Raw genomic sequence first — 72,089 nt, 5'->3', positions numbered from 1 at the left:
TTCCTTTTATTGTTTTGACCAAGACGTGTCTCCTTGTTCGGGATTTTGTTTGATCGCTGCGTTTTTCCCCGTTTGGTAAGTGGCATTCAATTACCGACTGAAGGTTGTGATTTTCTATTTTGGAAAGCAGACAATCAAGAAGAATGGAGTCTTCCTCGTGTCACCACATAATTGAAATCGCTAAGGGTGTTGGGGTAAGCATTGGTCTCTTGATTAGTGCTATAGTCGTTCGTATTCGCATTTTAAAAACTCGTTTAAAATCTGACTTTGTGTTTGGGAATGTCAATTCTAGGTTCTGAGTGTCTTGGGAGTGTGTCAAACCGGAACCAGGTGTGTACCCGAAACGCGGAAAATGAGATTCGACGAAAAGACAAAATTGCTTACTATTTTGGGGAATGTTAATTCTAGGTTCTGAGTCTAGTTTCTCATAGAAGAAACGGTGTAAGTAATGGATTTGTAAATCATGAGATATAATAAGTTTTGTGAGACAAGGTCAGAATGAATTCGGGTTCCCCTATTCTAACTTTGGAAAATCATCAAAAATTGGAGAAAAATAATTAGGGGTTAAAATTTACATGTTTAAATTATTAATGCAAATTATTTTTAATAGAAACAAAAGGTAACATCATCCACAATTTTTACTAAGAGATAATTAATTTTTAGTAAAGAAAGGTTGAAGCTATCAGACAGCAGAATAGGGGTAAGATTGAAGATTTTACTGTACTTATTGGATAAACCAAAAATTCTGAAAATTTTATGGTAGAAAGGTATTTGAGCCTAGTTTCAAAAAGATCAAGCGGATCTTAATTTGGAATTTTGTAGCTCAAGATATAAATAATTTAGTAACAGTGACTCAAGTAGACAACTCTGAAGGAACATATAAGTAAATAGTGAAAACATATATGAATATTTAGCTAGCACGAGTTACATTAAAAATGAACCACATGGCCAAGGCCAATTTGGTCCGAGTGGGCCACACAAGCGTGTGGGCCTGCACTGGTAGACCACATGGGCGTGTGAGCCCATTTTAACTAAATTGATTGCTAAGGATGCACGGGTCGCCCAAGTCGACTGTTAACCTACTGTAGGGTCGGTAAGCATCACTTAGACCCCTAATTATACAAATTGACTGTTTGATTTATATATGTGTTGAGCATGATGATAGTATGCTTGTATACTGAACTGGTTATATGTACTGATGTCCTGAGATAGTATGTCATGACTTGTATGTTGCATTGCATGGGTTGGGTTAATTATTTTTGGAGGAAGTGTACTGATAGGCTCTTAAGCCTAACATACTGGCAGCTTAGCTACAAATTACTGTTTTGTGCCGCATTCGATACTACCTGGAGTGTAGGGATGGGTGGGTTGATTTAATCCCCACATGGAGTGTAGGGTTGGACGAAGATGGTGTGTAGAGGCTGGTTGGGTAGGACTTTGTTACTGAATATTGCATGACTGCTACTGATACTGTGATAGGCTAAGGCCCTACTGCATATTTGATACTGTACTGACATGGGCTAAGGCCCAAACTGTTACTGATACTAAAAAAGGGCTTAGGCCCATGACTGCTTTAACTGTGCACTATGATTTGCTATTGTTTTTTTTCTGTGGGATTACACACTGAGTTTTCGTAAACTCACCCCTTTTGTTTAAATGTGCACAGGTAATCTCCAGATCTAGACGGATCGGTGAGGCGGAGGACTCGGCGGTGACCACAGTTTTGGACTTTCATGGTTTTTAACTCATATTTACGATAATTGGTTTTATTTCTATTCTATTTTTACTGGCTAAGTTTTTGGGTTTTAATTATCTTTACCTTATGGATTACAACTGCTAGTAATAGGAAACCTCGGATTTAAAAGAAACTAATGTTTTTCCTAAACGCATGATTGTTTAATCTGTTTTAAAAGCTTCTGCAAACGAATAACGTTTTGAAACTATCAATTAAATGAGCAACACAATCTTGAAACTAATAAGATATTAAGATAAGGAATTTAAAGGAAATGGTTTTAACGCGTCGACACGGTTTTTAAACACCTTATCATGTGATATCGCTAGATCCAGCCATAACGTCTGGGACGGGTTTGGGGTGTTATAGGTTAAGGGAACTTAAAAACACCCGATCCATACTAGAGCTATTTGACAGATCTTTGGTTAAACCGAAAAGGGTTCTTAAAGATGTGTTGGTTAAGATGTGCAAATTTACCATCTCGGTTGACTTTGTAATCCTAGAGTTTGAAACCGACTGTGAGACCATCATTTTTCTAGGGAGACATTTCTTAACCGCCTCTAAGTCCACTATTGACTTAAAGAAAAATGAACTGAAAATAAAAATCAATGGTGAGATTGAAACATTTAAATGTGGTGACCTGTAAAATAAGGGATATAAGGAAAATTTAGGGAAAACATGCTATAAAAAATATATAAATTTCTCTAAAAACTTGTGTGGATGTTCGACTACATTAGAACCTTTATTGCTATTCCATTGGTTTGTTAAGGCTTCATTTCTTCGTTGGCTAAACTCTATCATGAACAATATTTGATTTTCCATAATATCCCATTCTTCATACACTCCATTCCCTCTTCATATATTTGATCATCATAGTTCATTTCATCCCCAGACCACGAATAATCGAATTTGTCCATCATGATACTGCCAAGTTATTCTCAATTATTGGCTGAATAGGTATTTTCCTCTTCTGAGATGTGAACTGAGATCTTCAAAGAAAAGAAAAATGTTAATAGAGAAGAATAAAAGTAAATAAAAATAAAATTATAATGTATCTATAATTTAAAATTTTCTTAATTATTCTATTAAACGTAAAAACTAAAATTAATCTAGTAGCATTGCCTCCTTGGCAACGACACCAACAACTTGACCGCATCCGGATGCACTAACGTCTAGAGTGTAAATCCTGCAACCAAATATTAGCATTAGGCTGTTTCCGCAATTATATGGGCCAGGTTGTAAAATAGATTTATACAACGAAGTATTGGAGTACTTTGAGGATTGTACCCAAGGGAGATGAAATTAGACTAATTCTAACTTCTACATTAATATATCTAGTTAGTAATTTAATTAAACAATATTAAGATAAATCTGAAGGTGATGAAAAATCATATTGTATGAAAATAATTAAAATGCATTAAAATAAAGACGGGAAACTAATTTGTAGACTTTATCAATTCTAAGGACGGAAGACTAACTTGTTTTGGTGATCATAACTAACTCCTATTTCAGGTTCTATTCAATCAACTAGTCATTAACCTAGCTGGATCTCTCGATCTTCCACTAAACTAATGAGCCAAAAAAAACTACTTATCTCTCGACTTCATAGTCTAAACCGGATTGGGGTAAGCTGTTCATGGATAGGCAATACCAATTTTGTGTTCATTGCCACCTAGATGGCTTCCTAGGGTTGTTTGGCCTAGTTGTTTTAAGTTCTTCCTATTTTAACTAGCTGATCCACTAAGAAACCCTACATAGAAGTTAATTACTCCCACATCCACTTGCTAATCTCATATAAAAGGATTAGTTCCTAATGGATCTAATAAATATCATAAACTTGATTGAAAATATAAACATAAATAATAGATCAAGAATAGAGTTTAAGAAGAATCCTGGTATATATTGATAATTGCATAAACAACAATCCGAGAAGAGTTGATGAATTCACAAATCGAGTTCCACGACAAATGAAAATAAAAGCTAGAATAAACTTACAAATGAAAATAACCTAAGTCTAGAATAAACTAGAAAGAAACTGAAAATAAAACTAAATGAAATTAGTAACCTAAAACTTGAATAAAAATCATTCATGAAGTGTTTAGAGTTGTCTATTTATAGGCTTAGGCTTGGCCATCATCCAGTGACCTAATTCGGCTAACATTTTTGCATTAAGGTTTGTTGTGCGGACCAAAATTCCCTTAGCTCATTAATTTCTTTCGTCAAGGTGGTGTCGCAACACCCTCTAACCTGTATCGCAACACTAATGGTAGTTTACGAGCTGAGGCTTGATTATAGGGCTGTGTCGCGACACCCTCTGACTGTGTCATGGCATTGAAGGCAGTTTGCTCCTTTTGAGTGTTATGCTCACTATGTTGCGACATTTGTAACACTGGGGATTTGTGGAAGTGTACACAGTCGTTAGCAAGTAATAAGTAAGTAAAAGATTTATCGTCTCCACAGACACTGTATATGTAAATCAAATAATTGCAAAATTAAAGATTACAAGTTGTTAATAAAACACAATAATTTTGATTGGTAGGTGTTAAAGTAAATTAATTAAATGAAAATGAATTAATCTAAATGCAATGAATGAAATGAGATTGTTTAGCAACAAATTCACAATATTCAACAATAATAACATGAATGAGATAGAATAATTACACATTTGACTAAGTTCATTTTCATCATGCTTAATAAAGTTCCAGAAAATATTCCATGGCAACTCAATCATTCATTAACTTTGAAACCAATTTTAAGTCCTTTCAGAATCTTTTACTTAGAAAAACATGCATACTACCATGATCCTATTTAACTAAGGGTTTCTTAGAGTTTATGTGAAGTAACATAGACAAACCAGGTTTGCAACAATTTAATCACACAACCCTAAAGTTATGTAAGGTAATAGAGCTCTCTCAAGTTATTACAAACCTTTAATTTAATTGGATCAGGATTTAAATTAAGCATGCACCTTCTAATTATTACGTCCATTAACTGCCATCTTGTCAGGATCGATCAACTAACTCTAATGCATTCAATCACATTTGAACAAATGAAATACATGCATGACTTTAATTTGGAAGCATGAAAAAAATTAATGTAATCATTCTAGCTAAACAAAATTGATGAAAAAACATTAAAAATTGTGAACATGTTTAAAAACTAAGAACAAATTAAAGATAAGGAAGAAGAAACTATGACTGATTTTGGCTGAATGATTTCGACTGTCCTCCCAAAATCAGTCATAGTTGCTTCCTTCGATCCTTGTGTTTGCTTCTTCGCAAAGTGCTCCTCAAGGTGACTAACCAAGAGAATTTTCTCAAGAAATTGCTAGCTAAGGGGACTGGGGAAAATGAAAGGATTTATGCGTGAAGAGGAGAGGAAATGAACAAGTGAAGAATGAATGATGGATGTGAAGTGAGGGATGGTATTTATAGTAGAGGGATGGCTAAGGAGTTTACTAAAAATAGCTTGAATATCCCTTAGGTTTCTTCTTTGCTTGGCCGGCCATAAATTATGGAGGAAGGAGTTGATGGTTGCTTGATTCATGCTTGATTTCATGCATGAATCATGCAAGAAGGTGGACGTTTCTTGGGTAAAAGTTGAGAGTTGATTTCTAATTTGTTTACAAGTGTGGGGACCTCCAAATTAATTATCTCAAAGCTAATCTTGGGCTACTATTCATGCTTTAACCGAATTTGGGCTCCTCTCCCCCTACTTGGATGGTTTTGTGATCCAATTAATTAGGCTTGCTCTTTTTAATCAAGACAACTTCAACTGGATCAAATTGAATGCTCAATTTGTTGTCTTTTTCATCCAATTGAGGGGGATTTTAATTCATATCCATGCATGAATTGAATAAGCTTCCCTTCTTATTAATTCAATGGTCCCACTGCAATAATTAAAACATAGAAATTAATATGTAATAGAAAATAGTGAAACTATGCAAAATTAATAGAAAAAAATTATAAAATTGCATACTTCACTAAAATTATGCCCATTGTCTCAATATAAATAGAAACCACCCAATTTAAATATCAAATACTCAGGATTAACATAAATTTGAAGTAAAAAGGTGATATAAACAGCTATAAAAATCTATATAATTTAGAGTTTACAACATCGACACTCCGTGTTGCAATATTACGATCAGTCTTGTGTTCCTATGCCTCCGAATGATGTCTTGCACACTCACTAGATACATTAGCCTTCCTTTAGGCATATTTTGGCACTAAGGTCATATAAATGACTCAAATCACACTTCTTATTATTGATGAACTAAAGATGAAAATTAAGTAAAAACATAACTAAATTGCTTCTATACAAGCTCCTCAAGTATGGAAATTGGTTTAATCTGCTACAATGAATTACGACAGATCACCCTTGTGCTGATGGAATACAAAGAATGCATTGCTTTTCCTTGGTGATAAAAATGGCATTAATCAAACCAATTTTCCAGTGTCTAATATCCTGGTCAATAAGATTTGAGACCTGATCCATACTTAGATTAATAGTAGATTCCTGAATTTTGCTCGAAAATGGACCCGACAACCAGCTATCATTGCAAACTAAAATGTTGAGACCCAAACCAACTTTCCAGCATATCCCTGCTTCAATGAGCCCCTTAGCACTCCAAATGCTTTTCCATATAAGTGAAGGATTAGACCCCAACCTATAACCGAAGAAGTCAGAGTGTGGATGATATTTGGCTTTAAACACTCTAGAAACCAAAGAATCTAGATACACCATAAGTCGTCATGCTTGCTTGGCCAATAGTGCAACATTCAATTTATCTAAGTCACGAAAGCTCATACCACCATTCTATTTAAGTCTACAAAGGTCGGTCCATTTACACCATCTAATCGTCGACTGATCCCTCAATTTGTACCATAAAAAGCATTTATAATCATTTCCAAATCACGACATAATGAATGTGACAACAAGGAACACAAGGAGCATGCATGAATAGCTTGTGAAACTAACTTAATAAACATTTCCTTGTCCCATTGAGAAAGCATTGGAACATTCCAATTTGAGATCCTACTATGGAGACAATCTTCAATAAATTAAAATCAGCTTGTTTCCTTCTCCTCACCATAGTCAGAAGGCCAAGGTATTTCTCCACGTCCTTAGTGTTTCTCATCCCAAAAACCTGTACAACACCTTTTTGATCCACAAAAAAATTAGTGTTGAAATAAGAAAATATATTTCTCAAAATTGATGCACTGCCCCGAATAGTTTCATACTTTCGAGAAGCATCTTCGAAAATAATGCTATTAGCCACAAAAAAAGAGATGCAAAATGTTGAGACTCCGCCAACATATTGTGTGCCCTTTAATTGCCCCCTATGTCTAGCCAACTTTAAAAGAGTCGCAAAGCCTTCATCACCTTGACGCAAACCCCTTAAAAGCTGAAATGACACACTTAACCTCCCATTCATCACCACAGAATAACAAACCGAACTAATACAATGCATAACCAAAGATACCTAATGTGGAGTGTGCCTCAAATTTTGGATGAAACAAAGTTGACGTTGTGACAAGGAAGAGTTGACGTCCTGATGATGTGACACACGACATCTCGATGAGAAGAAATTGATGTCCTGACGAGCTGATAAACGATGTCACAACATGGCGATGTGTTCCCTACTAAACCGAGTTTCTTCTCCTAGTTAAACTCTGCTAAATTTTCCTAGTCGAACTCTAATAGCTTTAGGGATATTTTAATCAAATTAGCCCATGAATTTCAACCTATAAATAGGGCTTTTAGAAACCCTAGAGAGATTGATTCAATTTCATTTAACTTCAAGTTATTTTCAATTTAGTTTTAGTTTATCAACAGGATTTTTATTCTTTTTTCAGACTTGGACTCTATCTGGTTCCAAGTTTTTTTTTATTCAGTAATTTATAATTTTTATTTGGTTTTCACTTGCAATCTATGTTATCTCGACGACTGTTAAAGGGTTTTTGGCTTATAAGCATGGAAACACGAAAATATACATATTTTTTCGTGCCCTGTTTAACTCAAATTCATGCAGTTTTGGTAAAATTCTTGTCAAAAAATATATAATTATTATAAAATAATTAAATTGTACTTAAATTATTAACATGTTGAATTTTAATTAATTCTATAATAATTTTTTATTAATTTTGATCATTTTCGACAAATTCGCACAAAAGGCGAAAAACAGCTCAGTAAACACTACTAGAAGCTTAAAATCGAGAAGCAGTTTTGAAGCATCAAGGAAATTTAATTTTTTAGCCTAAGACGGTCCAAATTATGTGTATTAATTCATAATATAATTAATTTTAATTTTAATCCACTTTAATTTGGGTTAAATAAATTATTGTTAATTAATTATAAAAAGGGGTCTAGTTCAGCTGAACTGAGAAACCTGATTGTCCCACATTCTGACCAAATCAGCTTGTTTGGATGATTATTGGGCTTGAAAAATGGCCCTTGAAGACTCCTTCAATTTGCATTCAAACCCTTCCACTATTCATGCCTTTTAAGATTTGCCCCTACCTAAAAATAAAATGTTTGAAATCTTCAAACATGCCACATGTGTGGTCGGCCATGGGGGGAGTCTTTGGCTGCTGATTTTGGCTATTTTTAGCAGCCTTCTCAACCTATAAATACCCTTTTGGCTGCTCACTTCAAACACATCTCAAAACCATTCATTCTTCACTTCTTTCTCACTTTTCTCTCTTCATTGTTCTTCATTTCCTTCCCCATTCCCTTACCGATGTCACATCTTGAAAAAGAGTTCTTTAACCACCATTTAGAGAATCATTTAAGTGTTTTTGGAAGCCTTAGTTCAAAGCGGAGAAGGAGGAGCAGAGCAACTTAGTCAAGCCTCAGAGAAACACCAAATTTGATTCTTGCTCCTTATCCTTTTAATTTTACTGTTATTATGAACATGTATATGAATATTTGTGATGTTGACATGTTTAATTTAATTAATATGGCTTAAATTTAATTCGTGTTAGGTTGATTGTATTTCATCTACTTGAGTTATTAAAATTGTGTTTGTGTTGTTATAGGTCTTGGTATGATGTTTGATTAAGTAAAATCATGACTAAGTTATTCTTGCACTACAATTGTAAGGTAACTAATGAATTAATTATTTAAACGGATTGAAATTGTAATTAATTGACACGATACTTAATCAATGAATGTTTAATCATGTAAGGTATAAGCTGAGGATTCAATTAGCAACGGTATCTAACGATACATTAGCCTTGCATAACTTGCAAGATTATTGTGATTAAACTGTTTCAAGGTAGGAATACATTGTTGCCTCACGTAATCTTTTATGTGCTTATGAGATTGAATTAATTGTTTCAATTGACATAGAGATATGTACACGAGATTATTTTAATCACATAAGTATGGATGTGCATTAACACATTTGCTTATTAAAATTTGTTTAATCCATTGAATTGACATAGAGATATAGTCAAGAGATAAATGGATTTTGGTAGGTAAGTGGAACAACGGAAATGTGCAAGTGTACACAATCGCAACAAGTAATAAAGTGACAATTAAATGTTGAGTTATCGTACCCACAGAGACTGTGAAAAGAATTATTTATGAATGCAATTAAAAAACACTTTGGTGAATAAAAATATTTTGATTTGAGGAGGTAATTAAAAACTAAGATTTTTCACTAAGTAAAATAAATAAAAATAAAATAAAAGTTCCAATGCACGATTTCAAAAGATGATTTTAATCAAGATGACATAATTGTGCTAAATTAATTACATTTCTTAACTTAGAATTATTAAACTCATGTTTATGTTGTTACGAATAAATTCACAAAGAACTCGGTAATTTGCTAACCTATGGACATACTTACTTACCAAAAATTCATTTATCTCTTGACTATATATCTATGTCAATTCAACCGATTAAACAAATTTTAATAAGCAAATGTGTTAATGCACATACATACTTATGAAATCAAAATAATCTCTTGTACATATCTCTATGTCAATTCAAACAATTAATTCAATCTCCTAAGCACATAAAAGATTACATGAGGTAACAATGTATTTCTACCTTGAAACAGTTTAATCACAATAATCTTGCAAGTTATGCAAGACTAATGTATCGTTAGATGATTAAACATGTACTTGATTAAGTAGTATGTCAATTAATTACAATTTCAATTCGTTTAAATAATTAATTCATTATCTACCTTACAATTTTAATGGAAGAATAACTTAGTCATGGTTTCACTTAATCAAACATCTTACCGAGACCTATAACAACACAAACACAATTTAATAAATTAAGTAGATGAAATGCAATCAACCTAACACGAATTAAATTTAAGTCATATTAATTAAATTAAGCATTTCAACATCATAAATATTCATAGACATGTTCATCATAACAACAAAAAAATTAAAAGGATAGGGAACAGGAATCAAATTCGGTGTTCTCTACGTGGCTTGACTAGTTTTCTCCACTCCTCCTTCTTCACTTGCTCTTGTTGAACCTAGGCTTCTACAAACACTTGAATGTTGCTCCTAATGGTGAGTGAATGAATCTTTTTCAAGAGGTGAAATCGACAAGGGAATGAAGAATAATGGAAGGGAAATGAAGAGAGATAAATGTGAAAGAAGTGAAGAGATGAGAAGAGTTGGGATGTGTTTGAAGTGAGCAGCCAAGGGGGTATTTATAGGTTGAGATGGCTGCCAAAATTATCAAAAATCGGCAGCCATAGAGACCCCCCATGGCCGGCCACACATGTGGCAAGTTTGAAGGTTTCAAACTTACTATTTTAAGGTAGGGCCAAATCTAGAAAGGCACAAATAGTGGAGGGGTTTGAATGCAATTTGAAGGAGTCTTCAAGGGTCATTATGCAATCCAAATAATCAGCCAATCAAGATGATTGGGTCAGCATGTGGGACGGTTTTGGGCTGCCCAGGCTCGGTTGGTTTGGTTGTCTCAGTTCAGCTCAGCTGGACCCTTTTTCATAATTAATTAATAATAATTTATTTAACCCAAATTAAATTGGATTAAAATTAAAATTAATTATATTATAAATTAATACACATAATTTGGACGGTATTATGCTGAAAAATTATTTCGCCTTGATGCTTCAAAATTGTTACTTGGTTTCGTGCTTCTAGCAATGTCTGTCGGGCCGTTTTTCGTCCTTTGTGCAAATCTGTCGAAAATAATAAAAAATAATCAAAATTAATTAAAATTTAACATGTTAATAATTTAAGTACAAATTAATTATTTTATAATAATTATATAGTTTTCGACAAGAATTTTACTGACATTTCGTGAATTTGAGTTAAAAAGGGCATAAAAAGGTGTGTGTATTTTCATGTTTCGGGCAATTTACCAATAAAAGCCCTTTTTTTCAAAAATTACCGAAATGGACCCATTATTTAATTATTTACTGGAATGGTCCATTTTACGCGAAATTGCGTCCACGTCAGCACGATGTCAGGGTACGCATCAGGAAATCGCGTAAAAAATTCTAAAAAATTTCCTTCCAAAATTCTCTTAAATCCATATTTAATTTCAATTTCCTCTCAATTTCTTTCCAAAATTCTCTCAAATCCATATTTAATTTCAATTTTCTCTCAATTTCCTTTTTTAAAATAATTTTAAATTTTTTTATATTTTTATAAATCGTAAAAATTTGTACGATTTCATCAATGGCCGGATCATTGACTCGTCTTGATAAGCATCACATATCGGTGGAATAAATGAAAATGGTAAGTGTTAAATTTAATTTTTAAATATTATTTAAGAATTTTTTATTTATGCATTTTTAGATAATTATTAATTTATTATTTGTTATAAAAGTCTGTAGATCGGGTATTGGAATGCAATATCCGGAATATGCATGCTCCTGTATCACCGTTGGTAGAGAACTACCTGCGGGAAGCGGGTTTTTGGCACGTGGTGACGGTAGGCCGGGGATGCAAGTTGGACCCAAAACTGATCAGTGCGTTGATCGAGAGGTGGAGACCCAAGACACACACATTCCATCTTCCATGTGGAGAGTGCACTATCACTCTAGAAGATGTCCGTCTGCAATTGGGATTGCCGGTGGACGGGTACCCAGTCACTAGGTCTGCCCAATCTAGCAATTGGGAGGCGGTGTGCTACGAACTTTTGGGCGCTATTCCGGAGAAAATGGAGGGAGGTAAGGTCGAGATGGGCTGGTTACGTGACACATTCCCTGATCTGGATGAAGATTCAACCGAAATTGAAAGAATCCGATATCCTTGGGCATATTCTTTAATTAATTGGAGGTTATCTGATGCCCGACACGTCACGGAGCCGCGTACATCTAAGATGGCTGCTGAAACTCGTTGATTTTAGAGCAGCCGGTGAATTGAGTTGGGGGTCTGCCGTCTTGGCAACGCTATATCGGGAGATGTGCGGGGCGACGCGACCGAGGAGAGCAAACATCAAAGGTTGCCTGTCACTACTGCAGTCATGGACACGGTTTCGCTTTCCATTTCTACGTCCTCGAGTGAACCACTCATATACGTTCTCACTCATAAGAGGTAAATTTTATATTATATTTTACAATTATTATGTAGATTTTTAAAAATAAAAGTATGCTAAAATTTATTTAATTAGGTGGAACCATCCGGCAAGTTATGCTCGATTACTGTCCTCTCTTGAAGATATATGGCTTCTATTGGACCAACGGTCGGAAGCACAAGTAAGTGTTATTGCAAATAGATATTTCCATACATTCGCTAGTCGATTGGTATTTAGTATTTAGTATTTAGTATTATGTATATAACTAATATTTCTATCATGTTCATATAGTTTCAATGGACACCATACGAGGATCCGGCAATTCGAGCAGTAATCCCGGAAGAATTTTTACAAAATCTACAAGCTTGGCACGTGAAAGTCATGTTGATCAACTACGCAACCGTGGAGCCGCACCAAACAGACAGAGTGCTACGACAGTTTGGATGTAGACAACCGATTCCGGTGGATCCTGAGGTGTTTGACGATCAACACAAAGTCGACCTTCGGCAATTGAATATGGATTGGACGAGATACTGGTCTGAGTACATGGAAATGTGAGAAGATCGGTATGAATATCTACCTACTCGGGAACCAATCATTGTTCCAGAGTTAGCGTGCGTTCTAGAATACATGCCATGGTTTAGGATCCATGGCAAGTCGTATTTACTGACGCTAGAGGAAAGGCAGCGACAAATACGTGTCGAAAGGGAAATGCGTGGCCTCTAAATCCAAGACGACAAGACGACGAAGGCAGCCCCTCAACGAGGCCCAGACATTCACCCGGCTCATCATCAGCGGCCATGCAATCACCAGGCCCAACGAGAGCACCGACGTAGTCACCCGACGTAGCAGTTCAACCGATGATACCCACGCAACCGCCTTTTCAGATGATGCCAGGTGCGTTTCCTAGCCCTTATATGTACCCTAACCCTTATATGTATCCTTTTCTGAGTCCTATCGCAGGATGGAGCCAAATGCCCGATTCAGCTCCATTTCCTGTTATGCCGAGCGGACCGCCGATGTATAGGCCAGCGGCGCACGAGGGATTGCAAGGGGGGCCGTTGGGGAGCTCTCCTTTTTACCAATGCCCACCAACATATGGGTTTCAAACACCGTCGCCGTTCCTGATGCAAACACCTCCACATACACTATTCTTTGAAGGTGGATCATCGTCCCAAGTCTGACAACCAGATGCCGAACCGGAAGAACCAGAATCCCCACCGGAGGAACAACAACTACCGTCTGAAGCTAGAGAAAGGAGGAATCCAGAGCGTAACCGTCGACGGCCGCCATGTGGCACTGAATCCACCGGGCATAGACATTGATTGTCGCATTTAAATTTATTTGTACAAATATTTTGAATATTTTGATATTATTTTATGTAAAAAATAGAAATTTTTCGAGTTTTTTTATATTATTTGATGTAATAAAATAGAAATTTATTTGATGTAATAAAATAGAAAATTTTTGAATTATTTTGATATTATTTGATGTAATAAAATAGAAGTTTATTTGATGTAATAAAAACTCTAACCTAATTTAACCCTAAACCCTAACCTAATTTAATTAAAAACCCTAACCCTAACATAATTTAATTAAAACCCTAACCCTAACCTAATTTGATTAAAACCCTAAACCTTAACTTTAAAAACCCTAACCTAATTTAATACAAAACCCTAACCTAATTTAATTAAAAACCCTAACCCTAACCTAATTTAATTAAAAACCCTAACCCTAACCTAATTTAATTAAAAACCTTAACCCTAACCTAATTTAATTAAAAACCTAAACCCTAACCTAATTTAATTAAAAACCCTAACCCTAACCTAATTTAATTAAAACCCTAACCCTAACCTAATTTAATTAAAAACCTAACCTTAACCTAATTTAATTAAAACCCTAAACCTTAACTTTAAAAACCCTAACCTAATTTAATTAAAAACCCTAACCCTAACCCTAACCTAATTTAATTAAAAACCCTAACCCTTTAACTTAAAAACCCTAACCCTTCACTTTAAAACCCTACCCCTAACTTAATTTAATTAAAACCCTAAACTAAGTTAATAATTTTACATTTACGTAATGTTAGATTTGGAAAACTGTTTTGACTGCTACTAACAATTAATAATTTTATATAATTTGATAATTTTACGAACCATTAATAAAATTTTTAGAGTTAATAATTTTACATTCACATAATGTTAGATTTGGAAAAATATTTTGACTGGTACTAACAATTAATAATTTTATATAATTTGATAATTTTACTAACCATTAATACAATTTTTTGAGTTAATACAATTTATCAATTAATAATTGCACAAATTTAATTTTTTACAATTACATTCAACTATTGCAATTAGGGCATGATCGACTTGTATGGCCTGGATTCCTACACCATCCGCACAACTTCGTTTGACTGGTTGTTTCTCGGATATCCATATTGTTACGTATTCTAGTCGAGCAAGGTTGACCCTTTGGTTTGCGATGTAATTCTCTATCTGGTAACAACTTAAAAAGAGCAAGAGATACGGGCGGCCACTTACGTTCATCTGGGGCCGGTGGGAAAACGTGTCTCCAGATGTTGTACATATTTTCTAATTTGTACACTTCGTCCACATAACTCATCGGACCCAGACGGAGTTTCTGACAAGCTGTAATAACATGAGCGCATGGATAACGATGTGCATCAAACATCCCACCATCACAAGTCCTATTTCGCAAGTGAACACGATATTGCCTGCCAACAACACCTTGGTGCGGTCTGTCAAACTCTGTCACGCGAAACCATAAATTGTTTCAATCGTGACACACTGTGTGCATGGTGTTTGTCCTCGCCTTGGCCTTGCTAATTTCTTGAACTACCTTACTGCACCATACATGGCCTCCTTGCATCTGGCCTGCATAACTTGCTGCTCGCTTTGGAAATAGCGCCGCCAAAAGAAAATATGTCTCTCGCACAACCGATGTTATCGGTAGATGGTGCGTTCCTTTAAGAATAGAATTTATTTATTCAGCCAGGTTCGACGTCTTATGGCCATATTGTAGGTCGTCGTCGTATGCTTGTGCCCACTGTTTGAAACGTATGTTACAAAGGTAGTCCGCCCCTTCTCCGTTAATTGAACGTAAAATTGCCAACATCTCATGAAAACGATCTTTATTTATTTCATACCCTGCCAATATAAGATCATAGCGAATAATTTATACCACTTCTACCAATAAAACTAATTCAAATTGACAAACAAAATAACACAGATATAGACTAAATACCCATGTTGGTCACTTGTCGTCGTTCGCTCTTAGATGGATATTGCCTGTAGTAGTTCGAAGCAACGTGTCTTAGGCAATATCTATGGTGTGTACGCTGCCATAAGCTTCCCTCTCGATCAAATGCAGCTAGTATACCAGTGCCCCGATCTGAAATAACACAGATATCAGGTTGGGGGCACACATGCCTCCTTAACCTAGAGAGAAAGAAATCCCAGTCATCAGATGACTCCCCCGGTGTTATTGCAAATGCAATTGGAAGAATTCTCCCACCGTTATCCTGTGCCACTGCAAGCAATAGTCGATGAGTATACCTACCGAACATGAAGGTACCGTCAATTTGTACCAACGGCTTGCAGTATGGAAATGCGTCTCATCATTGCTTAAAGGTCCAAAATAGGCGTTTGAACACTTGGCATCCACGTAGAAATTGGCCGTTGTAGTATGCATGTTCCGTTTCAAGGTCTGTGATGGCACTTGGGACGTATCTCTCTAGCACCTGACACCACTGCCATATTTCATTATATGAGGCGTCCCACCCACTATGCATCTTCTCCAACGCCTTTTGCTTAGCTATCCAAGCCTTGCGGTAAGAGGGCGTGTACCCCATTTAGCTACGGATATTGGTAATTAACACCGGCACTGAAGTCCTAGGATCTGCTTTTATCGTGGGCAGTATCAAGCTAGCTAACATAGCTGAATCCATTTTGGGATGATCTTGTGAAACACCTATAAAGGGAGTACATTAAATAATGCAACATTGCATAATAAAAGTATTATTCAGATACCATCAATACTGTACCTGCAGCACATGTATGTGGACCTTTGTACTTTTTTATCTCCCACAACTTTGTCCTTTTCCTTAATGAGGCGTAGATTTTCCATAAACATGTGTCGTCTTGACCGCACACTTCGCCTCAAACTTATCAGATTTTGATTTATCGACGTGGTAGTTAACGCCGTTTTTTATGCTATGTTGTTTCAAAGCACCAATAAAACTATCCTTGTTGGTAAACTGATTACCAACTTCAAGTTCACCGAAATCTATCCCCGAACTTGTACGATCACGCAACCGGTGTGGTAGATCTGGAAACTCTAACGCATCATCTGCAGACAGATCGACATTATGCATGTGGGCTGGAGGTGAGTATGCTCTGAATCGTGGATTTTCTTCCTCATCTGAACTCCTTTCAGCATCTTCAGCTTCTGTTGGAATAGGCTCCGGTTCAGAAAATAAGCCAACTTTTGCACCATCCGGCCCGGGCTCTCGAGGTGGATCCACATCGGAGTCATCTTCTAACCCACAATCATCTGCAGTGTACGAGGTCCCCTCACCGGTTGACGTCGTAGGGAGTACATCATCACTTATTCTGGGCATTTGATAACGTCCCCAATTGGATGTAGATTGCCACCCACTAGAACTTGATGATGCTCCCCAGTACGTATTTCCAGCATCAAACATCGAGCCACCGACGTACATGTCTTATCTACCGATAGAGTGTCTAGTAGGGGATGTGCATTCGACACCGCTACCGAACATGGGCTGTTCTGTATTTTGTAACCCGCTAACCGAGTGTCGGCCAGGGGTGGTGGATACATCTCGAACACCGGTCGCAAGTACATCAGTAGGTGATGTAAATTGTACATATCACTCAATATAAGGTGCTCCACTAGCAAGATGAGTCTGCACCATTGCCTCCAAGCTACGAGCACCTTTCATGTCGAACGAGTCATATGTCACCGGATCAACAGAAGAACAAATCGATACGTGATAGACAGAACTTTCATTGGCATCATTCCGAAAATTTTACGCCTAATTCTTTGACGAAGTTCTGTCAAATCTATGTTCTGGTTAAAAACCAGTCGCATCGTATTCTCCGACAAAAAAACAACACCATTCTCGGTGTGGCAAACCTCACCATCGTAGTAAATAACAGCACTAATACGTTCACTCATTTTTTAAACTCTAACTTTCTTAGCCTCTCTAAATTGTTTCTGCTGTGACTTATGCATTCTGAGAACATTTTCTGCCTAATTTATATAGCCTCAGCCCAAACATGCTACTATAGCAAAAGCGCGTCCACGAGGGCGCGATTTCCCAAATTCTTCTCAAATAGCATCCTGCTAGAAGCGATTTTATACTATTTGCTCAGAAACGTTAAAAAAATTATTTCTTACATGACCTACTGTAGCAAAAGCGCATCCACAAGGCTGCGATTTCACAAATTCTTCTCAAATAGCATCCTGCTAGAAGTGATTTTATACTATTTGCTCAGAAACGTCAAAAAAATAATTATTTCTTCCGTGACCTACTGTAGCAAAAGCGCGTCCACGAGGGAGCGATTTCACAAATTCTTCTCAAATAGCATCCTGCTAGAAGTGATTTTATACTATTTGCTCAGAAACGTCAAAAAAATAATTATTTCTTCCGTGACCTACTATAGCAAAAGTGCGTCCACGAGGGCGCAATTTCACAAATTCTTCTCAAATAGCATCCTGCTAGAAGCGATTTTATACTATTTGATCAGAAAAGTCAACTCGAAATTATTTCTTCAAGGACCTAAAAACCCTAAAAATCCTGAACCCTAAACCCTAAAAGCCAAAAAAACCTAACGTGGGAAAAGCGGCAAAATCGAGTCCACGTCAGCGCGATGTCAGGGTACGCTTCAGGAAATCACGTCCACGTCAGCGCGAGTTACTGATGTGGCAGCAAATCACGTCCTTGAGGGCACGATTTGCTGCCATGTCAGCAACTCGTGCTGACATGGATGCGATTTCCTGATGTGTACCCTGACATCGCGCTGACGTGGACGCGATTTCGCAGAAAATGGACCATTCCGGTAAATAATTAAATAATGGGCCCATTTCAGTAATTTTTGAAAAAATAGGGGTTTTATTGGTAAATTACTCTCATGTTTCTAGTAAGTATGTTCATAAGTTAGCAAATTACCGAGTTGCCATGAATTCTTTTTAACAACATAAACTTGAGTTTAATAATTATAAGTTCAGAAATGTAATTAATCTAGCACAATTATATCATCTTGATTAAAATAATCTTTTGAAATCATGCATTGGAATTTTTATTTTATTTTTATTTATTTTGCGTTGTTAAAATATTAGTTTTTAATCACCTCCTCAAATCAAAATATTTTTCTTCACCAAAGTTTTTTAAATTGCATTCATAAATAATTCTTTTCACAGTCCTTGTGAGTATGATACCTCAACATTTACTTGTCACGTTATTACTTGTTACGATTGTGTATACTTGGACATTTCCGTCATTCCAAAGCACATCCCATATCGAAAGAATCAATTTCTCTTTTCCCTTCTCTTTAGTTTAATATTTTCTTTGCATTATTTAAACCCATGAGTAGCTAAACCCATAGGGATATTAATGATCAAAGGTGGGATTAATTGACGGAAGAATTAGGGTTTGCCTTAGAATTGGTTGGCTTGAATTATGTATGCTCAAACCCTAGGATTGACAATCCTAAGAACTAATCTAGGTAATTGAGATCGAGAGAATAATTTACCGAGCACCTCTTAATTTAAACACTGTTTAAACTACGTGGTCGAGAGATAAGTGGTTTTTGTCGATTAGTTAATTAGTTAGAGGCCAAGAGGTAATAACAGTTAATTATTAGCTAGTTCATTAAAACCTGAATTCTAAAGTGAATTATTAACACTAACGTAAGTTAATATTTTATATGTCAATTGAGTGAATCTATTGTTAATTTTATTTATGCTATCTTTGTTGCTTAATTTTGATTTGGTTTTTCGTACTATAATTTTAGATTGTTATGGTTTAGTCATGTTAGTGTAGAAAGTAGTTTTTGGTTTGATTCAACCTCCCTTCGGTATGATCCTGGGATTACTTCCCGAAGTCTTTCGTTGTAAACTTTACCATATTACAATTTGACATGTATACTTGCGGACACAGCTATCTATTTTATATCTTTTCGTTGCAGTGTTTCCAGTTCAGACGTTCGTACGTTTGGCGATGATCAACGCCCATGACCCATTGTTGTAATCTCATTCCCACTTGCTCAACACAAGCAGGGATGGTCCCGAAACTTCAAGTCCAAAGCTTTCTAATTTTTTCTTCGTATCACTCCTCAAGAACCCAAAAAGCCTCAAAATGAAATCATCGCCTCCTATCTCCCATGTGAGCCTCTTTTTTACACATCATATTGTCAACCGAAATTGGACAATGATTCGAAAAATAATGCAGTAGATGCATTAAACCAAAAGAATAAGACAACTCATACTAGTTAGGAGTAGCAACACCTAGATCAAGCCTTTCTCGGATAGTGGCATTTGATGAATGTCCTCGTTCCCAAGTAAACCACCTCACTTTATACCAGATATCTAATAAAACATAATGATTTAAAATAGTTCAAAATGCCTCCATTGTCGTTCCTCCCAAATGCAACCCCATTGTTTCTTGAAAGATTTATAAATCTCAGTGAAGTCCTCAAGCACTAACCAAGGCAGAAAAGAGCTATTTCCTAGCTGACATACTAACTCCCAAGAATTAGCTCGAAAGCACAGCTCTAATACTCCATAGAAACCCGTTAACCACCACTTCCTCCCATCAGCCCCATCATTGGTATCATCATCAATATGACTACCAGGAAAGTTGCATAAACTTATATTAATCCATACTCTCTAAGAAAGAGATAGACCACTTCTAAATCTCGACACTGCCACATCAAACCTGTGATAGAAGCCACACTACCTGTACACCCTCTCTATCCTCTGATTATTATGTTTGGATTTGATAAAAAACACTAATTAGGGATTGTACTCCCATAACTTTGAACGAACCAAGGTTCCCCAACCCATGAACATTCCAAATAAGGATTTTCATTGCGCTCAGTTGACATGCTTACTAGGTCCAGCTGGTAAAACATTATGAGCCACAGACTAACCCATTGAAGCTTTAGTAGAATCCTCATAAATAGAAACTAAAGAAGCATGGAAGCCTAATCTAGGCCTCTCTTTCCCATCAACTAGATCCAAAGGACTTTCCTCATTATCTAGGCCCCTCCCATCCATATCCAAAGCCCCATCCCCTATAGGTCTATTATTTTCATTCTCACCACTTGAGCTCCTTTCCAAATTAATTCCTAGATTCATGTTAATCCCATTAACAAAATTATAAATATTTGAATCCCCTAAATCATTCCCCATATCTTGCCCATTCCCCTAAAAAATTTGGGAATCGCATATCAAAGACCTCATAAAGCCAAATGCTCTTCAATAGGGCATCTCACTTGGGGTTTGCCCACAAAGATTCATCCCACTCCATATTTATCTCTTTACTTCCTAGAGTAACACAGGTCGGATATAAAATTTCCCCATGACCAAGCCTCCCACAAATGAAGCAAAATAGAGTAAGATACTCATATTGAAACCAAGCATAAACATGCTTTTGTGCCAACAAATCAATCTTTTTCCTTCTCTTCAAAAGAGCATGAATATCCACATGAACCCACACATGCGTAACTATATGAGCCCCTCGTGTAATGGACTTCGCATCATAATTTATAAATTATCCAATAAAATTCTCAAATTGTTTTGTCATATTCTCTGACACCAGAATGTCCGACAAATCATGGATTTGAACCCATAAGTTAGTAAAAAAAACAACGGGACTGAAACAGATCCTGGCCAAATTACAACCAGTGAAAAGCCAAAAAATGGTTATTAAAGGTCCAAGGAGCACCATCAACAAACCTAGCCAAATCCTACTCATAATAAAATTGGAAAGATATTGCTTCAACCCCTAGTCCATAATAGATACTCCTTCCAATGGATGCCATAGATTTGTCAGCGTACGTCATAGCTCGAAATTGCCCCACACTAGCCGTCGGAAAACACCCTACCAAATACAGCCCCGTATTGGCATCCTCGATCTAATTTTCTAAATCTACTTGCCAATCCTCCTTGTCACCATCATCCAAATGTAATCCTTCTAGATCTACTTGCCAAGCCTTCTCACCATCATCCAAATGTAATCTAGCAATGCCATCCTCCTTCCTCAATCGTACTAGCCTAACAGCCAATTAGCAGCGCCACCAACACACAAAAAATAGACACCCACTTACCAAAGCCGGAATCGAATAGACCCAACCAGATCTCTGACATATCGTACCCACATAGGGAAGAGATTTGAACACAACAAGAAAAATTAGAAAAAAAAAACAACGTGCCACAAGAGAAGACAAAAAGAAATGATCAATTTTTTGTTTCTTTTGGACTTTCTTATATATATTTTTTAGAATTTTATGAAATTTTAAATTTTTTGCATAATTTAAAAAAATATTTTAATATAATTTTTATTGATCGATATAAAAAATTATTTTTATTTTTATTTTTATGCAACAATTAATTATTTAAAATTTTCTTTTCAAATTGTAGTAATCTTAATATATATTAATTATAAAAATTAAATTTATGATAACTATTTAGTACAAAATTTAAATAATAATTCAACACTTGTAGTATTAAGAAATCAACCATTTTAAATAAATTAATAGAAATTTTTGGAGATAACATTGTTAAGAGAGGTAACCACAAATTTTAAAAGATTAATTTTCATTTACCATAAAATGATATCGAAAGATATCTTTATTCTAAAAAATTAATAAAAATATAGTGATTGATGATTTAAGAACATATATTATAATGATTTTTTTCCATTTATTTCATTTGTATTTTCTCTTTTATAACCTACAATGAAAGATAAAAAAAAAAACAATGGTCATTTTCTTAACCTAGCACATGTAAAGTATTTCCATTTATTTTCTTTTATATATGTTTATAAATTTAATAAACCGATTGATATATAAATTAATTTCAAATTAAATTTTATTTAGTAATAATTATTTATTTATATTTAAATTGAAATAATATTAATACATTATATTTTATATTAATTATAAAAATTAAATTTAGAATAACTATTTAGGATCATATACAAGACTAAATATGATAAATATGTCATTTTTTTAATCGGTCAAATAAGTCGTCTTTTTCAAGATTTAGGAAAATAGGTCGAGTTTGGAGAGAGTGTGAAAGCGCATCCAGTTGGACGCGTTTTCCTCCCACTGTACAAATTCAAATGCACCAACGGTAAAATTTTTAAGCAGTCCAACGATTATTTTATTTTCCTATAAATACCAGGCCATTTTTCATTCTTTTCACTCAAATCTAACCCTCGCTATTCTCTCTAAACTCTTAATTCTCTCAATTTTCTCAAGATTTGTTCAAAATTTTTCAATACATTTGTATAAAAATATTATAGTTTTATTTTATTATTTCGTAGATTATTCATTTCTATTAAATTTTCACTAATGGCAAGTTCTCTTATTCATTTTGACAACAAGCACATTTTCGCCGCTCAATCGATAATGGTAAGGAAAATTTTTAAAATTTTTCATTTTCAACTAAGTTAATTTTAAAGTTTTTTAATTTTTAAAAATTTTAAAATTATTTTATTTTGTTGATATTAATAGGCATATGATTGTATTTTGGAAGGGTTCATACACAATTTATCAAAGAGCCAAAATAGTGAAATTTGTGGTTATTTGCAAGATGCGTGATTCTTACATGCGTTTCGTATGCTCGGGAGCTATAAATTGGATTCTACACTTATCAAAACATTTAAGGAAAGATGGAGACCTGAGACACACACATTCCATCTTCCATGTGGTGAGTGTACAATCACACTTGAGGACGTAGCTTTACAACTCAATTTATCGGTGGATGGGCCAGTCGTTATGGGGTGATCTGTCGTAATTCAGTGTAGCAGATTAAACTAGTTTTCGCACTTTAGGAGCTTGAGCATAAGTATTTTAGTTATGTTTTAATTACCTTTCAGCAAGTTTAGTTAAGTGTAGTAAAATGTGTTATTCGAGTCTTTTATTGACCTTAAGGGCTAGAAGAGGCCTAAGGGTGGACTAATACACTTCGTGAGGGTGCAAGAGACCATTAGAAGGCATAATAACTCAATATTGTTTGCTAGGTTGCGACATCTAAAGGTTGCAACATGAAGCATTAGATGCCGTAACATAGGGAGTAGAACTAAAGAAGTCCAAGATTGCCTTCGATGTCACGACACAGCCTGAGGATGTCGTGACATACCCCTGAAGATACCTTGAAGCTGAGCATGCTTCCCTCGATGTTACGACACAAGACCTGATGTGTCGCGACACAAGACCTGATGTGTCACGACATTGCTTCTACACAGGAAAATAGTACGAGCTAGGGGCACTTTGGTTCGCACAATCCAACTTTAAAGCTCGAGAACCTTAGCTGACCTAGGATTAAAGACGACAGCCATTCTTAGTCTATAAATAGGCTTAACTAACACATGTTATGGACCCCCTTTTCCTTTGTATAATTTTCTCTTTAGTTTTAGATTTTAGTTTTTCTTTTCCGTTAAGGTTTAAACTTTATTTCTATTATTGTTATTTACTTTCGGGAAACAATCAGATTCTGAAACTTTTCTCAAACTCTGTGAAGGTTTTATGCTTTAATTCAATACAATCAGGCTTTTTTTTAAATTCTATTCTTGAAATCGTTCTTTATGTTCATTCTTTTATTCAAGTTCATAATGTTGATTAGATCCATGAGGAACTAATCCTCTTGTGGGGGATTAGCGAGTGGAGGAATGAGTAATTAACTGTTTTGTAGGGATTTCTTAACAGATCAGCTGTTCAGGACAGGAAGAACCTAAACCCTAAGCCTGACAACCGAAGGAAGTTATCAAGGTGGGAATTAACCCAAAATTGGTATGGCCTATCCGTGAACACCTTAACCCTAAATTGGTTTAAACTGTGAGGTCGAAAGATAAGTAGTTCTTGTCGACTCAGTATTTTAGTGGACTTATCGAAAGATCCTAATAGGGCACTGACTAGTTGATTGAACAAGAGAACCCAATACGACAGTTGATTAAGATTACTGAAGCGAGCTAATCACCCATGCCCAAATTTGATATATATATTTCTTTAATTGATTTCTTGCTTTTCATTCATTTAATTTTCCTTTATTTATTTTATTATTTTATTATAATCCAAAAACTCTTCTTGTAATTCTTCGTACTGTAATTTGATTAAATTATTAATTAGATCTATTTATGTTAAAATTATAATTAATTTAGTGCTCGCCTCCCTTGGGTACAATCCTCAGAGTACTCACGTACTTTGTTGTAACTATCTTACAACCTGACTCATATACTTGCAGATACCGTTTCCACATCTTTCGTGTAGGATTTCTACTCTAGACGTTGGTACGTTTAGAGGCAGTCAGGGGGCAGTGGTCGTTCCTGGTAATGAGGACCTTTGCGAGACATTTTTAAGGAATGTGCCAAACAAGTTTCAACATGGCCAGATAGAGATGAAATGGTTGGAAAATAATTCTAAAGACCTTCCTGAGGACGCGACTAACATTGAAAAGGAATAAGACGCTCGAACATTCATCCTAAGGTTAATCGGAGACATTCTAATGCCCGATAAATCTCAAAATTCGGTACATATAAGGTGGTTACTACACCTAGTCAACTTCAAAGAATGCGGTGACTGAATTGGGGATCAACCGTGTTGGTCACATTGTATAGGGAGTTGTGTCGAGTAGCGGAACCAGATAAGATGTCAATCGGTGGTTATCTGCTCCTGTTGCAGTCATGGGCGTGGTGGCGGCTACCATTTTTAAGTCCCTAAGTGGACAACCCTTATAGATTCCCATTGGTGACAAGATAAAATTCATTTGATAATAATATATAGTTAACATAGTAAATGCTGTTTATTTATTATATGTTTGAATTAACATATTGTTTGAGTAAGTGGAACTATGGGTCGAGTTATATGGGACTACCTCCGACTGTTGTTAGATCAACACTGGAAAGCTGAGGTTAGTTATTGAATTTTTCAAACCTGTAATAATTATGTAATGATTTGGAATTTAAAATTTTGTAGATAACAAAATTTATAATTATGTACTATAGTTTGAATGGATGTCATACGTCGATACGGATATCATAGAATGCGTTCTGCCCAAATTTTTGGCCATTTGAAGTATGTGGGATGCGAATGTGCCATTGATAGTTTACACGATGGTGGAGATGCAGGAATCGGATCGAGTGAGGTTAGAGGCAAAAATTTGTGCCAACACCGCAAGACATTAAAGCATTGCATAAGCTTGATTTGTAGGGGAAATCCGATAAAAAATAGAGAGAATTTCACAATGAGTTTATCGAAATTTGAGATCGTATGATGGATTTCATACCCATTCGCGAACATTTTTTCCCACTGGACATGGTGACCTCTATAGAGTACATGCCTTTGTTTAGACTTACCAGCAAGTCATATCTAATGTCAGTGGAGGTGAAAAGTAGGCAAATTCATCCGAAGAGGTCACAATGATCGCCTCAGCTTCGTATGTCTGGAACAAGTGTCGCGACGGGTACATCATTGGCTCCAACCCAACAAAGGGCACCGATGTCTGCACCACATCTCGGTCAGTTCCCTCCACATATTCTTGTTCCTTTCACTAACCCCATGTATTTTTCACAAGCACCACACTATGCACCACCGCAACATCCTGCATTTATACCTCTTGTAGGTGTGTATTTCACGATACCTCTGTCCCCAGCATATTACCCGATGCTGACATCAGTGTAAACATATCCACTAACAACAATGGTTCCCAGATATTATGCGTAATCGAGTTTTACGACATTATATGGTTGTTCACCGATAGTGTCATAAACACCCACCGTGTCATTATTTTATCAATATGGCTCATCGTTGCAACCACCTTCTCATAGAACGGAGGACACATGATGGGAGGCTAGGATGACATCGCACTCAACCACAAAAGAAAGAGATGGAGATGAAAACGAGGGTGGAGATAAAGATGAAGACGAGGGTTGAGATCAAGATGAATACGGGGGTCGAGGTGAAGATGAAGACAATGATCATGAACAAGAGGAGGAATCGACACCCCAAGTTGCATGTAGAAATCTTACTCGCAACTGTCAGCCACTGCCCTGTGGCACACATTTAGCCCGACGAAGCCGTGATATATTTTTCATTTATTTTTGTGATGTAAATATAATTTATATCAATAAAATATTATCAATTTTTTTATATTTGTGTTTCAACTCACAATTGTCTTTTTTAAATTCTAATCTATATGGTACGAAATTTTTCATATACAATATTTGATATGAAACATGTAACGACCCGAAAGTTAGTGGTTAATATAGTAGGCGAATTGAATTTTGGATAGATAATTTTATTCAATATTTAAGAAGTTATATAGTAGGCGAATTGAATTTTGGATAGGTAATTTTATCGAATTAGTGATTAATTAAGGTATAGGGACTAAATTGTAAAATGGTAAAAGTTTAATCACTAGAGAAATTTTAATTGGAACTTAAATTAGGGCTTAAAGTGGCAATGTTTTCACTATATGAATTTTAGTAGACTGTGGCAAATGATGTTAAACATTAATAATGTTAATTTGGTAATTTAATAATTAGTTACAAAATGAAAGACAAATAAAAATAAAACCAAAGATGGATGGAAAGAGACCATTCATCACTTCATTCATGCAAATCGAAGTTAACAAGTTGAGGAGGAGGAGGAAGAATCGAACTTAGGGTCTTAAAATTTAAAGCTTCAAGTGGTTTGTTTAATTTAGTCATTTCCTCATAATTTTTATGTTTTTCAAAATCCCGAGAGCTCAATATAGTTGACCTATGTGATATTTTTCAGAACTGTTAAAGTTTTAGAATGATGCCATGGATGAATCTTTGAAATTTTAGGTATTAGATTTTTAGAATTTAAGCTTAGGTGTGAAAATGACTAAATTGTGAAGTTAAATTGTAGTTTTGTACAACAGGGACTAAAGTGTATAAATTTCAAAATTTGTGGTAAAAATGAGAAATAGGAGGTATACAAAGGACTAAAGTGGAATCGGTTTAAAATTTTGGGTTCTAAATTGAAATTATGTTAGTCTCGATTTTAGAGACTAAATTGAATAAATGTCAAAATATGTAAGAGTTTACGATTGATTGTAAATTTAGTTGGAAAAATAATGTTGTGCATTGTTGTACTAATGTTCGTAGCTAAAGTTGATGTGGGAGCATAAAAAAGAATAGGGAAGGCAAAAATATGTGACGAGTAGTTCGACTTTCTGTAAGGATTGAATTGTTACTGATATGTTTGTGGTAAATGTTAGAATACTACTTTTGAATCGATTGTCTTTATGTTTAAATCGATTCATTATTGTTTAAATATATTCTTTGTTATTTAACCTGATTCACACCTTATCATAAATGTCTGCATGTTTTTTGTAACTTGTTGTTTGATAGAAATGTTTAGATGAATTGAAATGATTCATTTTGAGTTGAATGTGATTGAGGTGCCTTGAGGTATATTGGTTAGAAATGGGATTGGATTATGTCTTTAAATGTGATTTTGGTGCACTTGTAATAATTTTAAGAATTGGTTGTTGCATGTATATAGCCTAGATAAAAGTTGGGTTAAGGTAACTCGATTGTAAAGTTTATTTTTGTGCATACGGGATAACATATGACCGTGTGTCACACATGGGCATGTGACACAGCCGTGTGCTCTTTTGAAATTGGAAGGTTTCAGGTTAGCATGGTCTCAGTTTGTTACATGGTCCAGAGACACGAATGTAGGGAGTAAATCATCAATTCTTCTATACCCCATGTTACAGTCAACATTTGCATCGGATTTCCAACCAGTGTAGGTTAATGGCATACCGGTATAAGTACTTTTGCCCTAGGGCATCAAACCACCAAAGTTAAAATCGAACGCACTGACTGAATGTCGTGCCCAGGTGTCGAGGTTTAAGTTATGCTCATACCTCGACTGATAATGGCCTTCGAAGTTGAAATTAGTGCTTGAAACAGAATAATGTCTTTCTATTGATGATTCAGGGACATTACAAAGGGAGTTTTGTAACAAAGCAGTGAACCCACCGCACAACTGTGTTGTAGGACTTTCCATTTCTGCTTCTGTGCTTTCATTAGCCATAACATTGGTCGAAAATTGACCAGCTGCATCAACCTCAGCAAACTCAACATATAACTCTATTGTAGCATTTCCACTTGAGTAATGCGAATCTATGATCGCCTCCGGCTCTAACTCGCCTTTAACATCAAATGGCTCACATTTAAAAGGGTCCACTAATGTCAGATATCTATATTTCAAGCTCGAAATTCTTCCCTAGCTTGAGCCCTCGATTTTCCTCCTGATTCTAGTCTGTAGCTCACGTAATTGATTGGTACAGTTGAAAGTCAATTCCACGGACTGGGCTCTTACAAATACAATCCCAACGTCTGTATTGAAAATTTGACTGTTATAATAAATTACAGATTTCACTTGTCAACTCATTTCATTTTTTAAAAAATTAAATATTTAGAACAAAAAATCTTCAGATGGTTATCCAAAAAAATGTAGATGACACTCGCAATGCAACTCTTAAAAAAAAAAGAACGAATTTGCTTGTGTCTAAGTACTGAATACTTCGGTAGTTTAATAACAAAAAAGAACAAAGAGAGAGGGAAGGCGCGCTTCAAAACACATTTTCATCGAATAATAATAATGAAAGGATCTTCTGTGCTTGAAAATGTGTTTCAGCATAATCAATTTGAACATACGCGTGCTTGAAAAAGTCTTCAGTGTGCTTGGAAACGTAGTGGTGGCCAAAAAGCTTGCTAGATGAACTCGCTTTCTATCTGCCACCATTCAAAGCCTGCCAAAGTGCCTTGATCCTTGGAATCTTGGGTAAGATTTGAGGCACATCATTCAAATATTTGATGAAAACGCCTCTTCTATGACGTGTTTTCAACCATAAGTTGTTTTTTCCTTTTCAATCTCACCCCTCCCCCGCGCTTATAAAAAGGGGCTCTCCTTTCATACTCCATCATACCTAACCATCATCTCTCTCAACCACCATCCTTCCACTTTAAAATATTTCTCTCTCTCAGTTTTCTTCCCTACTTTAGTGGTCAAAATTTTTGTCAATAATATTTATTCCTATTTGAGGTATTCTTGAGTTTCAGTGATGTGATATTGTTCCGAGACACACATTTCATATATCCTGCCAAGATGAGACTATTACCTCAGAAACCTATCCTGTGGAAGTCAGGTTCCGGGGTGACGATGCTTTATATGGTCACGGGTCAGAGTATAACTGGGGAGCCACTTAACAATTGTTATGTGGGCACGAGCTCAAACTTTTTGGACACCCGAAGATTTTGCCTTATAAATACCATACAAAAGTTTGAAGACATAACCATAAGGAAAAACTGTGGGGCTTCCCGCTATAATCGGCGCAATTTTTTTTCTCCATTTCCATGCAGTCGATATCTTTAACCTTCCTTCTTAGAAGAAGGTCAGCACTGTCGTGGACGTAGGAGGACTCTTCGGCGGGCAATGACTATTTCGATGGAGTAAAGGTGATGCTCTTTTTAGTTATTAAAAAAATCATTAATAACTACAACTGTTGTAGCACCGACTCAAGTTTGACTTTTACTCCACCTGAACATTAGTTTTTCGCTTGAGAGCCCTCTTGTGTCAACCTCGATGTCAACCCTCAAATAAGAATGAAAGGTTAAAGATATCAACTGCTCGGAAATAGAGAAAAAATTACTTTGATTACATCGAAAAGTCCTTCATTTTTTCCTATGATTATGGCATCAATCTTATGTATGGTATATATAAGGCATCATTTGCGGGTATCCAAAAAGCTTGAACTCGTGACTGCATAACGACCGCCAACTGGCCCCCAGTTATACTCAAACTTGTGATCGCATAACGACCGCTGACTAGGACCTCCACTTAAACTTCGACCCATGATTGTATCAAGCATTGTCACCCTGAAAGCTGACTTATATAAGATGAATTTCTTAGGTAATGGTCCTATCCTGACATGACATATGAAGTGTATGTGTTTTGAGATACGTTCTTGTATCCCCAACCTTTCAAATCTACCTATAAACTTTCATGGTTTCATTCTCAAAACCTTAAACCCAATAAAAATCCTAATTCTTAAACAAAAAAATCTAAACTTAATACCAACCTTAACCCTAAAAAATCATAAAAAAAATTGATGGCTGAGGAGAGTGTGTGTAAACGCGTCTAACTAGGCGCGCTTTCACACATAGTCTTCAAAATTGACTTATTTTCCTAAATATTAAAAAAACGACCTATTTAATCAATTAAAAAACCACATATATTGCCTATTTAACCAATATATGAAATAGGAAGAATAAATAAACACATTAAAATCAATTATGTTAAACAAGCTAATAGAAAAAGAAAATAATTTTTTAAGTCTCGAGGCTAATTTAAAATTTAATAGGTAATTTAGGAAAATCAAATTTCCTTTCTTCCAATAATTCACTAGTAAAAAGAAAAGAAAGGACAGCACATCATGTTTATAGATTTGTTTAGTTCCAAAACGGGGTCAGTGGGGTCCCACATTCAGACGGATATCCTTTGGTTACATATAAACACACAACACAGAAACACAACCACCTAACCAAGCAGTTAAAGTGTTAAACTCAGACGAGAGAGAGAGAGAGAGAGAGAGAAAGGGCCAATACAGGATCATGAAAGAGATTCAGGGTGAAGAAGCATCCCAGACACAGCCAAATTCAGACAATGGGTAGGAAAGTGGGATGGGAAAAAGGGTTTTAACTCTTGCTTCTTTTTTTCCACTTTTGGATTTACTCTTTGATTATCATTTACTGATGAATGAATAAATAAAAAGTATCTCCTCCTGCTGGTTTCCTTTTCAATTGAAGTGCCGCATGTTGGGTTCTTTAGTGTTTGTGAATGAACCTCATCACCATCCAAACAGCTTAGCTTCTGGGGGTGTTTTCATTGTTGGAGTTAATAGTTTTAACAATGTCACATAAGAGACCCCAAGAAGATAGTACTAAGGGTCGACCCTCAGAAGCCTTTACTCCTGATCAGGATAAACGGAGAAGGGTTCCTACATTGAGAAAGTACACGCCTTTCCTTTCTTACCTTAATTTCGTTCTTCTTTTTTCCCTTATTGATGCATAATTTGGGGTTTTCTTGTTAGGTATATTTAAGTTTAAATGAGTGAATATTTGTACTGAGTTTATTTCTTAGTAAAGTTGTTGGCTGATATTGTAACCAATTAAAATAACTGAATTAGGCATTTGGTTGAACCTCACTTACACCTATCCATGTGTTGTGATGAATTGGTAATATAATCCATCTAATATTATGCATTATTTTTATAGTGTTTCTTCTGGTTGCTAATCTGTTTGTAAACGATGGTAGTGTGGTTCAGGAGGTGATGAAGTTGCAATCAGTCCAGCATTTGCTGGAGCCAGTTTTGGAGCCATTAATTCGTAGGGTGGTATGTTTCTTTCTTTAATCATGTTATTTCAAAAGTGCTCCTACATTATTTATCATTTTCCTGCATATAACAGGTGTAGATTTTTATTTACATGGTAAAAGAGAGTATTAGTGAGCTTGCCTTTCTCAAGAGTTGAAATCATAAATTACCGTGTCCTATGCTTAATGAGGTTTAGTTTAGCAGTTATTATAGTCCACGCTGCTTGGACACGGGAGTAAAAAATTTTGGATACGGTTACACATACAGCGGTGACATTTGCATTTTGCAGTTTTTTCCTTAAGGCTTTCCTTATAATTGGAAGGCCTAAACTTATTACCCAACAATGGGGAATTAAGCCAAAGTTTTCAGTCCTTAAGGGAGCACACCAAAGGGGCCTATATATAAATGTTGGATGTCACTGATAGTATATCGCCTACCAGGTATTGTACTCTACCTTTTGGGAACTTAGTGACATGGAAGAATAGAAGAACAGACAGTGGTGGCAAGATCAAGTGCAGGGGCAGAGTTTAGGGTTATGACCCAAGGCATTTGTGAACTCTTGTGGATAAAGATCATCTTGGATGATCTTAAGGTTAAATGGAATGAGTCAATGAGGTTGTATTGTGACAACAAGTTGGCTACTAGTATCACCCACAATCCAGTTCAATATGATAGAGCCAAACATATTGAAATAGACGGACACTTTATAAGGAGAAGTTGAGAATGGAGAATCTCATTGATCCTTACATCTCCACTTCGTGTCAATTAGTTTTAGTTTGGAGGTTTAACTATATTATTGAAAGTATGTTTTCAGTCTGATGATCATAGCTTAGCCATTAACCCCATTAAGATTTGTTGGACCATATGCACCTTTGTGTTTAGCAACAAAATTGGTTGTCTTCATGTGTCTTGGGAACATATTTCCTCGACTTAGCTGTCTTTTTCTCTAGTTATTTCACTTAAGCTTTGAGATCAGATAGGAAGCATGATATAACAAAACTGAAGGTGTAAACTGAATTTGTCATAGAAAACAGACAGTTGGCCTTTCTAAAATAATTGAAACTCTTGATACTCGATTCTATGTCTGTCATACAGATATGTCTTGTATGCTTTTCAGTTCAACACATTCTCTTGGCATCTTCACTCAACCTTTCTGTGGATGTTATATCAATGCTATTTTGCTTCACTGGATGAACATGCTGCCTAATATTGTTGTGTTTTTCATTGTCTTTTTCTAATGCCGATGCTATTGTGTCTGACATCTAATTTCAAAGTTATTCTGGGAAAAGCGAGCAAAAACTTGTATTCTTATCCATCGGTGGCAAGCTCCCATATATTTTGGTAGTTCTTTATCATATGTACATTAACTATGTTATGTTCCTTAGGTCAAAGAGGAAGTTGAAGTGGCTTTTAGAAAGCATTTGAACAATATGAAAAGGTACAAATTCAATTAAAAGAAGGGAAAAAAATTCTCCAGAAAGTTGGGTTAGCTTCATAGTATACTAACCACGCGATTCTGCTCTTTTTTTAAAGGAATGGAGGGAAGGATGTAAATTCTACATCAAGAAGCTTACAACTCCAATTCTTAAATAATCTCTCTCTTCCCGTGTTCACTGGAACTCGAATTGAAGCAGAAGAATGTTCTGCCATTAAGGTGGCCATAGTCGATTCTCTTACTGGACAAATAGTTTCCTCTGGCCCTGAGTCTTCTGCCAAAGTAGAGGTTGTGGTTCTTGAGGGAGATTTTGATGGTGATGAGGGGGACAATTGGACACTTGAAGAGTTTAAGAATAACATTGTAAGAGAGAGAGAAGGAAAGAAACCTCTTCTTGCTGGAGACGCATTTCTAACTCTTACCAGGGGAATTGGATTAGTGGGTGAAATTTCGTTCTCGGATAATTCAAGCTGGACAAGAAGCCGTCGATTCAGACTTGGTGCCAGAGTTGTTGATGGCTCCGATGGAACTAGAGTAAGAGAAGCAAAGACGGAATCCTTCATTGTCAGGGATCATCGTGGTGAATGTAAGTACTTTTTTATTAGTACCTATATTATATAGCACACGAAATAGAAATTTTCTGGCTACGAAATCAGATGCTTGTCACTTTGAGTAGTGTTCTGTAGTCGTCTATTATTGATGATATTAAGCTGTTGAACAAATTCTAATATCGTTTTCCTTCTTTCTCCACTTTTAATCTATTATTAAATTGCAAATATCAAAATACTCTTCAGGATTCCAATCACAACAAGAAAAATAAAAGTTACATTGCTGTCTTTTTTCTTTCGTTTCGGCTTCTGAATTTGTATATGCATTGACGTGGTTGTTTTTAAGCCATTATGAGAAGGAGATAGAAGATAGAAAGAACTCTTTTTCAACTTTCAGTTTCTGGTTGCAGTATACAAGAAGCACCATCCTCCATCTCTTTCTGATGAAGTGTGGAGATTAGAGAAAATTGGCAAAGATGGGGCTTTCCATAAGCGCTTGAGTCGGGAAAATATCAACTGTGTAAAGGATTTCTTGACCATGCTCTTCATAGATCCTCCAAGGTTGCGCCATGTAAGACTCGACTGCTCTTTCTTTTTGCATGCTGCTTAGAATTTTTATGGAAGGTTTCCTGTCTAGCCAGGTTTCATATTGACTATTCATCGACATTTAGGATTTTGACGATGTTAAAATACTAATAGCAGGAATATTTGTTTATGCAGATCCTTGGCACAGGTATGTCTGCCAAGATGTGGGAAGTCACGGTGGAGCATGCTCGAACATGTGTGCTTGATAAGAAGATGCACTTGTACTGCCCTCCTGGTTCTCAACAGAAATCTGGTGTGGTCTTCAACATTGTTGGACAAGTGATGGGTCTACTTTCGGAATGCCAATATAATACAATTGATAAGCTGTCTGAAACTGAGAAGGTACACTTACTCTTATCTGATTTTGTCTATCTATTTTTATTTATTTACTTTACTTTTATCATTAGGAGCTTCTGATTATCTGCTCCACCATCAGATTGAAGCCCAAAACTTGGTAATTTCTGCATTGCAACACTGGGAAGAAGTTGTTTCATTCGATGATGAAGCCTCACTGACAAGCTCAGTCAAAAGGGAGATTTCTAATGGTACCAAGTATTTGGCTTCTCAAGAGATACGTGGATTTGATTATGCACAACCAAGTGCTTCTTCTCCAGATATCATTTCAACCATCTATTCAGTTGGGGGTTTGAGCGGCTTAGACGATTATGCGCTGCATGGATATGAGCAAGCATTGAGTTATCCTGGCCAAGTCACTAATTCCCTGATCTGCGACACAGATATTACTCAGACTTTCTGTGATGAAGATCACCTTCGGTATTTCGATAGTGATCTTCAACCCCAGAGCCTTGGTTTGGAATCACAAGCGGATCTACAAACTGCGGTTGACGGTTTCCTTTTGCAGCGTACTGTTGCTGTTCAAGCACAGAGGAGATGGACTAAGATTTTCAGTGTGCTGAAATGGTTCTCCATTAAAAGAAGAGTTAAAGAAAAATTCCGAGGTCTTCAAATATAGCCATGGATTGCCGTATTTTTACGGGTTCCTTTGTTTTTGTGGATTTCAGAAAATGCAACCCGTAATATCATATTAAATTGCGATGTGTGTGTGTCTATACAGAGAGATGGGCTTTACAGAATTAGGCTGATTTTTTGTTGTAAAAGTATGGTTGCGTCGGTGGAGACATCAATATAAGAAAAATAACTCTAACACGACAAGATACTAAAAATAAAATTACAATACTTTAAACATTGAAAATATAAAATATATGATAATGGATGCTACACGAAGGTCAGGTCTATTGCATGCCTGCCTTCATGAGCATTCACCAGCAGCAGATTTGAATGGTACCAGAAGCTGATGCCATTGAAATAACACTTTACCAAGCCACATACAAATTGTAGATCTAGAAACATACACCAACTAAACCAAAAACTGAGACTATGCGTCACATGTTTGCAGTCCATTTTTGAGCAAGCCATTTGGAAGTTATTTTTGGTTTATTGTACCTTCCAATCGAAGATAAGAGGATCTAAGTGTCAACAGAGATCTTGGTATCAAGCTGAGAGAATTCGTGGAAAAATGCCTTGAAATGCTCATTTGAATGCTTCACATCATCAACAGCACACATTTCTCGTATGCCATGCATTGATAATTGCGGAGCACCGATATCTACTGTACGGATGCCCACACCACCAGCTAAGATAGGACCAATGGTTGAACCACAAGGCATATCGTTCCGCACCACAAAATCCTGCATGTATAGAATTTCCTCCCTACGGTTCATGCATTGTAGATCTAGAAACATACACCAACTAAACCAAAAATCAGTTCATGCATTAAACCACTTGTTATAACAGAAGCATTTCCTCCCTACAGTCTTCAGATAGAGCATGATGCCAGAACATTTCTCCCTTGAATCACAAGTAAAAATTTCAGTGATGATGCTTCCACTCTTCATTTTTCCATGTACTGGGTACCCACATCCAATGCATATCCAAACACGGGTATGGTGATAGAGACTCTAAGGACCCTTCAAATACATAGAAATCTTTGGGTAGGGGAGATGAACATAGCTGTATCGGACTCATACCTGTGTCTGGCACTCACAGCTAAGTCCGAGAAACATAGATTTTGAGGACTGAATAAATTTATTATTTTCAGCAAAAGCTCACCTCCCATTACACTCAGTTTTATTTAAAGAAGTATGATGGTCATTACTGATTCAGTTCCAAGGGATAAAATGCTCTTTGTTGTTTTTTTAATTTTTTATTTTGGCCAAAGAGATCAAAAGCTCTTTTAAGTTAAAAATCACATGAAATAAAGTTTTCTTTTTCATTAAAGTTAGTACATCAAATAATTCATAGCCACTATGGTTAAGATAAGGATGGAACTGACCTGGATAGGAAGGTTATGCTTCACAGCTATTTCCCAAAATATGAAAGATGTGACTGCATTGGTCGCATATCGTTGGTTTGCATTGTGTTTGATAACGAGACCCCCGTGCAACTTAGATTGATGGCTTTCCTCATGTTTGTCCTGTACATAACACCATATTACCGCAATGCAAGAAAATAAATTATCTGGAAATGCGAGTTATGATTTGTTAGCCAACAACATACCATGTAATTTGGGTGAAGGGCATGTGCCATGTCAGCTGAAACAAGGAAACTTCTCTGGATAGCTTTTGTTAGCATCTGAAAAGAAGCAATGTCAATCTATATGCTCAGATATGTGCTAACTGCTCTCAAACTGGAAAATCTGGTATGGAATGATGAATGTTACTCCAGTTCACATGACTAAATTTTCACCTTATCTTTCACCTAATAGCAATCAGAAAAGGTAACTGAATAAAAGTGGATATAGAAAGTACAGGTGGAGGATCCGTAAACACCTTAGAATCAGAGGTGAAGGAATAAGTTATTCGTGATAGAGCATCTAACATTGCAGGAGATCCCGCTCCTTGTGCTGAATTAGATCCAACCTCCTCATGATCAAACAATGCCACCATTCTAACACCACTCTCATTTTCAGGGTCGCTGTCGGAGGATGTAGCATCTATTAATGCCTGTAATGAAATTACATCATCACAAAGGGATGAAGCAAAAAATATGTATACCATTATCAGGTTTAATATAGCACGGTTCCAAATATTCCATTGCAGGAGATCCGCTCCTTGTGCTGAATTAGATCCAACCTCCTCATGATCAAACAATGCCACCATTCTAACACCACTCTCATTTTCAAGGTCGCTGTCGGAGGATGTAGCATCAATTAATGCCTGTAACGAAATTACATCATGACAAAGGGATGAAGCAAACAATATGCATACCATCATCAGGTTTAATATAGCACGGTTCCAAATATTCCCCATTTGGAACAAAGAACAGAAAACCACATCTACATATTACAAGAGTCAATAAACTCAAACATAAACCTATAATTTTGCTTACAGGGAAAGATCAGCAAAAAGCTATTCATACCTTCAGAGAGCAACAACATGCAAAGATTGTCAAGCCTTCCGGAAAAGATAAATTCCTTTGCAGCACCGGCTACTACACTTGGTTGGGTATCACATGCTTGCAACTCAAAATCACATATTTGATCTGGTTGACATCCGAGCTTATTTGCAATCATCTAGATACAAAAAAAGTAATAAATTTATTATTATTATCAAACCTGTAACAGGAATGCATGATGTCTTGATTTGTTTGTCGTCTTTTCAACCAAACCATTTTCAGCAAACTCTTTATTGAGCTCCACCTGTGAAAAGCGGTTGAACAGATTGAAAAGAGAACAAAGAAAAGCAATTATTAGTCCAGCAGAAATGCAGAAAAAATGATGTTCTAGTCAGTCATGAACTCATTTAAACAAGCTTGAAATTAAACTACGTAACCTATAACTGAAAAGAGAAATATCATGAACTGCCAAAGCTGAAGAAATAGTTTGTTAGATGTGAATCGTATGATTCATTTATCAATATATCGTTCAACACTGGCATTCCTGAAGTGGCTTTGGTTCCAGTAACAATATGAATGGATCACTAAATGTGCAATATAGTCATATGATATTTTATATTATTAGTTTCTAGTCACGAAGCAGCAGATAACAAAGAAGCAATTATCGAAACACCAAATGCAGACGTAAAAGGCCTTTACCTATTTCACTGGAATAAAGTTTTAAACTGTTGTAGTATGGTTGACACAGGTCCACAATAATAAACGAAGTTAGGATATGGAAATGATGAATAACTAAAATCAGAAATATAGCATGCAATAAAACACGGATAAAAAATTACCTTAACTGATGTTGCCAGGACAGGTAAAAGATGACTTTGTGCGTTGACCTTGAATCCATCATTAACACCCCTACTCACAAGACATGCAATAACAAAGTAATTTCTATCAACAATACTAACAGAGATAGTAAGAAATCAAACTCCTCAAAGAGTAAAGTGAATTAAATCCCACAAAGCAGTTATTTACAACAATCACAAGCATATAGCACTTTGGGAATTCATCTAGGAAGCCTACCTGTCTAAGTGAATTGCCAGGGTAGGGACACACATTATAGGCTCTTCAATTCTAACTAGCCGATGTGAATAGGAAACAGAACCACCCTTCTCCTCTCTTATCATCACCCTTCCTGCAACTGTCAAGTCGCGATCAAACCATGTATGCAACAAACCACCTCAATACATTAGCACACCAACCTCCAGATAACCAGCTTTTTTTACCTAATCAATCCCACAAGTCATTTTTTCTTCAATCATAAATTATTGGGTAAACATTTTTTTACCTCGGAAACAGGCTTCAATTTTAGACAAGGGCTATCAGTATGCGCACTGACTATATGGAATCCATTTCCAGCAACATATCTAAGCATACAAAATATTAGTGGATAAACTAACTACAACATCATCTAATCACAATAAAGACATAAACTTTCAATCTTTTTATATAGTAATTGACAACAACAAAAACCCCCCAATCCCTAGTCAGACCACAGTTCTTCTCAAGTCCATATTAGCAAAAATAAAAGAGAGTAAATTACTTCCATTTTTACCTGAAATTTTCTTGCCAAACAAATAAAACTACAAAAATAAACAAACAAGTCCTAATATTTGTTTCTTAAGAAAGCAAAAAACCATACTTTTTACCAATAGCAAAAGCAACAATGGTTGAATGATTCCTGGTCAAGAAGTATCTTTTCCCGGCTTCTAATTTCCAATCCTCTCTCTCTACTACTTGTTCATACCCAACCTTTTGCAAACGTTTCTTGGCGTCATCTGTGAATAAATAAATAAATAAAAACACAGCAAAAAGATTCAATAAAACCCAAGTGAAAAATGAATACACAAAGAATATAATAGTAAATTACTTAGATTGAAAGGACTTGAATAAGTTAAACTTCCACCAAACAGAAAATGGAGAAGAAAAGGATTACCAACTGCGTGGAAAGCAGTAGGAGAAGCGTTTAAGAAGCCGATGAAATCAGACACAACGGAGCTCACTTCAGTGTCTGCCATGCCTCTTCGTCCCTTCTATTCGATCTTAAACTTAGCTTTAGATTTTGGATTCCATGCATCAAAATTTTCTAATTCCCAGATATCCACTATTTGGGCCAAGACCCAAATTCAAATATGGAACTGATATCACTTAAAACTTAAGGCTATATTTAGACAACACCTAATTACTAAATTATACTTTTATAATTACAAATAATTGTAATTTTCTAGACGTATTTAATTATATCGTAGTTTAATCATATTTGGTAGTACAAATTATAATTACAAGTACATAATTTATAATTTTAAAATTATTAATTATTATAAAAATATTAGTATAATAAAATGATTTCTAAACAAGTACCAAAATTAAAATCAAATCATCATATCTATTATGTTAGTCTAAAAAGTAGTTGATAATACGAGGTACTTGGGTTATCCTTTTCTTAAATATTTAACATTTACTCCTTATTGTCATCTATTGGTCCTTAACAGAGTTTATCATCATTTGAATTTGAATTGCATCATTAAAATTATTAAAATTTCCTTCTTCTATGTACTCAAGTATGGATCAACTCAATTCTACTTATAATTTTAAGCTATCAAATATGCAACATGCTAATACGATTCAACTTTATTTTTTGTGCTATACTAAGGTGATGTTAATATGAGAAATATTATTTTAGAACAACAAATGTCTACTCAACCACATTTCAAAACTTAAATATCTCAAATTAAAGAGTTCGAAAGTTGTCTATGGTGCTTGTGTTTGACACTATTCTCTCAAATGGTATCATACTTCACGATAGCATCGACCTTATAATTTTTGGGTTCAAAATCTGAATAATCTGTAGCTTTAATTATAAAAAACTTATATAAACTTAATTTGGAGAATTTATCCTAGGTTATATCATTTTTTTATAATAAGTAAATATATATAATTTAAAATATATAATCTTTATAAGAAAATGTTTGATGAATTATCAAAACTTTTATAACAATTCTTCTAAATAATATAATTATTTTATCATAACTTCATAAAGTTATTTTTATAAATAATTTATGATAGAATACTATAATATTTTTTATACATAAGCATATTATTTTTATAATATATAGAATGGATATATAAATAAATTATGTCTAAATTTGACCATAAATTTTATAAATAAATATATTATAACACTTTTATAATAAATAACATTTTTTACCATAATTTTAGAATTTTTGGGATTTAAATTTTTATTTTTTTTGTTATAACTTTATAAAATACACAAATTATTTTTATAATATAACTTTTAGAATTTATAATATAAGAAATTTTTGTCATAACCATCCCTAACACCCATATGTTTTTATACTTATAATATAATTTTTATAACTTTTATAATAATTTTTAAAAATTGAATTTGGGTATAAGTACCTGCATAATTACTTCAATTCTCACACCTTAAGAATTGGAAAGTGTTATTGAGGTGCTTCAATTACACTCAATTCAATGGGATCCACCAATTACAATAGTTACTTAAACATGTCATCCTTGAGTAATTGCTTGCACCTAAATCCAATTACTATGTGACTTTCTAAAAACTACCTTAATTTTTTTATAATTATAAATTTAACCCTTAACAATTTATCTCTTTTACATGAAAAAGTTGATTGGATCGTGAAAATTTTAATGGAACTAATATGACAACTTGTGTGTAGACCTGTCCATGGGCCGGGCCCGGAAAAAAAATTCGGCCCGACTCTTAGGCCCGGGCCCGGCCCGGCCCGAAAAATGGGCCTAAAATTTTGCCCAGGCCCGGCCCGGGAAAAAAAATAATAAGCCCGAGCCCGGCCCGGTTTTTAATAAACACAAAAAAAAATATTTTAAAAATAAAAAAATAAAAAATTTTTAAAAGTATTTTAAAATTAAAAAATAAAAATAAAAATAAAAAATATATATTTATTATATTCGGGCCGGGCCCGGGCCAAAAAAGTTGAGCCAGAGCCCGGCCCATTTTTTAAACGGGCCCCGTTTTTTTGCCCAAGCCCATATTTCGGGCCTATATTTTTACCCGAACCCTCCCATATTTCGGGCGGGCCGTCGGGTCGGGCGGCCATGGACAGGTCTACTTGTGTGGTTGTGTACTTCATAAAATCTCAAAAAGTAATTAAAGATTCAAAAAATTTAAAAAATGTTCATAAAAAAATAAAAATGATCTATGCCAGCAATAAAGTATACTTAGACTGCCACGTAAATTGTCATGTTAGTGCTAATAAAATTTTAGTAACAAAATGGTTTGACTAAAGCTTAAAGGTTGAGGGCTAAAATAATTTAAAAAAAAATTAAAGCCAAAGTGACAAATTTGTAAACATTAAAGGCTAAATTGATTTTTTTCCCTTTTTTCTTTCACTAAATTAATACTTGACTCACCTCTAAGTCTGAAAAGGAATACCTGAATGAAGAGATGGTGGGGAGCCCGATAGAATTCGAGCTCGAGAAAGTCCAACTCTGTAAGAATTCAAGTCCAAAATCAATCTAGCCTGAGTTTGAGATAAATCCAACCCAAAACCCGAAAAAGAATAAATTTATAGTTGAACATCTATAATAGATATTAATAATTAATATAATGTAATGTCCCAAATTTTTAGATTTTTTAATGTGTTTGGTTGTCAGATAAGTTGACTTAGTTTGGTGGTTAGGTGCCTTCGGCGTTTGCGTTTGGGGAGAATTGTGGATTCTATTTCTTTTGTGTGGGGTTTGTTGAGAGTTAGAGTTTTGTTTAAATTTTAAAAGTTTCAGCATTTGGGGTTTTGGATGGGGATTAAGATAATATTAGATTTAATTAGATTTTAATTAAATCAAATATTTCTTATTTTGTTTTAATCTTGGTAACCACCCAAAATCCTTCTTTTGGGGTTTCACATTCCTTGCTTTTTGGTTGCCATTTTGCCACTTAAAATTTTATTCTTTTGGTTCAGTTTTGGTTTGCCTACATACACTTTCATCTTGTTTTCTTGTTGCCATTACTCGTTCCTTTTGTACTTTTGATTTCGGTTTCGACACTGAAGATAAATTGGTGTAAGTTGTTGGGTATTCTTTTGGTGTTGTTCGTTTCTACTCATCTTTGTTTGGTAGTTTAACGATTAGTTTCGTTATGTAGAAATATTTATTTTTAATACTAAGTGCGATTGGTTTGTTCTTTCTAGGCAGAGTAGTGAATCAAGATCCTCCGGTGGTGTAAGCATCAACTTTGATCGTTGTGCGTGAAGAGTAAGTGTTTTTATTTGTTAAAATCTAAACTTTCTCATTTAAAAAAATCAAAACTTGTCCCATAATCAAGCCTTTTTTTAAAAAAAAGAAACCTTTATTTTAGAAAGGGAAGGGAAAAAACGAGATTTTTGGGGGCTCCTAGGGACGGAGGACCAACGGTCCGGTGACGTCCCCTTCATCAGAACCCAAAATCGAATCCCTCATGACATGTTTATGGGTAAAAAAAATAGAAGAAAAGAAAAAAAAGAAATAGAATGCTTGTAGTTGTGGTTTTTTTTTTTACTTATTTTTTTTAAGAACAAAAACAATGAAAACCCTCCTCCTTTTTTTTCTATTCTTTTCATGTTTATATATTGTTTTTTTAATCTTGCTTATTTGTAAAAAATGATGATAATAGTATTTAATAATAGTAATAGTAGTGATGATAATAATAATAATTTGGGCCTGTCAAAGGCCCAAAAAGAAAAGAAGAAAAAAAGAAAAGAAAATTAAAGATCTCAAATAGACCAAAATCGAATGGGCTTCAAACGACCCAAGAGAGAAAAAAATTTAAATGGACCTTCAGTTGAGCTCGGATAAAAATGGGTGTCTACAATATAGATTTGATATGATATGAACATTTGGAACAAATGCATTATGTGATATTTTACTATAAAATTAATGTATAGTAAATGTATGAATTGGGGCAATGGGCCAAATTGCTCACTGGGTCATTAGCTCATGATTCTGTATGTTTTAATTCAGGTAATCCTTCAGCCTAGCAATGGATGGCGTTTCGGGAGGCTCGGGTTTCACATCCTCAAACACAATATTTTGTGGTTTTATTATGTTCGTTTTAATTAGACTTTATTATGGTTGCTAGTTTTGGACAAATTATGGATCGTTTAGTTCATTAAGACCCAGATGGCTCATTTTGCCAAGGCCTAAAATGGTTAATAAACTTATCTAAGGTAACTAAAATTAAATGATAAGTTTTTCAAGTAATAGCCACCACAAGTTAAGTTTGAGGATTTCAATAAAATGAGTTAAAAGGATTTGGTTAAAGAGATTTTAACTTAGGATTTTAATGTGAACGAAATGATTTACAATTAACAAATGATGTAACCTCCAATTCACATAAAAATAGTTTTTTTCTTTTACTAAGCAAATTTGTTTTCTTTGTACTTTGTTTTGCAATATGACCTCTATAATTCTACCGTAACGTCTAGGCCGGGTATGGGGTGTTACATTTGGTGGTATTAGAGCCAGGTTTAGAAACTTGGCTGCGTGTTTTTGGGTCTAAATTATTTTTAAGAAAAATGTTACTAAATTGGGATTTTGTTGAAATTGTTTTTGAAACTTTTGGATAAGTGAAACCGAGACTCTGACGTTGATCCAAGTAAGTACTTTAAATTTTAGTTATACAATAAGGACACTTTGTATGAGAAACTATAGTGTATGGTATGACATTTAGAGACTATAGTACAAGAAGAAAATAAAAATAAAAATAAAAATATGTTCTCTATGTTCTGATAAGTATTATGATAAGACTTTATTAATAAAAATGGAACCTAAACTAACTGCATAAAATTTTTGAAACAAAATGTAGATAAGAAAATAAGTATTTGCGGTTCTCGTGGACGTAGCACCCGTGAACGCGGTGGACGCCATCGGGGCGCATGAGTTGAATCTTTTTCAATGCGCAGTATGCCTCAGTTAGATACGATTGAGACCGTCGGAACTCCGACTACTGAGACTGAGCCTACGACTCAGATTACCGGGGATGACGCACTATCTCAGGCAATGTTGAGGGTTTTGAAGAGGGTTACTGGGACCCATACTGGATCTGGATCAGGATCAGGGAGCCGAGGGTCGATTATAGAACAACTTCAGTTTAACGGAGCTGAACTGCTTAGGGGTGTCATTGGAGTTGCCCCGAAAGTGGCTGAGTATTGGTTGGAAGCCACTGAGAGAATTATGAATGACTTAGATTGCACCCCTGAGCAGAAGTTAAATGGAGCGATATTCTTGCTTCACGATGAGGTATATTAGTGGTGGCTGATAGTTCAGGAGGATGCTCAGCTAGAGCAGCTGACATGGGATTATTTTTGGAATGCCTTTCAAGGTAAATACGTGAGGGTGAGCTATGTTGAGGCCAGTAAGCGAGTGTTTATGAGTTTGACTTAGGGAGAGAGATCAGCGGCCGAGTATGAGGCCAATTTTTTTACGATTGAGCCGGTATGCTTGGGGACTTATTTCTAATGACTATGAAAAGTGTGTAAGGTTTGAGGAGGGCTTGAGGTATGACCTCAAGGTTTTGATATCCCCTCAGAGAGAATGGGTCTTTGCGGTTTTTATAAATAAGGCAAGGATAGTTAAGGAGGTAAAGCGCATTGAGTGCGAGAGGAAGGATCGAGAGAAATGTCAGAATATGAACAAGAGAGATTTGGGTCCTTCTAGTTCTTTTCAGTGGCCACGAAACGGGCTAGATTTGATAAGCTGCTATGGGCAGAACCAGTCGCCAAAGTGGAGCTAGCTGTCAAAGCTGAGCAGGTTTCAGTATGAGGTTATTGTAATAGGTGTCATCTAGACGAGTTTTGGAGACGAACTGGGGCTTGTTTTAGGTGCAGTACAGTGGGGCACAAGATTAGCGAGTTTCCCTTAATGGTTGAGCTTGGGCGGGCTCAAGTTCAGGGTCAGATTTCGTCTCAAAGAGTTGGTTAGCAACCTGTTAGGGGTCGTGGTCCAATTTAGGGTGGTAGTGGTAGTGGTCGTGTCAAAGAGCACCGGGTAGAGGTACGGGTCAGGTTAAGGGTAGACAACCAGCGTTGGTTTATACGGCGAGGTGCCGAGAGGATAGAGATGCAATTGATATGATTGTTGGTACGGTCACTATTTTCTCACTGCCTTATTTTGCTTTAATTGATTGTGGATCTACGCATTCTTATGTATCTAATGGTGTTGGGGGGAATTTAGGAACTGTGGGTGAGGATACTAGTAGAGAACTTTTTATAATTAGTCCTTTAGGTCATTCTGTACGAGTTAGTAAAGTGTATAGGAGGTGCCCGCTGGAACTTCTCTTTGGGGAATTTGATTTGATTCTGGGTATGGATTGGTTGGTAGAGCATCAGGTTAGATTAGATTGTGAGTCCAAGCGGGTGGCTTTCCAGATTAGGGACGATTTGGAGGTTGTGATGGTTGGTGAGCGTTGGGATTATTTGTCTATTGTAATCTCTAATTTAATGGCTGAAAAGTTGGTTCGTAAGGCTTGTGACGCATATCTGGCTTACGTGCATGACACGTGTAGTGAGAGTTTAGTTATAGAAGAGATTCGCATTGTTAAAGACTTTCCAGATGTGTTTCCTGAGGAATTGCTGGGATTACCTCCGAATAGAGAGGTTGAGCTTGGGATTGAACTTCTGTCGGGAATAGCTCTGATGTCAATTGCTCCTTACCGTATGACACTGAAGGAGTTAAAGGAACTTCTAGATAAAGGATTTATTCGAGCTAGTGTGTCTCCGTAGGGTGCATCGATGCTTTTTATTAAGAAAAAAGATGGGTCGATGAGGATGTATATGGATTATCATTAGTTGAACAAGTTGACGATAAAGAATAAGTATCCCTTTCTGAGGATTGAGGACCTATTTGATCAGTTTCGAGGGGTATTTGTATTCTCAAAGATTGTTCTTCACTCTGGGTATCATCAGTTAAGAGTTAAGGAGGCTGATGTATACAAGGCTTCTTTTAATACTCGTTATGGTCATTACAAGTTTCTTGTGATGCCATTCAGATTGGCTAATGCCCGGGTAGCTTTCATGGATCACATGAACCGAGTTTTTCAACCATATCTGGATCAATTCGTTATTGTGATTATTGACAATATATTGGTCTATTCTAAGTCAAAGGAGGAGCACGATGGACATCTTCGTATAGTTCTTCAGATTCTTCAAAAAAAATAATTGTATGTTAAACTAAGTAAATGCAAGTTCTGGTTGGGTGAGGTTACCTTTTTGGGACATGTGGTTTCTGCTGAAGGTATCTGGGTGGATCCTAAAAAGATAGAGGCGATTTTGGAATGGAAGCAGTTGCGGAATGTAACTGAGCTTCGGAGTTTTCTGGGTTTGGCAAGATACTTTCAAAGATTTGTGGAAGGGTTTTCGTTGATAGCAACACCTTTGACTAAGTTGTTACATAAGAATGCTACACTTGTTTGGGCTAGCGAGTAAGAATTGACCTTTGAGAAGCTCAAATCGATTTTGACTCAGGCATCCGTACTAATTCAGCCTGAGTTTGGGAATGAGTTTATTGTGTACAGTGATGCATCACATACTGGTTTGGGTTGTGTATTGATGCAATATGGAAAAGTGGTTGTTTATGTATCCAGACAACTTAAGCAGAACGAGGGTAATTATCCAACTCATGATCTTGAGCTTACTGCTGTAGTTTTTGCACTTAAAATATGGAGGCATTACTTGTATTGTGAGAGATGCATTATTTATGCAGATCACCAGAGTCTGAAATATCTCCTCACTCAGAAAGAATTAAATCTTGGGCAATATCACTGGATCGAGTTGCTTAAGGATTATCATTATTTGATAGAGTATCATCCTGGCAAGGCCAATGTGATAGCTGATGCTCTTTGCCGGAGATCGATGATCGATTTAAGGGTGATGTTTGCTCGTCTAAGTTTGTTCGATGATGGTGGGATTCTGGCTGAGTTGCAAGTTAAGCTGTCTTGGTTGGATGAGATTAGGAGCAAGCAGTTCCAAGATGAGTCTCTGGTTAAGCGAGTTCAGTAAATGGATGAGGGTAAGACTACAGATTTTGGGTATAATGATGATGGAATTCTTTGTTTCCGAGGTCATATATGTGTACCCAAGGATATGGAATTGAGGAAGTCTATCTTACGAGAAGCACATAGTAGCTCTTATGCTATGCATCCTGGGGGTAATAAGATGTACCATAAGCTTCGTGATTTGTATTGGTGGCCGGGGTTGAAGCGGGAAGTGACTGAGTTCGTGTCTCATTGTTTGACGTGTCAACAAGTTAAGGCTGACCATCAATTTCTTTTTGGTTTGTTGCAACCTGTTAAGATTCCGTTGTGGAAGTGGGAGCGGGTAACTATGGACTTTGTCAGTGGGTTGCCTCTGACACCTACTAAGAAGGATTTGGTCTGGGATTGTAGATAGATTAACTAAGTCTGCTCATTTCATTTCGGTAAGGACTGACTACTCATTGCAGAAGTTAGCGAAGTTGTATGTTTCTGAGATTGTCCGATTACATAGGGTTCTAGTATCCATTATTTCAGACCGAGATCCTCGTTTTACTTTACGTTTCTGGCAAAAGCTACATGAGGCATTGGGTACTCGTCTTAATTTTAGTAGGCTTTTCATCCTCAAACTGATGGTCAGTCGAAGAGGGTAATCTAGATTTTGAAGGATATGCTTCGGAGTTGTGTGCTTGATTTTCGAGAGAGTTGGGAGGATTTTTTGTTGCTAGTTGAATTTGCTTATAATAATAGCTTTCAATCGAGTATTTAGATGGCGTCTTATGAGGCTTTATATGGTAGGAAGTGTCGCACTCCTCTTTGTTGGACCGAGTTAGGGGAAATGAAGGTTTTGGGTCCTAAGTTAGTGGTAGAGACCGAGAACAAAGTTTGTTTGATTCGGGATCAACTTAAGGCTGCTTCTGATAGACAAAATTTTTATGTAGATCTTAAAAGGCATGAGATAGAGTATGAGGTTGGGGAATTTGTTTTTCTTAAGGTGTCTCCTTGGAAAAAAGTTATCAGATTTGGTCGTAAGGGCAAGTTGATCCCTCATTTTATTGGGCCGTATCAGGTTTTGAAGTGTGTTGGTTCGGTTGCTTATCAGCTTTAGTTACATTCGGAGTTGGATCATATTCATGATGTCTTTCATGTGTCCATGTTGAGACGTTATCGATTGGACCGTTCGCATATAGTCTCGGTGGAAGAGATTGAGTTAAGGCCAGATTTATCTTTTGAAGAGGAGCTGATCAGATATTGGACCGCGAATTTAAAGTTTTGAGAAGAAAGACCATTCCTCTGGTTAAGGTGCTCTGGCAAAATCATGGTTCTGAAGAAGCCACTTGGGAGCCTAAGGACTTGATACGCCAACAGTACCCTCACCTTTTCGAGTCAGGTAAATTTTGAGGCCAAAATATCTTTTAGGAGGGGAGAGTTGTAATGTCCCAAATTTTTAGATTTTTGAATGTGTTTGGTTGTCAGATAAGTTGACTTAGTTTGGTGGTTAGATGCCTTCGGCGTTCGCGTTGGGGGCGAATTGTGGATTCTTTTTCTTTTGCGTGGGGTTTGTTGAGAATTAGAGTTTTGTTTAAAATTTAAAAGTTTCAGCATGTGGGGTTTTGGATAGGGATTAAGATCATATTAGATTTAATTAGATTTTAATTAAATCAAATATATCTTATTTTGTTTTAATCTTGGTAACAACCCAAAATCCTTCTTTTGGGGTTTCACGTTCTTTACTTTTTGGCTGCCATTTTGCAACTTAAAATTTCCTTCTTTTGGTTCATTTTTGGTTTGGCTACATACACTTTCATCTTGTTTTCTTGTTGCCATTGCTCATTTCTTTTGTACTTTTGATTTCGGTTTCAACACTGAAGATAAACTGGTGTAAGTTGTTGGGTATTCTTTTAGTGTTGTTCTTTTCTACTCATCTTTGTTTGGTAGTTTAACAATTAGTTTCGTTATGTAGAAATATTTAATTTTAATACTTAGTGCGATTGGTTCGTTCTTTCTAGGCAAAGGAGTAGTGAATCAAGATCCTCCGGTGGTGTAAGTGTCGATTTTAATCGTTGTGCGTGAAGAGTAAGTGTTTGAACTCATTCTTTGGAAACTGTTTGTATGGAAAAGAGGGTATTTGGAGTAGGATTTTGTGATGATTGATGAGTAATTAGTTCATTTTAATGATTGATTGTAGGTTTCTTGGGCTTCCGATAGCGTGGTTGGTCATTTACGCAATCAGGTGGGTGAAAACAACCTAAAAATCTGTTTAGAATTCGATAAAAATTGCAAAATAGTGGCTGCTACGAAACTGCCCAATTTTCACATGGCCGTGTGTGGCGGCCGCGTTTGCAAACCGTGCTTAGTGGCCATGTGTAGTACACGACTGTGTGAGACTGTGTAGCCCGTGTGGCTAGGCCGTGTGAGACACACGTCCGTGTGGGCCATTTTGGCAAATTTTTAGGCCTAATTAAATGTCGTTTAATGGAAGTGATATTTGGATTCGAGGACATCACATGGGTCAGAAAATTGAAAGTTTTGTCCTAAAGTACGTTCAAATAGTTTGAAAAGCTTGATAAATATGTTATAATATTATTTAAAACTAATGGTTTAAAAATGTATCTGGTAGCTATGTGTATGAGTATGACATGTAAAAATGTAATATATGCCATATATTTTGAGGGTAGAATATGTATTAAGCATGTGTATGATCCGTATGTGTCGGGGTGGGATATGTATGATGGAGGTAGTGTATATAGCAGTTTATACTGCAAACATGGCGGCCATACCACAACATTATATTTGTGGCAGCTCAGCTGTAGATTGTTAAGTGGCATCCCACCACATATTGGTGTGATTGGATAGATGGACTTTTGTAGTCCATTGTAGTGTGATTGGTTGGATAAAGATGGTGTGTAGCGGATGGGGGTAGGTTTATGATATGTGACTTATGGTTTGATAATTGTAATCTAACATGTTACACTATTGTATGGATTTGATATGATATGAACATTTGGAACAGATGCATTATGTGATATTTTACTATAAAATTAATGTATATTAAATGCATGAATTGGGGCAATGGGCCAAATTGCTCACTAGGTTATTAGCTCACCATTCTATATGTTTTAATTCAGGTAATCCTTCGGCCTAGCAGTGGACGGCATCTCGGGAGGCTCGGGTTTCACATCCTTAAACACATTATTTTGTGGTTTTATTATGTTCGTTTTAATTGGACTTTATGGACTTTATTATGATTGTTAGTTTTGGACAAATTATGGATTGTTTAGTTCATTAGGACTCGGATGGCACGTTTTGCCAACGCCTAAAATGGTTAATAAACTTATCTAAGGTAACTAAAATTAAATGATAAGTTTTCAAGTAATAGCCAGCGCAAGTTAAGTTTGAGGATTTCAATGAAATGAGTTGAAATGATTTGGTTAAAGAGATTTTAACTCGGGATTTTAACGTGAACGAAATGATTTACAATTAACAAATGATGTAACGTCCAATTCACATAAAAATAGTTTTCTTTTCTTTTACTAAGCAAATTTGTTTTCTTTGTACCTTGTTTTGCAATGTGACCTCTATAATTCGATTGTAACGTCTAGGCCGAGTATGGGGTGTTACATATAATTTTATGATATTACTAAAAATAAAATAAAATAACTGTTCATTTTATGAAAATGCGTTCATAATAATAAAATATTTATAGTAAATTTTTGTTAATAGAAAAATTAATTATAATAAATTTTTACGTTAAATTATAAATGTAAATAAATTTTAAAAAATTTAATTGAATATAAAATATTTTAGTACTATAATTATATATGTATAATAAATATATAAAATTAATAATTATTAAAATCTATAAAATTTAAATTTATAAAATATATAATAACATAACATATTAATAAAGTAATACAATAAATAGCGTTATACTTATCACAAATTATTAAAAATAATTTATTATATAATACTAATAACATTACTAATAAATTTACGATTTAAGAATTTAGGGTTTTAGATTGTTTTTATGATATGAGAATTATGTTTTAGTTTTAGTTTTTTATTAATTTTAATTTTTATTAAGGTTAAAATTTATTGATATTATTACCTTTATAATAATTTTAATTTGAAATGAGTTAATTTTTATTTAGGTTGAGTTTTGAATAGAGTTTAAATTGAGCTTAAGTTTGAGTTTGGGTTTGATTGGTATTTGGGATTAGATTTGAATTTAAATATTTGTTAAATTTAATATAGTTGGTTAATTTAGTTTAAAGAAACCTAATCGAAAACATCAAATCAATAGATTACCTAACCCAACCTTAATGCACATATATAAACTGTTAATATATTAACAAATTATATTTAATTATTAATACATATATATAAACCATTAATATATATTATGTATGATATGATATGATATAGCATTATATAATATAGTAGGAGGGCTACATTTCAAATGCACAAAGAGTATAGGGACTTACAACATATTTCAAGAAGTATAATAATAAGAAATAATATATAATATTATTTTATATTATGTAATATTGTTATTGTATGTGATAATATATTTTAAAACTATTAATACATATATATAACTATTTGTTAGCTCGGAAGGATCAACTCGAGATCATCGATAGCGAGGTTGAATTGACCTTTGAGAAATTGTGGTGGAAGCAAAGAAAAATATGTAGCAAAGAACACAAGGATTTATAGTGGTTCGACCTCAATTGCATACTCCACTACCTTAGCTTTCCACAACTAAGGATTTTCTCCAAATTCACTAATTTGACAACCTTTGAGAACAAAGTTTAACCTTACAATCTCTCTTAAGACTTATAACCCAAAATCTTAATATACAACTCCCTTAAGGTTTCTACCCAAACCTTAAGAATAAACCCTTTCTCAAAGAGAAACAAACAAAAAAACAAAGAAATAATCCTTACAAGATCAGGATGTTTTCCAATTAAGCACTAAAACAAAGAAGAACACTTGAGCTAAATGAATACAATGAAAGCTCACAAGTGTTTACAAGAAAAAATATGAAAGAATTAGGCTCTAGGTTGTTTTGATTGATCTTTAAGCTTTGCACATGTTTCTTGTTCTTGCTAAACCTTTGGAAGATGGTATTTATACCCTCTAATGATTTCCAACTATTGTGGTTGTTGTAGAAGTGAATATAGCCGTTAGGGATGAAATATCAGGTCATTAACTTCACCTGCAACAACGAGTATCGATACCTACTAAAAGGGTATCGATATTTTTTGTATTAAATGCTAATTTCAGTGATCGTTGGAGCAGGAATATCAATGCCTTAGGAAATATATTGATACCTTAAGAAAAGTATCGGTATTGGATCAGTACCTACCAGGGTTTGAAAATGGCAGAATGTCAATTTGGTATTGATTATCAGAAGGGTATCGATAGCTTGTAAAATATCGATACTTAGACAAAGAGTATCGATACTTTTTGTCCAGGAGCAATTCTAACTTGTTTGAAAATGGTTAAAGCATATTTGAATGTGTTTGACTCAATTGAAACTTTTTCAACTTGATTTTATCAAATTGCTCAACTTTCCTTTTTATTCAAAAACACTTTGATTTGTTATATCAAAACATATAATCCAATAAATCTTAGTTTAACACTATTAATTGATCCAAAATCAAAATCAAACTTATCAACTGATTTGCTTGAATTGGCCCGATTTGGTCGGTTAAGTTGGTTTTAGTCGCTAACAATAATAGATGATGTAATGACCTGATTTTCTGTGGTGTCAGAAAATGCGATTTAGAAACTCATTTCCGTAAACCAAGTCCTTAAGTATAAAATAAGAATATTTATAGGGTTAATATGATTTGTAATAAAAATTTGTTAAGTAATTTAGCCAAAAAAGTAGTTAATTAAAACTCGAGGACTAAATTGGAAAAGTTCAATTGCTATTGAGTTTTAATTTAGAAAATGCTTGGGAACTTAGATAGAAATTATCCAAAGAACTAAAATGGTTATTAAATCATTGTTTTCTTATAGTTAGTGGATGATGATGACGTTCCCATTTAGTTTAATTAATAGTTATATTATTATAATTAAATCATAAATAAGTTAATTAAATAAGATTAAATAATATTAATCATGCTATAAATATCAAACAAAAGGGAAAAGAGGAGAACATCATTGTCTTCTTTATTTTCTCACCGTCGCCTTTGTTTAGAAAAGAAGAAAGCTTAAAACTCCTTTATACATTCAAACAAGCAAAATTGTAACAAAAGCTTTTTCATGTAATTTTATATTTATTTATAATGGGTGCTTGATTTAGCTAAATCCATTTATCATTTTGTTTAATTGTTAAGTTTTTAGCAAGTTCTAGTTGTCAAGAAATTGATGAATTAGACTTAAATTTGATAGATATTAAGCTTAGATCATGAAAAAGACTAGATTGTAAAACTAATAAAGCTTATTAGATAACTTTGTAACATTAGGAATAAATTGAATAAATTGAAAACCTTTCATGAAATTATGCTATAAATAGAAAGCATAGGGTCCCTAATGAAATAATGTGAAATCAGATTTCGATCTAATGTTAGATGTCTAAAAATACACATATGTCTAGTATAATGACTAAATTGAATAAAATATAAAATATGTTTGGCATTGTATTTGAACGTGAATTGAATAAAATATGATATTCTATTGTTTATTGAATTATCAAACATAGGAAAAGACAATGTTGGGTCGTCGAAAGGGAAAGGAAAAGCGAGAATCATTGACGAGTGACCAGAGAACTCGGTTTGTACTTTTATGATTCGAGATCATACTATTTATATGCATATACATATTAATTGCATGACTAACCACTGAGGTAAGATTATGACTTGTTCCATGAATTGATTGGTGTTGATGATATTGAATATCAGGAATTTGGATTGAATTGAATATTGTAACCTCCCAAACTCGGTCTAGACGTTATTGCTAAATTGAAAAGGCTACATTAGCCACCGAAATGGCTAAGCTAACTTACGTTACTTTTGAAGACCTTAAATAAACTCATTTTAGAGAAAATCGTAGTTGTACTTTGAGTTAGCTTAAAAGCATTCATTCATTAGGTCGTGTATACTTAGGATTCATTTTATTGTTGATAGTGTTGTTTTAGAAAAATCATTTGCTTGTCGCTCTTTTTTTTAAAAAAAAAAACTCGATGTTAAACTAAAGCAGCGGAAAAATCATTTTTCAAGTCATTTTGGAAACTTAGTTGCCTTATCGATTTATTTTTCAAAAATGGTTCCTTTGCAATTCAGTGGAAACTGGGGAACAATATAAAATTTTACTTAAGCCCGATATCATGCATTATCCGATTATTATGCTTGAGTAATCCATGCATGCAAAAAATCCCCAAATGAAAAGTTACCAAGCCACATACCAAAAAAAAAAAAATACAAACCAAAACTAATAGAAATTTATTAATACTTATTAAAAGTAGTCTGAGGTCCAAGGTGATTATCTGACTGTTGAGTCCGGTCCTAATTTCGAGGTTTACCTGAAAAGTTAAACACTATTGGAGGTGAGCTTATGAAAAGCTCAGTGTGAGTCAAACAATTATTTAAACAAAAAAAATCAAATACAGTGAAACATATTAGCACTAAGAGAAGAATACAGAACCATCACCGGAACTTCATATCATTACATAGCCATTATCAATATCGATGTCAAATGGTGTATGAGCATGTGTCATCATTCATTCGAGTAATAATCATTAATTCCGACACCATTCAATACAAAAAAATACAATAATAGCATAAATCAATAACATTCGAATATGTCGTGCACATGATGCAATGCAAAAAGGTTCTTACCCATACCATCTGCTACACACCACGAGTTCTCCAGAACTCGTCATTCGAACTCAAAAACATTAAGGGCTTAATCCAGTTGTGGTTAAAACCACCGATAACAATATACAGAAAATTTTTCCAGTAAAAATGCGATAAATCGCCATTCCCCTCGGTACTCTAGGTGTAGTGCACTGACTATGAATAATGCAGACTTAATATGTCGCCAGTACTCCATGGAACTCCTCTGTCAACCAAAAAATTTCAACCCAATGCATATGCAAATGTCACACTATCTCATACATAATCATATTTCAATACTTTTCACATTCATTTGACATGTTCAGCATGTCCTCAATAATAACATGTTTTTAGTAAATGGAAACAATGTACCTCATTCAGTCAAACATTCTCATATCTCATAACTCAAATATGCAAATACAAAATCAATCAAACATTCATACTATCAAACTAGCAATTTTGCAAAGATGTCAGTCTTTTAAGGCTCGAAACATACATGGTTCGGCCACTCACAAAATTAATAATTTGGCTATTAAGCCAATCCAATCAGCAAGCTAATTTATCAAATATAACATGATATTTAACATTTTCAAACAATTTTATGAGTTTAGGACCCACACCTTATTTTTCATTTCCTTGTAGCACACTAGCGAATCTTCCAATTTTTTTAATAATTCCTTAAACGAACCAAAACCAAAATTAAGTGTAAATTCAATCAATTTACCATTGAACTAGACCCCAAACACCCACTTATGAGTTGAAACCAATCATTGAAATTATAACTATTTTATGAATCCAAACTAGTTAGATTCCTTACATTATATCGATGTGAACCGTACGTACAATCGTTCTTCGCCTTTACGAATGATTTGGGGCATTTGATTCAGCACAAAATTCAATAAAATATTGTAAAATCAGTAGCTAATTAATGATTAAATTCCTTCATTTAATCAATTCATAACCTTTACCCAACAATTATGTCGAAATAACAAACTAGTTACCCTTAATTGCTATTACGCTTCACGATTTATGGGTTTCGAATGGCCAATCGATCAAGAACGTTTTTCCCTAATTGAGATGGGTTTAAAATATTATTAGAAGGGTTCAAGAACTAAAATTAAGGATGGAAAAATATAAGCAAGAACCAAGAAACAAAACAACCCCCTTTCTTAGACATAGGCGCACTCACCACCACCCATGGTGGCCAAAATTGGGGCTGAATTTTAAAACGGTTTGAGATCTCATTAAAATATGGAAAAATACCTTTGAAATCATTTAAAATCCCCCAAATTCCAGATCTAGAAATTTTTGTTTTTAATTGACAAAATTAATCAAGAAATTGAAGAGAAAAAGAGACCTTACCCAATCTAGTCGAGAGAAATGACAATGACACTTTCTTGGCAATGTTCGGGATCCATCTTGGAGTTAAAGATTGTAGATTTGGGGCTTATTTTAATGAGAAAAAATGACAAAAATATGGTCGAGAATATGTTAACAAATCTTGTGGCAAAAAGAAAAAAAGAAAGAGATGGTAAAACTAGGTGTAAGCGACGACAACAATGGATGAAAGGAAAAAAAATTAAAATCAAAGAGGAAGGGGAGAGGAACGACTAGGGCAATGAGAAGGAGAAGTAAAAGCTAATTATTAGTGAATAATTAATATTTATGCCTAGTTTAAATAGGTTTAGATGACCCGCACATTAAAATAAGGGGTTTTTGTAAAAAAATTAAATTATTTGCACGGGAATGGAATTGAAGTTAGGACCTCAAGGATAAATTCACTAATGTTTAACCATCAAACCAATAACTCATTCTTGATATAATTTTGAAATATTTATTTAAGAAAAAAGACATGTCACAAACTAGGGTTTAAGGAAAAAATTGCAAAATAATAAAAATGGTGAGAGAGAAGGGATTTGAAATTGGGTTTGAAGGAACATTTCACTAACACTTAACCAACAAACCAATACTCATTTATTTCCTAAAAATACATAGATAATCTCGAAAATTAAGGCACTACTACTCTTTCTTGATTCACAAACCCAATTCTACTACCCTCTAATTTTTTGGATGTTACAATTCTCCCCTTCTTAAAGAGATTTCGTCCTCGAAATTTTCTTAGTCATAAAATATGTTACCCATTTTCCTTCAAATCGGGACATTAAGCTTTCATTGTACAACTCTGATTCCAGCACAATTTCAGACAATATGTCTCCTTAAATTCCTAACATATATCTTGCAGATCTAATTACGAAAATGTTATTAACAAATTCCTCTGCCCTAATTCCCAATTTTAACAAAAAATCTACTAGATTACGCTTACCACAATATCTACAAATCGGAACCTTAGTTAATCTAATAATTTTTCCAATAGTAACTACTACAACCTTTCGTTGAGGTCCGGCTCCTCAGTCCCACTTTAAAGGTCGCAATTTTGGACCAATGGAAGTTGACTTCTTTTCTTATTCCGAACTTTATTCTTTTCCTTTCTTTTGCACTCCAAGTGTTTAGTCCCTTCCTCCATCTTAGTCCTCTCAACCTTTATCTCGAAAACCTTTTCTCTGACTCCTAACACAGCTTGGGACACTACATCATACCCGACCTCCTGGTTTTCTCCTTTACAAATAGGCGCAATCACGATGTCATTCGTCTCAGGGTTGAGCATAATTCCTTGAGAAGAAAATGACTCCAATTGTCTAGCTTGATGCTAAGCCCCATGGTTCCTCATTCTATTTCTATTCATTATGTATCCTACAATCTTAAATTTGATCTACAATTTTAGAAAAAACAATAACTAGCTACCTTCAATCAATTTTCAGTTTCCTATCTTAAAGTTTCAAAGAAAAAAGTAAATACTAACTATTTCAATTCTATGTCTATAGTAATACACCTTAAGTGTTTACCTATAACTTAACAATATATTTCCTATGGCAACTAGCACCGGAGTCTCGGACTTGATTTTCTTTGTAGAATATCATTTTCAAAATTATTTGTGGCTTGTTTTTCCCAAATTTCCCCTTTTTCATGCATACATACATGTAGACTTACTCAAGTAGATTTAAAAACTCAGTCTGAGGTTTAGAACCAAGGCTTTGATACCACTAAATGTAACCTCCCAAACCTGGCCTAGACATTATGGATAGATTGAGAATGCTACATTAGCCATCGAAATGGCTAAGCTAACTTACGTTACTTTTGAAGACCTTAAATAAACTCATTTTAGAGAAAATCGTAGTTGTACTTTGAGTTAGCTTAAAAGCATTCATTCATTAGGTCGTGTATACTTAGGATTCATTTTATTGTTGATAGTGTTGTTTTAGAAAAATCATTTGCTTGTCGCTCTTTTTTTTTTAAAAAAAACTCGATATTAAACTAAAGCAGCGGAAAAACCATTTTTCAAGTCATTTTGGAAACTTAGTTGCCTTATCGATTTGTTTTTCAAAAATGGTTCCTTTGCAATGCAGCGGAAACTGGGGAAAAATATAAAATTTTGCTTAAGCCCGATGTCATGCATTATCCAATTATTATGCTTAAGTAATCCATGCATGCAAAAAATCCCCAAATGAAAATTTACCAAGACACAGACAAAAAATAATTAAAAAAATACAAACCAAAACTAATAGAAATTTATTAATACTTATTAAAAATTGTCCGAGGTCCAAGGTGATTCTTTGAATGCCAAGTCTAGTCCTAATTTTGAGGTTTACCTGAAAAGTTAAACACTATTTGGGGGTGAGCTTATGAAAAGCTCAGTGTGAGTCAAACAATTATTTAAACAGAAAAAAATAGCAAATACAGTGAAACATATTAGCATTAAGAGAAGAATACAGAACCATCACCGAAACTTCATATCATTACATAACCATTATCAATATCGATGTCAAATGGTGTATGAGCATAGGTCATCATGCATTCAAGTAACAATCATTAATTCCGACACCATTCAATACAACAAAATAGAATAGTAGCATAAATTAATAACATTTGAATATGTCGTGCAAATGATGCACTGCAAAAAAGGTTCTTACCCATACCATCTCCTACACACCACAAGTTCCCCAGAACCTGTCACTCGAACTCCAAAACATTATGGACTTAAGCCCGTTGTGGTTAAAACCATTGATAACAATATGTAGAAAATTTTGCCAGTAAAAATGCACACAAGCTGCCAGTAAAAATGTGATAAATCACCATTCCACTCGGTACTCCAGGTGCAGCACACTGACTACGAATAGTACGAACTTAATATGCCATTGGTACCCCATGGAACTCTTCCGTCAACCACAAAATCCCAACCCAATGCATATGTAATATGCCACACAATCTCATACATAATCATATTTCAATACTTTTCACATTCATTTGACATGCTCAGCATGTCCTCAATAACAACATGTTTTCAGTAAATGGAAACAATGTTCCAATCTTTCAAATTACCATTGTGTTGGTATCAATTAATATCATTCAATTTCACATACTTTGCGGATTTTCGTTGTGCATATATAACACCCTTTTTAGTACACAATATAATAAATATCTCTTACATTTAAATCATACATAAGCTTAATATCTCAGCACATTGTATCATTCAGTAAAACATTCTCATATCTCATAACTCAAATATGCAATTACAAACTCAATCAAACATTCATACTACCAAACTAGCAATTTTGCAAAGATGTCAGTCTTTTAAGGCTCGAAACATACCTGGCTCGGCCACTCACAAAATTAATAATTTGGATATTAAGCCAATCCAATCAGCAAGCTAATTTATCAAATATAACATGATATTTAACATTTTCAAACAATTTTATGAGTTTATGACCCACACATTATTTTTCGTTTCCTTGTAGCACACTAGCGAATCTTCCAATTTTCCTTAATAATTCCTTAAACGAACCAAAACCAAAATTCAATGAAAATTAAATCAATTTACTATTAAACCAGACCCCAATCACCCACTTATGAGTTCAAACTAATCATTGAAATTATAACTATTTTATGAATACAAACTAGTTAGATTCCTTACACTGTATCGAAACGAATTGTACGTACAATCGTTCTTCGCCTTTACGAATGATTTGGGGCATTTGGCTCAGCACATAATTCAATAATTTATTGGAAAATAAGTAGCTAATTAATGATTAAATTTATTCATTTAATCAATTCATAACCTTTATCCAACAACTATGTCGAAATAACAAACTACTTACCCTTAATTGCACTTATGCTTCCCGATTTGTGGGTTTCAAATGGCCAATCGATCAAGAATATTTTTTACTAATTGAAATAGTTTTAAAATATTATTATGAGGGTTCATGAACTCAAATTAAGGCTGGAAAAATAGAAGCAAGAAGCAAGAAACAAGACAACCCCCTTTCTTGCACATAGGTGCACGCACCACCACCTATGGTGGCCAAAATTGGGGCTGAATTTTAAAATGGTTTGAGATCTCATTAAAATAGGGAAAAATAACTTTGAAATCATTTAAAATCCCACAAATTTCATATCTAGAAATCTTGGTTTTTAATTGACAAAATTAATCAAAAAATTGAAGAGAAAAAGAGACATTACCCAAGCTAGTCGAGAGAAACAACAATGACACTTTCTTGGTAATGTTCGGGATCGATCTTGGAGTTAAAGATTTAATATTTGGGGATGATTTTGAGGATAAATGATAGCAATGTGGTGGATAATATGTTGACAAATCTTGTGGCAAAAAGAAAAAAAGAAAGAGATGGTAAAACTAGGTGTAGGCGACAACAACAATGGATGAAAGAAAAAAATTAAAATCAAAGAGAATGAGAGGGGGAGAGGAATGGCTAGGTAAATGATAAGGATAATTAAAGGCTTATTATTAGTGAAAAGTTAATATTTATACCTAAATTGAATAGGCTTGGATGGCCCACACATTAAAATAAGGGGTTTTGTCAAAAAAATTAAATTATTTGCATGTGAATGGAATTGAAGTTAAGACTTCAAGGATAAATTCACTAATGTTTAATAATCAAACCAATAACTCATTCTTGATATAATTTTGAAATATTTATTTTAAAAAATAAGACATGTCACAAACTAGGGTTTAAGGAAAAAATTGCAAAATAATAAAAATGGTGAGAGAGAAGGGATTTGAAATTGGGTTTCAAGGAACATTTCACTAACACTTAGCCAACAAATCAATACCTCATTTAACACTTAACCAACAAATCAATACCTCATTTGTTTCCTAAAAATGCATAGATAATCTCAAAAATTAAGGTATGACCACTCTTTCTTGATTTACAAACCCGATTCTACTAACCTCTGATTTTTTGGATGTTACAAATATAGTATAAAAGAGCGTGATATTATTGATATATGATGTGTGATATGAAAATGATGTGAACTATGTTGAAATGGATATGGTATAAAACTTTGATATATTGAAAACTGAATTGAGACGTGAATATATCGTAAACGAGTATAAAATAAGCTTGATAATGTCAAGTAATTAGGAATTGATTAAATGAATTGTGGTTATGATATTATATATATAATGATGTGTAATTGGATATCTGGTACCTTATTAACTCTTCGGGCAAAGTCGAATATAGCTGTCATGCCATAGGATTAGATTTGTGTACTAGTTTATTCGTTGGTTTTTCCAATGAGGCATAGAGCGTTTTATTACTTCAAATGAGGTGCTGAGCACATTCTACTTCAAGTATATCGATGAGACATGGAGCACAATATTTTCTTCAGACGTTCTGATGAGGCACTGGGTGTCGTATTTGTATGTTGGTTGAACTATCCATGTATCTGTCTAGAGTTCGAGTCAGGTTAATAGGAAATAAAATGGATAAATTGGAAAAAAAATGTTGTTTGAATTGAATTGATGATTTGAATTGATATTATAAAACCTTATATGTGAAATGCAATTAAAGATAACATGTGAAAGACCATGCGAGTCGATTTATACGAGTCTGGAAGGCCAATATGGAAATATAACGAATCAATATATTCAATACAGAAACGATTGTATAATTTGGTCCTTATTCAACCTCAAGTCATCTTAAGAGCTTTTGTAAATGATTGTATAATATATTGTGAATGAGTAATACGATTAATAGAATGTATAAATGATTAAATTAAATCATAATTGATCGTAGTTGCTCCGGCAACAAACGTGGCATCTTGTAGGTCAAACTCAACGATTGAGACGGGTATGGGGTGTTACAAATGATATACTATTACATAATATGATAATATAATATATGGGGAGGGATCAACTTACACCAATGTAGGACTAAAGTACTTTTACACCCTTTCATATCTCTTTGTATGATTAATATTTAAACAATCCAACCACTGAATTTATTGATATAGTTGTACTTGTCATGCATGTAAATTTTCAAATCGGCCCGATATCATTATCGTATTAATCTAAAATACTATATATATTAATACTTATTGAACGATTAAATTTTTACATAAAATATATAGTTAAAATTTTTTATTTGCATTAGATTTGACATGCATGATCTATATAAAAGAAATATAAAATCTGATAGTTGGATTGTTAAATTATAAATTCTACAAAAATATATAAAATTGTGTAAGACAACTTTAGTTTTACACTGATATAAGTGAATTCCTGATCGCCTCCGGACATACTAACGTCTAGACTGTGAATACTAGAATCATGAAAATATACACACTTTTTCATATGCCTTTTTTAACTCAAATGCATGTAGTTTTGGTAAAATTATTGTCGAAAAATATATAATAATTATAAAATAATAATATTGCACTTAAATTTTTAACATGTTGAATTTTAATTAATTTTATATTAAATTTTGAAAAATTTTGATCATTTTCGACAGAATCGCACAAAAGGCAATAATTGGCTCAAGAGACACTACTAAAAGTGCAAAATCGAGAAGCGATTTTAAAGCATCAAGGCAAATTAATTTTTCAGCCTAAGACAATCCAAATTATGAATATTAATTCATAATATAATTAATTTTAAATTTTAATCCAATTTAATTTGGGTTAAATAAATTATTATTAATTAATTATGAAAAGAGGCTTAGTTGAGCTGAACTGAGAAAATTAATCCAACCGAGCACTGGGCAGCCCAAAACCGTCCCACATGCTGACCCAATCAACTTGTTTGGCTGATTATTAGGCTTGCAAAATAACCCTTGAATACAACTTCAATTTTCATTCAAACCCCTCCACTATTTATGCCTTTCTAGATTTTCCCCTACCTTAAAATAACAAGTTTGAAACCTTCAAACTTGCCACATGTGTGGCTGGCCATGGGGGGACTCTATGGCTGTAGCTTTTTGATATTTTTAGCAGGCTACTTAACCTATAAAAAGCCCCCTTAGCTGCTCATTTGAAACACATCTCAAAACCATTCATTCTTCACTTTTCTTTCACTTTTCTCTCTTCATTGTTCTTCATTTTCTTCCCTATTCCCTTGCTGATTTCACCTTTTGAAAAAGAGTCTTTCAACCACCATTTGGAGAAGCATTCAAGTGTTTGTGGAAGCCTCGGTTCAACAAGAGCAAGCGGAAAAAGAGGAGCAGAGCAAACTAGTCAAGCCTCGGAGAAACACCAGATTTGATTCTTGTTCCTTATCCTTTTAATTTTATTGTTGTTGTTATGAACATGTTTATGAATAATTTTGATGTTGATATGTTTAATTTAATTAATATGGCTTAAATTTAATTCGTGTTAGGTTTATTGCATTTCTTCTACTTGAGTTATTAAAATTGTGTTTGTGTTGTTATAGGTCTTGGTAAGATGTTTGATTAAGTAAAACCATGACTAAGTTATTCTTGCATTACATTTGTAAGGTAACTAATGAATTAATTATTTAAACGGATTGAAATTGTAATTAATTGACACAATACTTAATTAGTGCATGTTTAATCATCTAAGGTAGCTTAGGGTTAAACTAGTAACGGTATCTAATGATACATTAGCCTTGCATAACTTGTAAGATTATTGTGATTAAACTGTTTCAAGTTAGGAATACATTGTTACCTCACATAACCTTTTATGTGCTTATAAGATTGAATTAATTGTTTGAATTGGCATAGAGATATGTACAAGAGATTATTTTAATTTCATAAGTATGTATGTGCATTAACACATTTCGTTATTAAAATTTGTTTAATCGGTTGAATTGACATAGAGATATAGTCAAGAGATAAATGGATTTTGGTAGGTAAGTATGTTCATAAGTTAGCAAATTTCGAGTTGCCGTGAATTTATTCTTAACAATATAAACATGAGTTTAATAATTCTAAATTAAGCAATGTAATTAATCTAGCACAATTATGTCATCTTGATTAAAATAATCTTTTGAAATCGTGCATTGAAACTTTTATTTTATTTTTTATTTATTTTACTTAGTTAAAATCTTAGTTTTTAATCACCTCATCAAATAAAAATATTTTTCTTCACCAAAGTGTTTTAAATTGCATTCATAAATAATTCTTTTCACAGTCCCTGTGGGTACGATAACTCGACATTTGCTTGTCACTTTATTACTTGTTATGATTGTGTACACTTGCACATTTTCGTCGTTCCAAGTTTTTGGCGCCATTGCCGGGGACTGTTTTAAAAGTCATTATTTGTGAAATTGTTAATTTTGCATTTTGGTCTTTTTTTTCTCTTAAATTTTAATTCTTTTTTTTGTGTTTGTTTCAGATGTTTATGAGTATTGATTAAACTATTGACTTACTTCTTATAGACCCTGAAATTGAAAGGACTTTCTGATAAAGGAGAAGATAAGCGAACCAAAGAAGGATCGAAGATATGAATTTCAAAAATCCAAACCAAAATCCAGAAGGAATATTTGCTTATAATACTCTCAATCCGATCATTGTCATCGATGATAGAAACTGTGCCATTCAACAATATGCCATTCCTCTATTCAACGAGCTCAATCTGAGTATTAGGAGACCCGAAATTGAGGCACAAAAATTCGAGCTGAAGCCGGTCATGTTCCAAATGTTTCAAAATATGGGTCAATTTAGTGGGATTCCTACTGAAGATCCACATCTTCATGTTCGGCTATTCATGGAAGTGAGTGACTCATTTAAACTAGTCGGGGTGACTAAGAACGCCTTGAGATTGAGATTATTTCCATACTCCTTAAGAGATAGAACACGAGTGTGGTTGAACTCCCTACTGTCTGGTTCCATAACTACATGGCAAGAGTTGGTTAAACGTTTCTTAATGAAATATTTCCCTCCATCTTTAACCGCCAAGATCTAAAATGAAATCACTTCATTTTAGCAACTTTGTAACACCTCTTACCCGTATTCATCATCGAAACAAAGTAAGAAGTGTTATCAAACGATCTGAAATATTTTTTTATTTTTATTTTTTTTTACAAAAACTTTGACATAATTCATTTTCATAAACATTCAATTCCTCCTGCAAATTCTCGAAACACAATTTCAAACAACTTCAATATTTCAACCAAATACAATTATATGTTCAGACACAATTTATCCATCCACAACATTCTAATTACTTTGTTAATAGTTTAAGGAAACAATTTATTAATTAATATACACCAACATTTTAAACCAAACAATATTTTATACATATGTATATAAATTTATACCACATTACATTAAGTCATCTATACATGCCATTTTTCAAAGTATTGGCTGCAAAATACCCAAAAGATGATGATGATAGTGTGGATGATCTTCTGACCTCGTCCAATTCCCGAGCTGATTAATATCACTATAAAACAAGGGAAAAATAAAGAAGAGTAAGCTTATAGCTTAGTAAGTATGTATGTAATTGATAAATAAATTTCTAGCATCATACCATATATAATATAATTTTTATCACACATAAATCTATTATCTATTCAATTTCCAACAAACTGTTTCTCTGCGTCACAGTCACTAAATTATTTTTATCCGGAGCTACAGAACTCCAAATTAAGATCCATAAATTTTCCCTGAAGCTAGACTCATATTCCTTTTTACCATAAAATTTTCAAAATTTTGGTTCAGCCAATTAGTACAGTTTATTCTCTAAAATGCCCCTGTTTCACTGCTTGACACTTCTGACCTCTCTTCACTAAAAGTTAGTCATCTCTTAGTACAGACTTCAAATGATGTTCCCACTTATTTCTTTTGAAAATAGATTCAATAAGAAATTTAATAATGTAAATTTCAAAACATAATTATTTTTGTACAATTTTTAGTGATTTTCCGAAGTCAGAATAGAGGATTTTGAAATCATTCAGACCTTGTCTCATTAAAATTCCAATATCTCAAAATATATAACTCCTTTGGCCATTCTTTCTATTTTATGTGAAAGTAGACTCATTAAGATTTAATTTCATGTCTTATTCAACCACTAACTCAATTTATATAATTTTTGGTGATTTTTCAAACTAACATCATTGTCACTGTCCAAATCTATTCTATTCCAACATCCCTCATTCACATAGCACTATAACCATTTATTTTATAACACAATACAAGACTTCATCACTTCAGTCACTCTTTCGCAACTTATCACGTTCCAATCACATACTCATATCTCATTGAACATGTCGGTATAACAACAAATATTTGAGGTTTTTCACACAGTACTACCCATGTTACTTTTATCATTCGATACACGTAGTAGCCTTCACATAGTACTACACACGTGATCAAGTTTTACGGTTCACGTAGTAGCCTTCACATAGTACTACACACGTTATCAAGTTTTACGGTTCACATAGTAGCCTTCACATAGTACTACACACGTGACGAAAGCTTTTCGGTACACATAGTAGCCTTCACTTAGTATTACACATGTGACCATCATTTATCGATTCACGTAGTAGCCTTCACACAGTACTACACACGTGACCAAAGCTTCTCGGTACACATTGTAGCCTTCACTTAGTACTACACATGTGACCATCATTTATCGATACACGTAGTAGCCTTCACACAGTACTACACACGTGTTCATCGATACCTTATTCAAATCTTTACCATTCCGATAGTTCCACAAAGATTCTTACTTTCCAATAATTTACAATTTCTCCATAGCACTTTATAATATCAATCTTTCCACTCAACTCTATAACCAATTTAATAATTCGATTTAAATCACTTCAACCATTACTTGCAGTTGGTATATCCATAAACCAAGCTGATTTTAAACAAATCAACTATCAATTTCAAATTTCTAACTTTAATATAACTATTTCACATCCAACCCTTTCGCATATATTGTCACGAAATATAACAAAAATAATTATAACAATGTATTAATTACATACAACTTACCTCGATACAAAATGTAAAGATTTTGGAATTTAATCCCCAATCTTCTCTTTTCCCCGATTAAGGTTGACTTCTCATATTTCTTGATCTATAACAGCAAATTGAGCTTGTTTAACATTCACATTTATTAAAACAAGCTTTGACTCAACTTTTGTCAAAATTACAATTTTGTCCCTAAACTTTTGCATAATTACATTTTTGTCCCCAAGCTCGAAAATTAAATTTCACTCCTTATTCTTATGTTTTAGAACATGCTGAACACTTTTTCCTTCTATAGAAATATCAAATTCTCACTCTAATATGTACTTATGAACATTAAATATTTTTACCGATTATGTCGATTTACCCGTTTTCACTTAAAATCGACTAGAAAAGTTATTTAACATAATTTTAAGCTTCATATTATTCAATAAAACATCAAAATAAACACATTTCACCTATGTGTATTTTTCCAAATATGAACCCTATGTTAAATTATTGCTAGAATAAGCTAAATCAAGTTACCGAGACTCCAAAAACGTAAAGAACATTAAAAACGGGGCTTGGAATCACTTACTATGGAGCTTGGAAGCTTGAAAACCCTAAATATGGCTTCCCCCTTGCTGATTTCGTTCACCATGGAGAAGATGACACCATTTTTTCATTTTTTTCCCATTTTATTTCTTTTTATTACCAAATGACTAAAATGCCCTTACTTAAAAAAATCTATTTCACTAATTCTATGCCCATTTTTGTCCATCAATTAACTAATGGCCTAATTAGCACATAAGGACCTCCAATTTAAAGTTTCATAGCAATTGGACACCTCTAACATATAAAACCCAACTTTTGCAGTTTTACAATTTAGTCCTTTTGACTAAATTGAGTGCCCAAACGTCGAAATTTTCGAACGAAATTTTCACGAAAGCTTTTCGTGAAATTTTAGACCATAAAAATATAATAATAATTATATTTTCCCTCATCAGATTTGTGGTCTTGAAACCACTATTCCGACTAGGCCCAGAATCGGGCTGTTACAAACTTGATAAAGAATCTTTATATGAGGCATGGGAGCGGTTAAGGAGTTATTATGAAAGTTCCCTCATCAAGGCATTCCATGCTGCGTTCAAATAGAGACTTTCTATATTGGTCTCAATATTCATACTAGAATGATGGTGGATGCTTCGACAAATGGAGCCCTTCTTTCTAAGTCTTATAACGATGCTTATGAGATTATTAAAAGAATTGCCAGCAATAACTATCAGTGGCCAACCAACTGAGCAGCCTCAAAAAGACAAGCAATAGGAGTACATGAAGCGGACACACTTACTTCTTTGGCAACCTAGGTATCCTCTATGTTTTCTATGCTTAAGAACATAATTGTTAATGGTTTCAATGGTAATTTGTTAGGTCAACAGCTGAACCAGTTCAAGAATATTTCTTGTGAATACTGTGGAAATTACCATTTCTTTGAAAATTTCCCATCGAATCAAGAGTCAAATTATTACATGGGAAATCGGAATTGAAATGGTCTGCAATCAAATTTTTACAACTCTTCATGGAAGAATCATCCAACTTCTCCATGGAGTAATCAATGGGTGGACCATAACGACTCTGTTATGCCATTTCGACCAAATTATCCATTAGAATATTCTCAAAAAGTGCAACAACCCCCACCAACTGAATCTCAAGTGATCTTGAGAATCTGCTGAAGGCATACATAGCGAAGAATGATACCACTTTAAGAAATATGAAGAATCAAATGAGTCAGCTAACCAATGAACTTCAAAATAAACCCTAAGGTATTTGGTCGAGTGACACAGAAAATATAAGAATTTTGGGTAAAGAACATTGCAAAGCAGTTACTTTGCCAAGTGGAAAGACATTGGAGCCCAAGGTGGTTGAGGTTCAAGATGAGCCTGTTGTACTCAAGACAAAGAGTAAGTTCAACCAAGTGTTGAAACTCCTGTATCACAGAAGTCAGATTTAGTGATCTTGATGATGTAAACTCTAAACCAGTTAATTTTGATTCTTTAACACTCTTGTCGGATGCAGAAAAATTTCCATAGAAGAGTTGTCCGGTTAAAGCTAAGATTACACCATTTTCATATCCTCAACGATTCCAGAAGCAGCAATGGGATACTCAGTTGAAAGAAATTTTTGATGATGAGGTGAATTTTAGTGACTTCAATACTGCTAAATCCCCAGATGTAATTGAAGACTGTTCTACTATTTCCAAGATGTAATCGCTGGCTTCTACAGAGCTGGAGCTTAATGCTATAGATGATCCGTTAGAATGTATTCTGCTAGCGGATTCGCCAAGTGATTATGAAGACGAGGGATGTTTGGCTTTGTTAGAAGCTAAAACGAAGGGATTCACTCAAGAAGTTCCACTGGAATCATTAGAGTTATTATCTCGAGAGTACACACAACCAAAAGTGTTGATTGAAGAGCCAGTCGAACTGAAACTGAAGACTTTGCCTCTTCATTTGAAATATGATTATTTGGGTTTATCTCTATTTTTACCTATCATGACAGTTGAGTTCACCAAGAATCAAGAAGAAGAGTCATTTGTTGTTTTGGAAAAGCACAAGAAAGGGTGTTGAATGGATTATTGGAGATATTCGAGTCACGTGTTGGAGGATTTGTAGGAATTACAGGAAGTTAAACAAGGTCACCAGGAAAGATCATTCCAGGTTTTCTTTCCCTAATAAGATATTAGACAGATTTGATAGGAGAGAATATGATTACTTCCTAGATGGTTATTTTTGGTATGACAAATGACTATTTGACACCACCATGGTCAATGACGATCTTGAATAAAATGGAGGGAGTTCTCTTCACTTTCTCTATCGTTAGTTTATATTTTTAGTTTCTTTTTCTCATTTGAATAAAATGGTAGACTTAGATAAAATTTTCCTTGGTTTATTACATTAATTAAAACTCTGTTTAAGAGATTGAGACTTAAGCAAGACCATCTATGACCCATCCAGTCTTTCTTGGGAGTTTAATTTAATGTAATTTTTCAAGAAATATTTTTCTCACTAGTCTGAAAAATTTAAGTATTTGGTCATGCACTAATTTCTTTGAGTTTTATTTAGTTTACTTTCAGTATAGGAGCTTAGGATCCAAAAAGGAGCTGCCATTGGGCTTAAGACACTACTAAGAAGGGAAATATTTGACCTTTTTTCGCACAAACCTATAGCCATTACCATACTCCACCGCCGCTCCTAAGTAGCTCAATAGTGCATCTCACTTAACCCTTTAATGCCGTAGCCCTTAACTCCTTGAATCACCACCCCGAACACCTTCATTTGAAGTCACCAATTATCGTACCTAAACTATCCTTAAAATCGCCACCCTCTTCAACTCTAAACCTTACCATCGGCTACTCAACCACCTACCCGAAACTGAAACCACCCTTAACATTTTTTCTACGCCCAACGCCGAGAGTCCTTTCATCTAGCACCATTTCACGAAGTGAATATTTTGATATAATGGCTAGGCTGCAACACATGCAGTTGTAGCAACAAGCTAACTGGAGATACCAAAAATAATGCGGGATGAATCAATCAGAGATACATTTAAAAATATATATATCATAACTCGTTTGTTTTTGTACTTAAATTTCCAGAATTTACACTCAAACCATGGACTCCAATGTTGAGGAAGGAACGAGGCGATGGATTCTGAGGGGTCTGCAAATAAATAAAAAAAGGGGGATCTTTACCTTATGTTATTTTCTTTCCTAGGTTATGTTAGGATTAGGTTCTATTAGGATTTTTATTTTTTGCATAATAAAACAAGAGGTGAAAATTATAAATAAAAATGAACAAGTTCCAAAGTACAAAATGTGGCAATAGATATATACATGTCTGGGATTGGATCTAGAGAGAGTTTGGTACTTAAGCAGTCAAATTGACTCACCTCCTCTTTTCTAGAATCCTACCTGGTGTATAGTATCTATTCACTTTTTACAATGAGGACAT

At 34.5% G+C, this 72,089-nt stretch overlaps 2 protein-coding genes and 2 pseudogenes across 3 annotated transcripts; 2 read left to right on the top strand and 2 right to left on the bottom strand.

Annotated features, from left to right (window-relative positions):
• The first annotated feature begins 31,095 nt into the window (after nt 1-31,095).
• On the top strand, nt 31,096-35,551 carry LOC105788556 (calmodulin-binding protein 60 A). 2 transcript variants are annotated; one of them, XM_052627376.1, is made up of 7 exons: nt 31,096-31,571; nt 31,876-31,954; nt 33,319-33,371; nt 33,467-33,954; nt 34,327-34,487; nt 34,637-34,843; nt 34,909-35,019. In XM_052627376.1, exons 1-7 carry the CDS (start codon nt 31,471-31,473, stop codon nt 34,957-34,959), a joined length of 1,140 nt encoding a protein of 379 aa, XP_052483336.1. In that variant the 5' UTR covers nt 31,096-31,470; the 3' UTR covers nt 34,960-35,019. The 2 variants fall into 2 exon arrangements, with proteins under 2 accessions (XP_052483336.1, XP_012470952.1); XM_012615498.2 differs by having other exon boundaries at nt 31,097-31,571; nt 34,938-35,551.
• Nucleotides 35,552-35,676: 125 nt separating this feature from the next.
• On the bottom strand, nt 35,677-40,088 carry LOC105789653 (probable aspartyl aminopeptidase; annotated as a pseudogene).
• Nucleotides 40,089-44,908: 4,820 nt separating this feature from the next.
• On the top strand, nt 44,909-48,000 carry LOC105789652 (uncharacterized). The gene is made up of 8 exons (XM_012617021.1): nt 44,909-45,244; nt 45,389-45,439; nt 45,534-45,727; nt 45,826-45,920; nt 46,178-46,721; nt 46,833-47,128; nt 47,237-47,423; nt 47,517-48,000. The coding sequence occupies exons 1-8, from the start codon at nt 44,909-44,911 to the stop codon at nt 47,998-48,000; spliced, it is 2,187 nt and encodes a 728-aa protein (XP_012472475.1).
• Nucleotides 48,001-69,116: 21,116 nt separating this feature from the next.
• LOC128039487 (small nucleolar RNA R71) lies at nt 69,117-69,214 on the bottom strand (annotated as a pseudogene).
• Between the last annotated feature and the right edge of the window lie 2,875 nt (nt 69,215-72,089).

This window comes from Gossypium raimondii, chromosome 2 (assembly GCF_025698545.1).
Source record: "Gossypium raimondii isolate GPD5lz chromosome 2, ASM2569854v1, whole genome shotgun sequence".
Lineage (NCBI taxonomy): Eukaryota > Viridiplantae > Streptophyta > Magnoliopsida > Malvales > Malvaceae > Gossypium > Gossypium raimondii.
This window is presented reverse-complemented; position numbering and strand designations above follow the sequence as displayed.

Coding starts and splice junctions, on each gene's coding strand:
- LOC105788556 (XM_012615498.2), top strand. CDS start 31,471: ATGTCACATAAGAGACCCCAAGAAGATAGTACTAAGGGTCGACCCTCA. Junction 31,955..33,318: donor AGCCATTAATTCGTAGGGTG/GTATGTTTCTTT, acceptor TATGTTCCTTAG/GTCAAAGAGGAAGTTGAAGT. Junction 33,372..33,466: donor CATTTGAACAATATGAAAAG/GTACAAATTCAA, acceptor CTTTTTTTAAAG/GAATGGAGGGAAGGATGTAA.
- LOC105789652 (XM_012617021.1), top strand. CDS start 44,909: ATGCCTCAGTTAGATACGATTGAGACCGTCGGAACTCCGACTACTGAG. Junction 45,728..45,825: donor GGGCAGAACCAGTCGCCAAA/GTGGAGCTAGCT, acceptor GGCTTGTTTTAG/GTGCAGTACAGTGGGGCACA. Junction 45,921..46,177: donor GATTTCGTCTCAAAGAGTTG/GTTAGCAACCTG, acceptor GGGGGAATTTAG/GAACTGTGGGTGAGGATACT.